This window comes from Salvelinus alpinus, chromosome 4 (assembly GCF_045679555.1).
Source record: "Salvelinus alpinus chromosome 4, SLU_Salpinus.1, whole genome shotgun sequence".
Taxonomy (NCBI): Eukaryota; Metazoa; Chordata; class Actinopteri; order Salmoniformes; family Salmonidae; genus Salvelinus; species Salvelinus alpinus.
This window is the reverse complement of record NC_092089.1, coordinates 4621520-4693608: the sequence shown is the minus strand read 5'-3', so window position 1 is coordinate 4693608 and position 72089 is coordinate 4621520. Positions and strand designations below refer to the sequence as shown.

The following is a 72089-nucleotide window of genomic DNA, read 5'->3' as shown; positions in this document are numbered from 1 at the left end:
ACCAAATAGTTAGTTAAACAGTTAACCAACTAGTTTGTTAAATAGTTAACCAACTAGTTTGTTAAATAGTTAAGCAAATAGGTAGTTAAACAGTTAACAAAATAGTTAGTTAAATAGTTAACCAACTAGTTAGTTAAATAGTTAACCAACTAGTTAGTTAAACAGTTAACCAAATTGTTAGTTAAATAGTTAACCAAATAGTTTGTTAAACAGTTAACCAAATAGTCAGTTAAATAGTTAACCAACTAGTTTCTTAAATAGTTAAGCAAATAGTTAGTTAAATAGTTAACCAAATAGTTAGTTAAATAGTTAACCAAATAGTTAGTTAAATAGTTAACAAATAGTTAGTTAAACAGTTAACCAAATAGTCAGTTAAATAGTTAACCAAATAGTTAACCAAATAGTTAGTTAAACAGTTAACCAAATAGTCAGTTAAATAGTTAACCAAATAGTTAGTTAAATAGTTAACCAACTAGTCCGTTAAATAGTTAACCAAATTGTTAGCTAAATAGTTAACCAAATAGTTAGCTAAATAGTTAACCAAATAGTTAGTTAAACAGTTAACTAAATAGTTAGCTAAATAGTTAACCAAATAGTTAGTTAAACAGTTAACTAAATTGTTAGTTAAATAGTTAACCAAATAGTTAGTTAAACAGTTAACCAAATAGTTAGTTAAATAGTTAACCAACTAGTTAGTTAAATAGTTAACCAACTAGTTAGTTAAACAGTTAACCAAATTGTTAGTTAAATAGTTAACCAAATAGTTTGTTAAACAGTTAACCAAATAGTCAGTTAAATAGTTAACCAACTAGTTTCTTAAATAGTTAAGCAAATAGTTAGTTAAATAGTTAACCAAATAGTTAGTTAAATAGTTAACCAAATAGTTAGTTAAATAGTTAACAAATAGTTAGTTAAACAGTTAACCAAATAGTCAGTTAAATAGTTAACCAAATAGTTAACCAAATAGTTAGTTAAACAGTTAACCAAATAGTCAGTTAAATAGTTAACCAAATAGTTAGTTAAATAGTTAACCAACTAGTCCGTTAAATAGTTAACCAAATTGTTAGCTAAATAGTTAACCAAATAGTTAGCTAAATAGTTAACCAAATAGTTAGTTAAACAGTTAACTAAATAGTTAGCTAAATAGTTAACCAAATAGTTAGTTAAACAGTTAACTAAATTGTTAGTTAAATAGTTAACCAAATAGTTAGTTAAACAGTTAACCAAATAGTTAGTTAAATAGTTAACCAACTAGTTAGTTAAATAGTTCACCAAATAGTTAGTTAAATAGTTAACCAAATTGTTAGCTAAATAGTTAACCAAATAGTTAGCTAAATAGTTAACCAAATAGTTAGTTAAACAGTTAACTAAATTGTTAGTTAAATAGTTAACCAAATAGTTAGTTAAATAGTTAGTTAAATAGTTAACCAACTAGTTAGTTAAATAGTTAACCAACTAGTTAGTTAAATAGTTCACCAAATAGTTAGTTAAATAGTTAACAAAATAGTTAGTTAAATAGTTAACCAAATTGTTAGTTAAATAGTTAACCAAATTGTTAGTTAAACAGTTAACCAAATAGTTAGTTAAATAGTTAACCAAATAGTTAGTTAAACAGTTAACCTAATAGTTAGTTAATAGTTCGAGAGATACTCAGCCCCTGGACTCCAGGAGGAAACCTGAGAGCTTCCCATTGAGAGATATCCAGCCCCTGAACTCCAGGAGGAAACCTGAGAGCTTCCCATTGAGAGATACCCAGCCCCTGGACTCCAGGAGGAAACCTGAGAGCTTCCGATTGACAGATATCCAGCCCCTGGACTCCAGGAGGAAACCTGAGAGCTTCCCATTGACAGATACCCAGCCCCTGAACTCCAGGAGGAAACATGAGAGCTTCCCATTGAAAGATATCCAGCCCCTGGACTCCAGGAGGAAACCTGAGAGCTTCCCATTGACAGATATCCAGCCCCTGGATTCCAGGAGGAGGAAACCTGAGAGCTTCCCATTGACAGATATCCAGCCCCTGGACTCCAGGAGGAAACCTGAGAGCTTCCCATTGACAGATATCCAGCCTCTGGACTCCAGGAGGAAACCTGAGAGCTTCCCATTGACAGATATCCAGCCCCTGGATTCCAGGAGGAGGAAACCTGAGAGCTTCCCATTGACAGATATCCAGCCCCTGGACTCCAGGAGGAAACCTGAGAGCTTCCCATTGAGAGATATCCAGTCCCTGGACTCCAGGAGGAAACCTGAGAGCTGTCCACCGAGAGATACCCAGCCCCTGGACTCCAGGAGGAAACCTGAGAGCTTCCCATTGACAGATACCCACCCTCTGGACTCCAGGAGGAAACTGTTGTAGAATTTTGTAATCAATGTTCATAAATTTCAATTATCTTTATAGGTCTGCAACCCAGAGTGTGTAAAGTTCTGGTTTAAATGAAACAGACAGAATTCCCAAACTCACAATTAGTCAAATCCAAGTTTATTCGCCAGAGCTCTGCCGTGCATATACAAAGATATTCCTTTTATAACATTCTCTTAACCTACGCACATACCTACACACTAACATTAGGAGAGCTATCTTCTTCTCTACAATTCTCAGCACAGTTTCTCACTCCCCAGCTGACAGTTCCAGTCTCCCCCCCCCCCCACCCCCCCAGATGAGGGAAACCTGGAGGGGCTCTCCCTGTCCTATCTTATCTCCCTGTCTTATCTTATCTCCCTGTCTTATCTTATCTCCCTGTCCTATCTTATCTCCCTGTCTTATCTTATCTCCCTGTCCTTCTTATCTCCCTGTCCTATCTTATCTCCCTGTCCTATCTTATCTCCCTGTCCTATCTTATCTCCCTGTCTTATCTTATCTCCCTGTCTTATCTTATCTCCCTGTCCTATCTTATCTCCCTGTCCTATCTTATCTCCCTGTCCTATCTTATCTCCCTGTCTTATCTTATCTCCCTGTCTTATCTTATCTCCCTGTCTTATCTCATCTCCCTGTCCTATCTTATCTCCCGGTCTTATCTTATCTCCCGGTCTTATCTTATCTCCCTGTCTTATCTTATCTCCCTGTCCTATCTTATCTCCCTGTCCTATCTTATCTCCCTGTCCTGTCTTATCTCTCTGTCCTGTCTTATCTCCCCAGAGTTATAGCCGGGTCGGTTCAAACATAGGTTAATGATCCTCTTTGTTTTCTTTCGGCACACATGTACATTCCTCTCTTCCCCAGTCCAACCTATTTGGACGTATGTTTATCAGCTTTAATTACTCCTTGTCCTTGGCTACATAACCTCTCATCCCTAATGGTTAAGTTTCCGGGTAGAAATACTTAGTCATTTTTTATAAATTCCTTTAACAGAAACCTGAGAACTTCCCATTGAGCAACCCAGAACAATGTGTAACACAGTAGTGATCCTACCTGTGAAGGAATATGGACTGGGACATAGAAAGAATGAATTACGATTCAGTTGCAGAAAAACATTCACGTCCTCAAAGAGGCAATTAATGTAGCAGCAATCACCATACATACAGAGGAAATCCCACATGTGTCACGCCCTGACCTTAGAGATCCTTTCTATGTCTCTATTTTGGGTTTGGTCAGGGCGTGAGTTGGGGTGGCCATTCTATGTTGTGTGTTCTATGTTTTCTTTTTCTGTGTGTTTGGCCGGGTGTGGTTCTCAATCAGAGGCAGCTGTCTATCGTTGTCTCTGATTGAGAACCATACTTAGGTAGCTCTTGCCCACATGGGGTTTTGTGGGTAGTTGTTTTCTGTTTTGTGTTGTTGCACCAGACAGAACTGTTTCGGTTCACTCTCTTTGTTGTTTTTTGTTGTTTCAAGTGTTCAGGTTATTTTATTAAATTAAAATGAACATTTACCACGCTGCGTTTTAGTCACCTTCTTTCCAGGACGATCGTTACAACATTAAAATACAGCATCACAACTGTAAAGCATGGTTGGGATTCTGTGTGTCTGTTTGGTAGCCAAGCCTCACCTGTTGAGAGGGTACAACTGTAAAGCATGGTTGGGATTCTGTGTGTCTGTTTGGTAGCCAAGCCTCACCTGTTGAGAGGGTACAACTGTAAAGCATGGTTGGGATTCTGTGTGTCTGTTTGGTAGCCAAGCCTCACCTGTTGAGAGGGTACAACTGTAAAGCATGGTTGGGATTCTGTGTGTCTGTTTGGTAGCCAAGCCTCACCTGTTGAGAGGGTACACCTGTAAAGCATGGTTGGGTTTCTGTGTGTCTGTTTGGTAGCCAAGCCTCACCTGTTGAGAGGGTACAACTGTAAAGCATGGTTGGGATTCTGTGTGTCTGTTTGGTAGCCAAGCCTCACCTGTTGAGAGGGTACAACTGTAAAGCATGGTTGGGTTTCTGTGTGTCTGTTTGGTAGCCAAGCCTCACCTGTTGAGAGGGTACACCTGTAAAGCATGGTTGGGTTTATGTGTGCCTGTTTGGTAGCCAAGCCTCACCTGTTGAGAGGGTACAACTGTAACACCACTCAAACACACATTCCTGTCACACTCTAGTCGTTACCTGTCAAACAGGAAGTAGTAAACACACCGTGTGTGTGTGTTTCCTGGTAATGTCCAGACATGAAACTGGTTCCCATGAAATACCTGGAATACAACACACCTTTATCTGTTATAAAAAACACACATTTCACCTTTACCTGTTATAACACACCTTTCACCTTTATCTGTTATAACAACACACCTTTCACCTTTACCTGTTATAACACACCTTTCACCTTTACCTGTTATAACAACACACCTTTCACCTTTACCTGTTATAACACACCTTTCACCTTTATCTGTTATAACACACATTTCACCGTTACCTGTTATAACACACCTTTCACCTTTATCTGTTATAACAACACACCTTTCACCTTTACCTGTTATAACACACCTTTCACCTTTACCTGTTATAACACACCTTTCACCTTTATCTGTTATAACACACCTTTCACCTTTATCTGTTATAACAACACACCTTTCACCTTTATCTGTTATAACACACCTTTCACCTTTATCTGTTATAACACACCTTTCACCTTTATCTGTTATAACAACACACCTTTCACCTTTACCTGTTATAACAACACACCTTTCACCTTTATCTGTTATAACAACACACCTTTCACCTTTACCTGTTATAACACACCTTTCACCTTTATCTGTTATAACACACCTTTCACCTTTATCTGTTATAACAACACACCTTTCACCTTTACCTGTGATAACACACCTTTCACCTTTATCTGTTATAACAACACACCTTTCACCTTTACCTGTTATAACACACCTTTCACCTTTATCTGTTATAACACACCTTTCACCTTTACCTGTTATAACAACACACCTTTCACCTTTACCTGTTATAACAACACACCTTTCACCTTTACCTGTTATAACACACCTTTCACCTTTATCTGTTATAACACACCTTTCACCTTTATCTGTTATAACAACACACCTTTCACCTTTATCTGTTATAACACACCTTTCACCTTTATCTGTTATAACACACCTTTCACCTTTACCTGTTATAACAACACACCTTTCACCTTTATCTGCTATAACACACCTTTCACCTTTACCTGTTATAACAACACACCTTTCACCTTTATCTGTTATAACACACCTTTCACCTTTATCTGTTATAACAACACACCTTTCACCTTTATCTGTTATAACAACACACCTTTCACCTTTATCTGCTATAACAACACACCTTTCACCTTTATCTGTTATAACAACACACCTTTCACCTTTATCTGTTATAACACACCTTTCACCTTTACCTGTTATAACAACACACCTTTCACCTTTATCTGCTATAACAACACACCTTTCACCTTTATCTGTTATAACACACCTTTCACCTTTACCTGTTATAACAACACACCTTTCACCTTTATCTGTTATAACACGCCTTTCACCTTTATCTGTTATAACACACCTTTCACCTTTATATGTTATAACACACCTTTCACCTGTATCTGTTATAACACACCTTTCACCTTTATCTGTTATAACAACACACCTTTCACCTTTATCTGTTATAACAACACACCTTTATCTGTTATAACACACCTTTCACCTTTATCTGTTATAACACACCTTTCACCTTTATCTGTTATAACAACACACCTTTCACCTTTATCTGTTATAACAACACACCTTTCACCTTTATCTGTTATAACAACACACCTTTCACCTTTATCTGTTATAACAACACACCTTTCACCTTTACCTGTTATAACACACCTTTCACCTTTATCTGTTATAACACACCTTTCACCTTTATCTGTTATAACACACCTTTCACCTTTATCTGTTATAACACACCTTTCACCTTTATCTGTTATAACACACCTTTCACCTTTATCTGTTATAACAACACACCTTTCACCTTTATCTGTTATAACACACCTTTCACCTTTATCTGTTATAACAACACACCTTTCACCTTTACCTGTTATAACACACCTTTCACCTTTATCTGTTATAACAACACACCTTTCACCTTTACCTGTTATAACAACACACCTTTCACCTTTATCTGTTATAACAACACACCTTTCACCTTTACCTGTTATAACAACACACCTTTCACCTTTACCTGTTATAACAACACACCTTTATCTGTTATAACACACCTTTCACCTTTACCTGTTATAACAACACACCTTTCACCTTTATCTGTTATAACAACACACCTTTCACCTTTATCTGTTATAACAACACACCTTTATCTGTTATAACACACCTTTCACCTTTACCTGTTATAACAACACACCTTTCACCTTTATCTGTTATAACACACCTTTCACCTTTATCTGTTATAACACACCTTTCACCTTTATCTGTTATAACACACCTTTATCTGTTATAACACACCTTTCACCTTTATCTGTTATAACAACACACCTTTCACCTTTATCTGTTATAACAACACACCTTTCACCTTTATCTGTTATAACACACCTTTCACCTTTATCTGTTATAACAACACACCTTTCACCTTTACCTGTTATAACAACACACCTTTCACCTTTATCTGTTATAACAACATTTTATCTGTTATAACAGCATTTTATCTGTTATAACAACATTTTATCTGTTATAACAACACTACACTAATGCTGTAGTCTTTGGTACAGTTCCAGACTGCCTAACTGACTGGTTGATTGACTGCCTGACTGGTTGCCTAACTGGCTGACTGATGGACTGGCTAACTCTCTGATGAGAGTTGACTGATGGACTAGCTGGTTAGTAACAGTGTTCAGGGTAGAGTACCAGGTGGTAGCTGGTTAGTAACAGTGTACAGGGTAGAGTACCAGGTGGTAGCTGGTTAGTAACAGTGTTCAGGGTAGAGTACCAGGTGGTAGCTGGTTAGTAACAGTGTTCAGGGTAGAGTACCAGGTGGTAGCTGGTTAGTAACAGTGTTCAGGGTAGAGTACCAGGTGGTAGCTGGTTAGTAACAGGGTAGAGTACCAGGTGGTAGCTGGTTAGTAACAGTGTTCAGGGTAGAGTACCAGGTGGTAGCTGGTTAGTAACAGTGTTCAGGGTAGAGTACCAGGTGGTAGCTGGTTAGTAACAGTGTTCAGGGTAGAGTACCAGGTGGTAGCTGGTTAGTAACAGTGTTCAGGGTAGAGTACCAGGTGGTAGCTGGTTAGTAACAGGGTAGAGTACCAGGTGGTAGCTGGTTAGTAACAGTGTGCAGGGTAGAGTACCAGGTGGTAACTGGTTAGTAACAGTGTACAGGGTAGAGTACCAGGTGGTAGCTGGTTAGTAACAGTGTACAGGGTAGAGTACCAGGTGGTAGCTGGATAGTAACAGGGTAGAGTACCAGGTGGTAACTGGTTAGTAACAGTGTACAGGGTAGAGTACCAGGTGGTAGCTGGTTAGTAACAGTGTACAGGGTAGAGTACCAGGTGGTAGCTGGTTAGTAACAGTGTTCAGGGTAGAGTACCAGGTGGTAGCTGGTTAGTAACAGTATACAGGGTAGAGTACCAGGTGGTAGCTGGTTAGTAACAGTGTACAGGGTAGAGTACCAGGTGGTAGCTGGTTAGTAACAGTGTTCAGGGTAGAGTACCAGGTGGTAGCTGGTTAGTAACAGTGTTCAGGGTAGAGTACCAGGTGGTAGCTGGTTAGTAACAGTGTTCAGGGTAGAGTACCAGGTGGTAGCTGGTTAGTAACAGGGTAGAGTACCAGGTGGTAGCTGGTTAGTAACAGTGTGCAGGGTAGAGTACCAGGTGGTAACTGGTTAGTAACAGTGTACAGGGTAGAGTACCAGGTGGTAGCTGGTTAGTAACAGTGTACAGGGTAGAGTACCAGGTGGTAGCTGGTTAGTAACAGTGTACAGGGTAGAGTACCAGGTGGTAGCTGGTTAGTAACAGTGTTCAGGGTAGAGTACCAGGTGGTAGCTGGTTAGTAACAGTGTACAGGGTAGAGTACCAGGTGGTAGCTGGTTAGTAACAGTGTACAGGGTAGAGTACCAGGTGGTAGCTGGTTAGTAACAGTGTACAGGGTAGAGTACCAGGTGGTAGCTGGTTAGTAACAGTGTTCAGGGTAGAGTACCAGGTGGTAGCTGGTTAGTAACAGTGTACAGGGTAGAGTACCAGGTGGTAGCCGGTTAGAAACAGTGTACAGGGTAGAGTACCAGGTGGTAGCTGGTTAGTAACAGTGTACAGGGTAGAGTACCAGGTGGTAGCTGGTTAGTAACAGTGTACAGGGTAGAGTACCAGGTGGTAGCTGGTTAGTAACAGTGTTCAGGGTAGAGTACCAGGTGGTAGCTGGTTAGTAACAGTGTTCAGGGTAGAGTACCAGGTGGTAGCTGGTTAGTAACAGTGTTCAGGGTAGAGTACCAGGTGGTAGCTGGTTAGTAACAGGGTAGAGTACCAGGTGGTAGCTGGTTAGTAACAGTGTGCAGGGTAGAGTACCAGGTGGTAACTGGTTAGTAACAGTGTACAGGGTAGAGTACCAGGTGGTAGCTGGTTAGTAACAGTGTACAGGGTAGAGTACCAGGTGGTAGCTGGTTAGTAACAGGGTAGAGTACCAGGTGGTAACTGGTTAGTAACAGTGTACAGGGTAGAGTACCAGGTGGTAGCTGGTTAGTAACAGTGTACAGGGTAGAGTACCAGGTGGTAGCTGGTTAGTAACAGTGTTCAGGGTAGAGTACCAGGTGGTAGCTGGTTAGTAACAGTATACAGGGTAGAGTACCAGGTGGTAGCTGGTTAGTAACAGTGTACAGGGTAGAGTACCAGGTGGTAGCTGGTTAGTAACAGTGTTCAGGGTAGAGTACCAGGTGGTAGCTGGTTAGTAACAGTGTTCAGGGTAGAGTACCAGGTGGGAGCTGGTTAGTAACAGTGTTCAGGGTAGAGTACCAGGTGGTAGCTGGTTAGTAACAGGGTAGAGTACCAGGTGGTAGCTGGTTAGTAACAGTGTGCAGGGTAGAGTACCAGGTGGTAACTGGTTAGTAACAGTGTACAGGGTAGAGTACCAGGTGGTAGCTGGTTAGTAACAGTGTACAGGGTAGAGTACCAGGTGGTAGCTGGTTAGTAACAGTGTACAGGGTAGAGTACCAGGTGGTAGCTGGTTAGTAACAGTGTTCAGGGTAGAGTACCAGGTGGTAGCTGGTTAGTAACAGTGTACAGGGTAGAGTACCAGGTGGTAGCTGGTTAGTAACAGTGTACAGGGTAGAGTACCAGGTGGTAGCTGGTTAGTAACAGTGTACAGGGTAGAGTACCAGGTGGTAGCTGGTTAGTAACAGTGTTCAGGGTAGAGTACCAGGTGGTAGCTGGTTAGTAACAGTGTACAGGGTAGAGTACCAGGTGGTAGCCGGTTAGTAACAGTGTACAGGGTAGAGTACCAGGTGGTAGCTGGTTAGTAACAGTGTACAGGGTAGAGTACCAGGTGGCAGCCGGTTAGTAACAGTGCACAGGGTAGAGTACCAGGTGGTAGCTGGTTAGTAACAGTGTACAGGGTAGAGTACCAGGTGGCAGCCGGTTAGTAACAGTGTTCAGGGTAGAGTACCAGGTGGTAGCTGGTTAGTAACAGGGTAGAGTACCAGGTGGTAGCTGGTTAGTAACAGTGTTCAGGGTAGAGTACCAGGTGGTAGCCGGTTAGTAACAGTGCACAGGGTAGAGTACCAGGTGGTAGCTGGTTAGTAACAGTGTACATGGTAGAGTACCAGGTGGTAGCTGGTTAGTAACAGTGTACAGGGTAGAGTACCAGGTGGTAGCTGGTTAGTAACAGTGTACAGGGTAGAGTACCAGGTGGTAGCTGGTTAGTAACAGTGTACAGGGTAGAGTACCAGGTGGTAGCTGGTTAGTAACAGTGTACAGGGTAGAGTACCAGGAGGTAGCTGGTTAGTAACAGTGTTCAGGGTAGAGTACCAGGTGGTAGCTGGTTAGTAACAGGGTAGAGTACCAGGTGGTAGCTGGTTAGTAACAGTGTACAGGGTAGAGTACCAGGTGGTAGCTGGTTAGTAACAGTGTACAGGGTAGAGTACCAGGAGGTAGCTGGTTAGTAACAGGGTAGAGTACCAGGTGGTAGCTGGTTAGTAACAGGGTAGAGTACCAGGTGGTAGCTGGTTAGTAACAGTGTTCAGGGTAGAGTACCAGGTGGTAGCTGGTTAGTAACAGGGTAGAGTACCAGGTGGTAGCTGGTTAGTAACAGTGTACAGGGTAGAGTACCAGGTGGTAGCTGGTTAGTAACAGTGTACAGGGTAGAGTACCAGGTGGTAGCTGGTTAGTAACAGTGTACAGGGTAGAGTACCAGGTGGTAGCTGGTTAGTAACAGTGTACAGGGTAGAGTACCAGGTGGTAGCTGGTTAGTAACAGGGTAGAGTACCAGGTGGTAGCTGGTTAGTAACAGTGTACAGGGTAGAGTACCAGGAGGTAGCTGGTTAGTAACAGTGTACAGGGTAGAGTACCAGGTGGTAGCTGGTTAGTAACAGTGTTCAGGGTAGAGTACCAGGAGGTAGCTGGTTAGTAACAGTGTACAGGGTAGAGTACCAGGTGGTAGCTGGTTAGTAACAGGGTAGAGTACCAGGTGGTAGCTGGTTAGTAACAGTGTACAGGGTAGAGTACCAGGAGGTAGCTGGTTAGTAACAGTGTACAGGGTAGAGTACCAGGTGGTAGCTGGTTAGTAACAGTGTTCAGGGTAGAGTACCAGGAGGTAGCTGGTTAGTAACAGTGTACAGGGTAGAGTACCAGGTGGTAGCTGGTTAGTAACAGTGTACAGGGTAGAGTACCAGGTGGTAGCTGGTTAGTAACAGTGTTCAGGGTAGAGTACCAGGTGGTAGCTGGTTAGTAACAGTGTACAGGGTAGAGTACCAGGTGGTAGCTGGTTAGTAACAGTGTTCAGGGTAGAGTACCAGGTGGTAGTTGGTTAGTAACAGGGTAGAGTACCAGGTGGTAGCTGGTTAGTAACAGTGTACAGGGTAGAGTACCAGGTGGTAGCTGGTTAGTAACAGTGTTCAGGGTAGAGTATCAGGTGGTAGCTGGTTAGTAACAGTGTACAGGGTAGAGTACCAGGTGGTAGCTGGTTAGTAACAGTGTACAGGGTAGAGTACCAGGTGGTAGCTGGTTAGTAACAGGGTAGAGTACCAGGTGGTAACTGGTTAGTAACAGTGTACAGGGTAGAGTACCAGGTGGTAGCTGGTTAGTAACAGTGTACAGGGTAGAGTACCAGGTGGTAGCTGGTTAGTAACAGTGTTCAGGGTAGAGTACCAGGTGGTAGCTGGTTAGTAACAGTATACAGGGTAGAGTACCAGGTGGTAGCTGGTTAGTAACAGTGTACAGGGTAGAGTACCAGGTGGTAGCTGGTTAGTAACAGTGTTCAGGGTAGAGTACCAGGTGGTAGCTGGTTAGTAACAGTGTTCAGGGTAGAGTACCAGGTGGTAGCTGGTTAGTAACAGTGTTCAGGGTAGAGTACCAGGTGGTAGCTGGTTAGTAACAGGGTAGAGTACCAGGTGGTAGCTGGTTAGTAACAGTGTGCAGGGTAGAGTACCAGGTGGTAACTGGTTAGTAACAGTGTACAGGGTAGAGTACCAGGTGGTAGCTGGTTAGTAACAGTGTACAGGGTAGAGTACCAGGTGGTAGCTGGTTAGTAACAGTGTACAGGGTAGAGTACCAGGTGGTAGCTGGTTAGTAACAGTGTTCAGGGTAGAGTACCAGGTGGTAGCTGGTTAGTAACAGTGTACAGGGTAGAGTACCAGGTGGTAGCTGGTTAGTAACAGTGTACAGGGTAGAGTACCAGGTGGTAGCTGGTTAGTAACAGTGTACAGGGTAGAGTACCAGGTGGTAGCTGGTTAGTAACAGTGTTCAGGGTAGAGTACCAGGTGGTAGCTGGTTAGTAACAGTGTACAGGGTAGAGTACCAGGTGGTAGCCGGTTAGTAACAGTGTACAGGGTAGAGTACCAGGTGGTAGCTGGTTAGTAACAGTGTACAGGGTAGAGTACCAGGTGGCAGCCGGTTAGTAACAGTGCACAGGGTAGAGTACCAGGTGGTAGCTGGTTAGTAACAGTGTACAGGGTAGAGTACCAGGTGGCAGCCGGTTAGTAACAGTGTTCAGGGTAGAGTACCAGGTGGTAGCTGGTTAGTAACAGGGTAGAGTACCAGGTGGTAGCTGGTTAGTAACAGTGTTCAGGGTAGAGTACCAGGTGGTAGCCGGTTAGTAACAGTGCACAGGGTAGAGTACCAGGTGGTAGCTGGTTAGTAACAGTGTACATGGTAGAGTACCAGGTGGTAGCTGGTTAGTAACAGTGTACAGGGTAGAGTACCAGGTGGTAGCTGGTTAGTAACAGTGTACAGGGTAGAGTACCAGGTGGTAGCTGGTTAGTAACAGTGTACAGGGTAGAGTACCAGGTGGTAGCTGGTTAGTAACAGTGTACAGGGTAGAGTACCAGGAGGTAGCTGGTTAGTAACAGTGTTCAGGGTAGAGTACCAGGTGGTAGCTGGTTAGTAACAGGGTAGAGTACCAGGTGGTAGCTGGTTAGTAACAGTGTACAGGGTAGAGTACCAGGTGGTAGCTGGTTAGTAACAGTGTACAGGGTAGAGTACCAGGAGGTAGCTGGTTAGTAACAGGGTAGAGTACCAGGTGGTAGCTGGTTAGTAACAGGGTAGAGTACCAGGTGGTAGCTGGTTAGTAACAGTGTTCAGGGTAGAGTACCAGGTGGTAGCTGGTTAGTAACAGGGTAGAGTACCAGGTGGTAGCTGGTTAGTAACAGTGTACAGGGTAGAGTACCAGGTGGTAGCTGGTTAGTAACAGTGTACAGGGTAGAGTACCAGGTGGTAGCTGGTTAGTAACAGTGTACAGGGTAGAGTACCAGGTGGTAGCTGGTTAGTAACAGTGTACAGGGTAGAGTACCAGGTGGTAGCTGGTTAGTAACAGGGTAGAGTACCAGGTGGTAGCTGGTTAGTAACAGTGTACAGGGTAGAGTACCAGGAGGTAGCTGGTTAGTAACAGTGTACAGGGTAGAGTACCAGGTGGTAGCTGGTTAGTAACAGTGTTCAGGGTAGAGTACCAGGAGGTAGCTGGTTAGTAACAGTGTACAGGGTAGAGTACCAGGAGGTAGCTGGTTAGTAACAGTGTACAGGGTCGAGTACCAGGTGGTAGCTGGTTAGTAACAGGGTAGAGTACCAGGTGGTAGCTGGTTAGTAACAGTGTACAGGGTAGAGTACCAGGAGGTAGCTGGTTAGTAACAGTGTACAGGGTAGAGTACCAGGTGGTAGCTGGTTAGTAACAGTGTTCAGGGTAGAGTACCAGGAGGTAGCTGGTTAGTAACAGTGTACAGGGTAGAGTACCAGGTGGTAGCTGGTTAGTAACAGTGTACAGGGTAGAGTACCAGGTGGTAGCTGGTTAGTAACAGTGTTCAGGGTAGAGTACCAGGTGGTAGCTGGTTAGTAACAGTGTACAGGGTAGAGTACCAGGTGGTAGCTGGTTAGTAACAGTGTTCAGGGTAGAGTACCAGGTGGTAGTTGGTTAGTAACAGGGTAGAGTACCAGGTGGTAGCTGGTTAGTAACAGTGTACAGGGTAGAGTACCAGGTGGTAGCTGGTTAGTAACAGTGTTCAGGGTAGAGTACCAGGTGGTAGCTGTTTAGTAACAGTGTACAGGGTAGAGTACCAGGTGGTAGCCGGTTAGTAACAGTGTACAGGGTAGAGTACCAGGTGGTAGCTGGTTAGTAACAATGTACAGGGTAGAGTACCAGGTGGTAGCTGGTTAGTAACAGTGTTCAGGGTAGAGTACCAGGTGGTAGCTGGTTAGTAACAGTGTTCAGGGTAGAGTACCAGGTGGTAGCCGGTTAGTAACAGTGTTCAGGGTAGAGTACCAGGTGGTAGCTGGTTAGTAACAGTGTACAGGGTAGAGTACCAGGTGGTAGCTGGTTAGTAACAGTGTTCAGGGTAGAGTACCAGGTGGTAGCTGGTTAGTAACAGTGTTCAGGGTAGAGTACCAGGTGGTAGCTGGTTAGTAACAGTGTTCAGGGTAGAGTACCAGGTGGTAGCTGGTTAGTAACAGTGTTCAGGGTAGAGTACCAGGTGGTAGCTGGTTAGTAACAGTGTACAGGGTAGAGTACCAGGTGGTAGCCGGTTAGTAACAGTGTTCAGGGTAGAGTACCAGGTGGTAGCTGGTTAGTAACAGTGTACAGGGTAGAGTACCAGGTGGTAGCTGGTTAGTAACAGTGTTCAGGGTAGAGTACCAGGTGGTAGCTGGTTAGTAACAGTGTTCAGGGTAGAGTACCAGGTGGTAGCTGGTTAGTAACAGTGTTCAGGGTAGAGTACCAGGTGGTAGCTGGTTAGTAACAGTGTTCAGGGTAGAGTACCAGGTGGTAGCTGGTTAGTAACAGTGTACAGGGTAGAGTACCAGGTGGTAGCCGGTTAGTAACAGTGTTCAGGGTAGAGTACCAGGTGGTAGCCGGTTAGTAACAGTGTACAGGGTAGAGTACCAGGTGGTAGCCGGTTAGTAACAGTGTTCAGGGTAGAGTACCAGGTGGTAGCTGGTTAGTAACAGTGTACAGGGTAGAGTACCAGGTGGTAGCTGGTTAGTAACAGTGTACAGGGTAGAGTACCAGGTGGTAGCCGGTTAGTAACAGTGTTCAGGGTAGAGTACCAGGTGGTAGCCGGTTAGTAACAGTGTACAGGGTAGAGTACCAGGTGGTAGCTGGTTAGTAACAGTGTACAGGGTAGAGTACCAGGTGGTAGCTGGTTAGTAACAGTGTTCAGGTGATTTTGTTTTGTGAACATGTAAAATGACACAACAAACTGTTAAAGGCTGTCATGTCTCAAATAACCAATCAATGATGCTGGTTCAAGGGTGGCTAGACCAATCAAAAACTTAATAGACAGAGTTATGGATGGATGCAAGGATTAACCATCCATGATGTAAAAATGATAGTTTTAACCATGTTGAGGCTTTATAGTGTTTGTTTACATTTACTTTGTTTACAAACGTCGGAGTTAATAAACAAGCTGATATTTTGGGTTCTGATGGTTCTGATGTTTCTGATGGTTCTGATGGTTCTGATGAGGTACGAGCTGATGAGGCATTTCAAAGTTATTTCTTCAAGAATCAATGGGTACATATCATTAATTCACAAGTCCAAAAAAATGTATGTAGCAACTGCCGATTGCCCCTTTAAGGTTACGGTTAGGTTTACAATCACATTTTAAGAAGAGAATTGTGGAAATAAGACGAGCTATATGACTTTGTGTCTGTGGTAACTAGTGACGACCTCTAACTATCTACCTAGTTTAAATAAAAGTTAAATAAATGTTAAATAAAAGTTAAATCAAATAAATAAAACCTATGCAAAAGTAGTTTATGTCGCGTGTATTCGCTCGTCAGAAACTAGGAAACTAGGAACTTTCATATTAACTCGTTGAAATATGATCCGGAGTTGCCCGCTTGGGAAGTATTAGAATCAACCAATAGGAAACTCTACGCAAATAACTTACGTTAATTTCACCCGGAGGTTCCGAGTTTCCCATAGCACTCAAACGCAGCATTACACACTGCACAAACGTTCTAATATATGACTTAAATTCTCTGCTACAGTCATTTGCAGCTATACCAATGTGATATGACCGTCTTTCAATCGTTCTTTTGACTCCAGATAGGCTTAATTAGAAAGGGACTCGTCGACTAATGTACTGGTTTACTGAGCACCAGGGAATGCGCACGTTGCGTAAATCATACAGCCAGCCTTGAACCAAAGGACGCGAAGACAGGATCCTGAAATTACCTGTGTGCCAAGTTCATTTGACATCCTTCCTCCGGTGTCTCAGCTACTGAAACTTGAAAGTCCAGTTCCTCAAAGAAAGACCGAGTGAAAATGCCTCAGGAGTTTGACAAGTAAGTAATTTACTGTGCTGCTTGCCGAAGTTACTATGCCTGTTATTTCATTTACCTAATATCCCAAAAGGAATTTATTTTGCCTAATTAATGTACATAATATTATTACATCATCTTACCTCGACTAGTCTGTCTTTTATTTATTATTTAACCTTTATTTAACGAGGCAAGTCAGTTAAGAAAAAATTATTATTTACAATGACAGCCTACTTGTAAAAGCCACCCCCGGCCAAACTCTCCCCGAACCCGGACGACGCTGGGCCAATTGTGCGCCGCCCTAAGGGACTCCCGATCACGGACGGTTGTGATACAGCCCGGGATCGAACCCGGGTCTGTAGTGACGCCTCTAGCACTGCACGGTGCCGGTACCCCCTGTATAAAGCCTCATTATTGTTATGTTACTGTTTAACTTTTTTTCTTACTTTAGTTTATTTAATTAAAATTAAAATTAAAAAATTGCCAATATTTTCTTAATTTTTACAAAATTCTGCATAGTTGGTTAAGGGCTTGTAAGTAAGCATTTCTGTAAGGTCGACACCTGTTGTATTAGGCACATGTGACAAAAAGCAATATGATTTGATTTGAATAACACATTGGTGACCCATTTCTACAACCATCCAACAGTAGCAGCAGTAAATATGTGGAGATTATGGCAGGTCTCAATTCTGTGGCTATTATGGTAACCTAACTGGGGGTGCAATACTTGACGTTGACGTGCCAGTTATATAGTCTGCCTGCCGTCTAGCATCTTTAACTTGGAGAAAAAAATACTTCAGGAATGAAAATGTGTCATTGTTAATTGAGAAATACAGTGAGAGGCTATATTTGGTGTTAGAAAAATCTATACATTCATGAATGACTGTAGTTTAACATATGTTGCAAGTTCAATCAACCCCGAGGGATACCATCAACAGTGTCAGTGAGATAGGAGCTGGTTGATGGAGGCTTGGTGAGAAACAGCCTGAGGCAGAGCTGACAACAACAGTAGTGGCTTGGCAGGAGCTGGTTGATGGCAGCTTGGTGAGAAACAGCCTGAGGCAGAGCTTACAACAACAGTAGTGGCTTGGCAGACATGATGGCGAATGCCCTTTAATGACGTAATGAACATGTTCTCTCATGTCCCACTGTTTCCCAATGTGTTGTGTCCAATAGTGGGAATATCTATGGGTGTGTCCAACCGTAAGCATCTGGTAATGTCATTGTGTTGTTGTCCTACTGGTTGAAGTGTCCTGGGGGTAAGGAATACTTTCTAGGGATTGTCCTCCAGTAGGTGTCTGGTGATTTGTGTTGTCTCGTTGTGTTGTGTCCCTCCAGTAGGTGTCTGGTGATTTGTGTTGTCTCATTGTGTTGTGTCCCTCCAGTAGGTGTCTGGTGATTTGTGTTGTCTCATTGTGTTGTGTCCCTCCAGTAGGCGTCTGGTGGTGGTGGTGCCCAACGAGATGGCTGCCCCGTCGCGGAGGTCCTTCAGCAGTGAGGACGAGGAATGGAAGACCTACCTGGAGAACCCTCTGACTGCAGCCACCAAGGCCATGATGAGCATCAATGGAGACGAGGACAGTGCTGCCGCTCTGGGGCTGCTCTATGATTACTATAAGGTGAGAGGTCAGGGGTCAGGGGTTAGACTGCTCTATGATTACTACAAGGTGAGAGGTCAGGGGTCAGGGGTTAGACTGCTCTATGATTACTACAAGGTGAGAGGTCAGGGGTTAGACTGCTCTATGATTACTACAAGGTGAGAGGTCAGGGGTCAGGGGTTAGACTGCTCTATGATTACTACAAGGTGAGAGGTCAGGGGTTAGGGGTCAGGGGTTAGACTGCTCTACGACCACTACAAGGTGAGAGGTCAGGGGTCAGGGGTTAGACTGCTCTATGATTACTACAAGGTGAGAGGTCAGGGGTTAGGGGTTAGACTGCTCTATGATTACTACAAGGTGAGAGGTCAGGGGTCAGGGGTTAGACTGCTCTATGATTACTACAAGGTGAGAGGTCAGGGGTTAGGGGTCAGGGGTTAGACTGCTCTACGACCACTACAAGGTGAGAGGTCAGGGGTCAGGGGTTAGACTGCTCTATGATTACTACAAGGTGAGAGGTCAGGGGTTAGGGGTTAGACTGCTCTATGATTACTACAAGGTGAGAGGTCAGGGGTTAGACTGCTCTATGATTACTACAAGGTGAGAGGTCAGGGGTCAGGGGTTAGACTGCTCTACGACCACTACAAGGTGAGAGGTCAGGGGTCAGGGGTTAGACTGCTCTATGATTACTACAAGGTGAGAGGTCAGGGGTTAGGGGTTAGACTGCTCTATGATTACTACAAGGTGAGAGGTCAGGGGTCAGGGGTTAGACTGCTCTATGATTACTATAAGGTGAGAGGTCAGGGGTTAGACTGCTCTATGATTACTACAAGGTGAGAGGTCAGGGGTCAGGGGTTAGACTGCTCTATGATTACTACAAGGTGAGAGGTCAGGGGTTAGGGGTTAGACTGCTCTATGATTACTACAAGGTGAGAGGTCAGGGGTTAGACTGCTCTATGATTACTACAAGGTGAGAGGTCAGGGGTCAGGGGTTAGACTGCTCTATGATTACTACAAGGTTAGAGGTCAGGGGTTAGGGGTCAGGGGTTAGACTGCTCTACGACCACTACAAGGTGAGAGGTCAGGGGTCAGGGGTTAGACTGCTCTATGATTACTACAAGGTGAGAGGTCAGGGGTTAGACTGCTCTATGATTACTACAAGGTGAGAGGTCAGGGGTTAGACTGCTCTATGATTACTACAAGGTGAGAGGTCAGGGGTCAGGGGTTAGACTGCTCTATGATTACTACAAGGTGAGAGGTCAGGGGTCAGGGGTTAGACTGCTCTATGATTACTACAAGGTGAGAGGTCAGGGGTTAGGGGTTAGACTGCTCTATGATTACTACAAGGTGAGAGGTCAGGGGTCAGGGGTTAGACTGCTCTATGATTACTATAAGGTGAGAGGTCAGGGGTCAGGGGTTAGACTGCTCTATGATTACTACAAGGTGAGAGGTCAGGGGTCAGGGGTTAGACTGCTCTACGACCACTATAAGGTGAGAGGTCAGGGGTTAGACTGCTCTACGACCACAGTGCTCTTTGACGAAGGTGAGACGGCTGTAATGGGAGTGGTCATTAAGGGGGATTCCTTGTGTTGTACCGTCTCCTCATGTACTTTACTTGCCCAAACCCTACAACGTGCTGCTAGCTAAGACTCTGATGTGAAATCTGACAGAACAACGTCAAACCCTACAACGTGCTGCTAGCCTGTTGAGGACAGAGGGCGCTGTTTTCACTTTGGGAGAAAATCGTGCCCAATTTAAACGGCCTCGTACTCAATTCTTGCTCGTACAATATGCATATTATTATTACTATTGGATAGAAAACACTCTCTAGTTTCTAAAACAGTTTGAATTATGTCTGTGAGTAAAACAGAACTCATTTGGCAGCACACTTCCTGACCAGGAAGTGGAAAGTCTGAAATCGATGGTCTGTTCTAGGGCTTGCCTATAAATGGGCATGATACGTATTAGTATACATGCACGTCATACACCTTCCACTAGATGTCAAGAGGCAGTGAGAGAAGAAATTGAGTGATTATCTTGGTCTGAGGTGGAATAAATCCTCTTGGAATGACGTGTCACCCATTTCCTGTTTTCTGGAAAGCGCGAGGATGGACCTGGAATTGCCTTCTGGAAAGCTGTTGTTATAGGCGACTACTATCTCCGGCTTTGATTTTATTTGATACATGTCACAATATCATCGTAAAGTATGTTTTTTCAATATAGTTTTATTAGATTATTGAAATTTATTCGGGACGTTAGGCGTGTTGCGTTGCGTGCCTTTGTTCAGGAAGGAGAGCTTCGCGCCACTTGGCTAGTGTGCTTGCTAATTCAAGAGGGACAAAGGACGTTCTAAAACCAAACAACGATTGTTCCCGACAAAGGACCTCTTGTACAACATTCTGATGGAAGCTCATCAAAAGTAAGACCCATTTTATGATGCTATTTCATATATCTGTCGAACTGTGCACTATTAGTTTTGCGCCCAGGTTTTGGGCACGCTCTCGCTATAACATAAGCCTTATGTCGTAATGAAGTTATTTTTAGAATTCTAACACTGCGATTGCATTAAGAACAAGTGTATCTATCATTTCCTATACAACATGTATTTTTTTGTAATGTTTATGAATAGTTATTTGGTCAGAATAGGTGAGAGTCTAATAGAAATATCCGCACATTCTGGGAAAAAGATGCTACGTTAGCACAATGTATAACCACTGATTTCAGCTCTAAATATGTACATTTTCGAACAAAATATAAGTGTATGTATAACCTGATGTTATAGGACTGTCATCTGATGAAGGTTTATGAAGGTTAGTGAAAATTAATATCTTTTGCTGGTTTATTCGCTAACGCTAACGTGCCTTGATGAATGAATGCGGTAGTGTGGTAGGCTATTGTAGTAAGCTAATATAATGATATATTGTGTTTTCGCTGTAAAACACTTAAAAAATCGGAAATATTGGCTGGATTCACAAGATGTTTGTCTTTAATTTGCTGTACACCATCGATTTTTCAGAAATGTTTTATGATGAGTATTTGTGGTATTTCACTTTGGTCTCTATAATTACTCTGGCTGCTTCGGTGCTATTTTTGACGGTAGCTGTGATGGTAGCTGCAATGTAAAACTGATTTATACCTCAAATATGCACATTTTTCGAACAAAACATAGATTTATTGTGTAACATGTTATAGGACTGTCATCTGATGAAGTTGTTTCTTGGTTAGATCTTGGTTAGTTATGTTGGTTTTGTGCATGCTACCTGTGCTGTGAAAAATGTCTGTCCTTTTTTGTATTTGGTGGTGAGCTAACATAAATATACGTGGTGTTTTCGCTGTAAAACATTTTAAAATCGGACATGTTGGCTGGATTCACAAGATGTGTATCTTTCATTTGCTGTATTGGACTTGTTAATGTGTGAAAGTTAAATATTTCAAAAAAATATTTTTTGAATTTCGCGCTCTGCCTTTTCAGTGGAATGTGGGAGGAGTTCCGCTAGCGGAACGCTGGGGCTGTACAGGCTAGCAAAGACTCTGATGTGATATCTGACAGATCAACATCAAACCCTACAACGTGCTGCTAGCTAAGACTCTGACGTGAAATCTGACAGATCAACGTCAAACCCTACAACGTGCTGCTAGCTAAGACTCTGACGTGAAATCTGACAGATCAAACGTCAAACCCTACAACGTGCTGCTAGCTAAAATATGATATCTGACAGATCAACGTCAAACCCTACAACGTGCTGCTAGCTAAGATATGAAATCTGACAGATCAAACGTCAAACCCTACAACGTGCTGCTAGCTAAGACTCTGACGTGATATCTGACAGATCAACGTCAGAGCTAAGTTGTATACTTATGGTTTCACGATGTTGACGTGAGCTAATAACCGTCCTGGTGATAAATCTGTGGTGTGTGATTTATTCTTCCTAGATCCCAAGAGACAAGCGACTGCTGGCCAGCTCTAAAGCACCAGAGACATCAGCCCCTGACTCCCAGGGGAACCTGGAGACCCTGGAGAATCGTGTTCAAGGGCTAAAATCTGAACCTGTCAACCTGTCTCTTAACATCCAGCAGCTGGACTGTACAGACAGGCAAGGGTATGGAGGGGCACCTGGGGAGGCAGTGGGAGCTGTGGTGAAGACTGAGGACCAGACGTCTTGCTACATGGCTCTTGGGGGTCCGGGGGGGCCTGGGGGGTCGTACAGGGGAGAGGGGGAGCGGCAGCAGGTCCGGGTGGTTTATGAGCAGATCAATCCCAATTCCGTGGTCAGCCCTGTCAGCCATGTTGGGAGACACAGAGGCTACACGAAGGAGGAACAGAGTCAGAAGAGTTCTCCAGACAGCACCAACGATGCCTCGTACCCTGAGGAGCAGGAGGTGAGGCCTGGAGCAGAGTGGGGTGGTGTCTACATGTTTAGTTATTCCTTTGAATCCAATCAATTGGAGCAAAACCTTTTCAGACATGACTGTTCTGTTGTTCCTGTTGGTTAATGACACTATAGTCCCATATCTTCTGACATGACTGTTCTGTTGTTCCTGTTGGTTAATGACACTATAGTCCCATATCTTCTGACATGACTGTTCTGTTGTTCCTGTTCCTGTTGGTTAATGACACTATAGTCCCATATCTTCTGACATGACTGTTCTGTTGTTCCTGTTCCTGTTGGTTAATGACACTATAGTCCATATCTTCTGACATGACTGTTCTGTTGTTTAATGACACTATAGTCCCATATCTTCTGATATGACTGTTCTGTTGTTCCTGTTGGTTAATGACACTATAGTCCCATATCTTCTGACATGACTGTTCTGTTGTTCCTGTTGGTTAATGACACTATAGTCCCATATCTTCTGACATGACTGTTCTGTTGTGTATTTATAATACAGAGATACAGACCATCACCTTCTATAGGAGGGGACGAATCCCTCTACAGTCAGACTGGAGCGTAAGTTACTGACTCTAGTCAGCACTACTATACTGCTACCACTAGTCTACTGATACCACTAGTCTACTGATACCACTAGTCTACTGCTACCACTACTATACTGCTACCACCACCATACTGCTACCACTAGTCTATTGCTACCACTATTATACTGCTACCACTACTATACTGCTACTACTAGTCTACTGCTACCACTAGTCTACTGCTACCACTACTATACTGCTACCAATACTATACTGCTACCACTACTATACTGCTACCACTAGTCTACTGCTACCACTACTATGCTGCTACCACTAGTCTACTGCTACCACTAGTCTACTGCTACCACTAGTCTACTGCTACCACTACTATACTGCTACCACTACCATACTGCTACCACTACTATACTGCTACCACTAGTCAACTGCTACCACTAGTCTACTGCTACCACTAGTCTACTGCTACCACTACCATACTGCTACCACTACCATACTGCTACCACTACTATACTGCTACCACTAGTCAACTGCTACCACTACTATACTGCTACCACTACTATACTGCTACCACTTGTCTATTGCTACCACTAGTCTACTGCTACAACTACTATACTGCTACCACTACTATACTGCTACCACTACCATACTGCTACCACTAGTCTATTGCTACCACTACTATACTGCTACCACTACCATACTGCTACCACTACTATACTGCTACCACTACCATACTGCTACCACTACTATACTGCTACCACTACTATACTGCTACCACTACTATACTGCTACCACTACCATACTGCTACCACTACCATACTGCTACCACTAGTCTACTGCTACCACTACCATACTGCTACCACTACTATACTGCTACCACTAGTCTACTGCTACCACGACTATACTGCTACCACTACCATACTGCTACCACAACTATACTGCTACCACTAGTCTACTGCTACCACGACTATACTGCTACCACTACCATACTGCTACCACAACTATACTGCTACCACTACCATATTGCTACCACTAGTCTAATGCTACCACTAGTCCAATGCTACCACTAGTCTACTGCTACCACTACTATACTGCTACCACTACCATTCTGCTACCACTACCATACTGCTACCACTACTATACTGCTACCACTACTATACTGCTACCACTAGTCTAATGCTACCACTACTATGCTGCTACCACTAGTCTACTGCTACCACTAGTCTACTGCTACCACTACCATACTGCTACCACTACTATACTGCTACCACTAGTCTACTGCTACCACTACTGCTACCACTAGTCCACTGCTACCACTAGTCCACTGCTACCACTAGTCTACTGCTACCTCTACCATACTGCTACCACTAGTCTACTGCTACCACTACTATACTGCTACCACTACTATACTGCTACCACTAGTCTATTGCTACCACTACTATACTGCTACCACTACTATACTGCTACCACTAGTCTACTGCTACCACTAGTCTACTGCTACCACTAGTCTACTGCTACCACTACCATACTGCTACCACTAGTCTACTGCTACCACTAGTGTACTGCTACCACTACCATACTGCTACCACTACCATACTGCTACCACTACCATACTGCTACCACTACTATACTGCTACCACTAGTCTACTGCTACCACTAGTCTACTGCTACCACTAGTCTACTGCTACCACTACTATACTGCTACCACTACTATACTGCTACCACTACCATACTGCTACCACTACTATACTGCTACCACTACTATACTGCTACCACTACCATACTGCTACCACTACTATACTGCTACCACTACTATACTGCTACCACTACCATACTGCTACCACTACTATACTGCTACCACTAGTCTATTGCTACCACTAGTCTACTGCTACCACTACTATACTGCTACCACTAGTCTACTGCTACCACTACCATACTGCTACCACTAGTCTACTGCTACCACTAGTGTACTGCTACCACTACTATACTGCTACCACTACCATACTGCTACCACTACCATACTGCTACCACTACTATACTGCTACCACTACTATGCTGCTACCACTAGTCTATTGCTACCACTAGTCTACTGCTACCACTAGTCTACTGCTACCACTAGTCTACTGCTACCACTAGTCTACTGCTACCACTACTATACTGCTACCACTACCATACTGCTACCACTACTATACTGCTACCACTACTATACTGCTACCACTACCATACTGCTACCACTACTATACTGCTACCACTACTATACTGCTACCACTACCATACTGCTACCACTACTATACTGCTACCACTACCATACTGCTACCACTACCATACTGCTACCACTACTATACTGCTACCACTACTATGCTGCTACCACTAGTCTATTGCTACCACTAGTCTACTGCTACCACTAGTGTACTGCTACCACTACTATACTGCTACCACTACCATACTGCTACCACTACCATACTGCTACCACTACTATACTGCTACCACTACTATACTGCTACCACTACTATACTGCTACCACTAGTCTACTGCTACCACTAGTCTACTGCTACCACGACTATACTGCTACCACTACCATACTGCTACCACAACTATACTGCTACCACTACTATACTGCTACCACTACCATACTGCTACCACTACCATACTGCTACCACTACTATACTGCTACCACTACTATGCTGCTACCACTAGTCTATTGCTACCACTAGTCTACTGCTACCACTACCATACTGCTACCACTAGTCTACTGCTACCACTAGTCTACTGCTACCACTACTATACTGCTACCACTACTATACTGCTACCACTAGTCTAATGCTACCACTACTATGCTGCTACCACTAGTCTAATGCTACCACTAGTCTACTGCTACCACTAGTCTACTGCTACCACTAGTCTACTGCTACCACTACTATGCTGCTACCACTAGTCTACTGCTACCACTAGTCTACTGCTACCACTACTATACTGCTACCACTAGTCTAATGCTACCACTACTATACTGCTACCACTAGTCTACTGCTACCACTAGTCTACTGCTACCAATACTATGCTGCTACCACTAGTCTACTGCTACCACTAGTCTACTGCTACCACTACTATACTGCTACCACTACTATACTGCTACCACTAGTCTAATGCTACCACTACCATACTGCTACCACTACTATACTGCTACCACTAGTCTAACTCAATTCCATTTTATTCAATAGAACTTTGTCAATGAAGGGCAGTTTGGTCACGCTCAACCCACATCCGTGTCCTCTTCTCAACAGTGACACTTTCCAGTGTTCTCTAGAGGCGCCCAGGTCTGTCAGTCAGAATCAGAGGGAGGGGCCTATGACTTACCTGAACAAGGGACAGTTCTACGCTGTGACGCTGCGCGAGATGGGCGGAGCCAACAAGGGCCGACGCAATCCATTCAGCAAAGTGCGGGTGAGTGGGAGGAGCCAGAGTGTTGTACAGGTGAGGGAGAGGGGGAGGAGCCAGAGTGTTGTGCAGGTGAGGGAGAGGGGGGGAGCCAGAGTCTTGTGCAGGTGAGAGGGAGGAGCCAGAGTGTTGTGCAGGTGAGAGGGAGGAGCCAGAGTGTTGTGCAGGTGAGGGAGAGGGGGAGGAGCCAGAGTGTTGTGCAGGTGAGGGAGAGGGGGAGGAGCCAGAGTGTTGTGCAGGTGAGGGAGAGGGGGAGGAGCCAGAGTGTTGTGCAGGTGAGGGAGAGTGGGGGAGCCAGAGTCTTGTGCAGGTGAGGGAGAGGGGGAGGAGCCAGAGTGTTGTGCAGGTGAGGGAGAGGGGGGGAGCCAGAGTCTTGTGCAGGTGAGGGAGAGGTGGAGAAGCCAGAGTGTTGTGCAGGTGAGGGAGAGGGGGAGGAGCCAGAGTGTTGTGCAGGTGAGGGAGAGGGGGAGGAGCCAGAGTGTTGTGCAGGTGAGTGAGAGGGGGGGAGCCAGAGTGTTGTGAATGTGAGGGAAAGGGGGGGAGCCAGAGTGTTGTGCAGGTGAGTGAAAGGGGGGGAGCCAGAGTGTTGTGCAGGTGAGAGGGGGGGAGGTGGTGTAGAGGACACATTCTGAACTCTTCCAAAGTTTCCTGGGAGGTTCTGAAGCCGTGCTGAACCCTGTTCTGGCTAATGATGTACTGGGTATTGAGCTGAACCCTGTTCTGGCTAATGATGTACTGGGTATTGAGCTGAACCCTGTTCTGGCTAATGATGTACTGGGTATTGAGCTGAACCCTGGCCTGGATAATGATGTACTGGGTATTGAGCTGAACCCTAGCCTGGATAATGATGTACTGGGTATTGAGCTGAACCCTGGCCTGGATAATGATGTACTGGGTATTGAGCTGAACCCTAGCCTGGATAATGATGTACTGGGTATTGAGCTGAACCCTGGATAATGATGTACTGGGTATTGAGCTGAACCCTGGCCTGGATAATGATGTACTGGGTATTGAGCTGAACCCTGGCCTGGATAATGATGTCCTGGGTATTGAGCTGAACCCTAGCCTGGATAATGATGTCCTGGGTATTGAGCTGAACCCTAGCCTGGATAATGATACATAATGATGTACTGGGTATTGAGCTGAACCCTGGCTTGGATAATGATGTCCTGGGTATTGAGCTGAACCCTGGCCTGGATAATGATGTACTGGGTATTGAGCTGAACCCTGGCCTGGATAATGATGTCCTGGGTATTGAGCTGAACCCTGGCCTGGATAATGCTGTACTGGGTATTGAGCTGAACCCTGGCCTGGATAATGATGTCCTGGGTATTGAGCTGAACCCTAGCCTGGATAATGATGTCCTGGGTATTGAGCTGAACCCTGGATAATGATGTCCTGGGTATTGAGCTGAACCCTAGCCTGGATAATGATGTCCTGGGTATTGAGCTGAACCCTAGCCTGGATAATGATGTCCTGGGTATTGAGCTGAATCCTAGCCTGGATAATGATGTACTGGGTATTGAGCTGAACCCTAGCCTGGATAATGATGTCCTGGGTATTGAGCTGAACCCTAGCCTAGATAATGATGTACTGGGTATTGAGCTGAACCCTGGATAATGATGTCCTGGGTATTGAGCTGAACCCTGGATAATGATGTCCTGGGTATTGAGCTGAACCCTAGCCTGGATAATGATGTACTGGGTATTGAGCTGAATGTACTGTATTCTCTCCAGAGTGTGGTGATGGTGATGTTCAGTGACGATAAGGACAGAGACGAGCAGCTGAAACACTGGACATACTGGCATTCCAGACAACACACGGCCAAACAGAGGGTCCTAGACATCGGTAAGAACAACTAACTAACCCTAACTAATCCTAACTAACCCTAACTAACCAACGTAATGGCACTCCAGACAACACACTGTCAAACAGAGGGTCCTGGACATCGGTAATAACAACTAACTAATCCTAACTAACCAACATACTGGCACTCCAGACAACACACTGCCAAACAGAGGGTCCTAGACATCGGTAAGAACAACTAACTAACCCTAACTAATCCTAACTAACCCTAACTAATCCTAACTAACCAACGTACTGGCACTCCAGACAACACACTGTCAAACAGAGGGTCCTGGACATCGGTAATAACAACTAACTAATCCTAACTAACCCTAACTAACCAACGTACTGGCACTCCAGACAACACACTGCCAAACAGAGGGTCCTGGACATCGGTAAACTCAACATGTCTTTCCCCACATTGACTTGATCAACCAATGACATCAGTGTCCTCATGGAAAGCCACAGTGTCTTTGAGCCAAAGCCCAGGTCATGGAAAGGCCACAGCGTCTTTGAGCCAAAGCGCAGGTCCTGGAAAGCCACAGCGTCTTTGAGCCAAAGCCCAGGTCATGGAAAGGCCACAGGGTCTTTGAGCCAAAGCCCAGGTCATGGAAAGGCCACAGCGTCTTTGAGCCAAAGCCCAGGTCATGGAAAGCCACAGTGTCTTTGAGCCAAAGCCCAGGTCATGGAAAGGCCACAGTGTCTTTGAGCCAAAGCCCAGGTCATGGAAAGGCCACAGCGTCTTTGAGCCAAAGCCCAGGTCCTGGAAAGGCCACAGTGTCTTTGAGCCAAAGCCCAGGTCATGGAAAGGCCACAGCGTCTTTGAGCCAAAGCCCAGGTCCTGGAAAGGCCACAGCGTCTTTGAGCCAAAGTCCAGGTCATGGAAAGGCCACAGTGTCTTTTGAGCCAAAGCCCCAGGTCATGGAAAGGCCACAGTGTCTTTGAGCCAAAGCCCAGGTCACGGAAAGCCACAGTGTCTTTGAGCCAAAGCCCAGGTCACGGAAAGGCCACAGTGTCTTTGAGCCAAAGCCCAGGTCCTGGAAAGGCCACAGCGTCTTTGAGCCAAAGCCCAGGTCATGGAAAGGCCACAGTGTCTTTGAGCCAAAGCGCAGGTCCTGGAAAGGCCACAGTGTCTTTGAGCCAAAGCGCAGGTCATGAAAAGACACAGTGTCTTTGAGCCAAAGCGCAGGTCCTGGAAAGCCACAGTGTCTTTGAGCCAAAGCTCAGGTCATGGAAAGCCACAGCGTCTTTGAGCCAAAGCTCAGGTCATGGAAAGCCACAGTGTCTTTGAGCCAAAGCGCAGGTCCTGGAAAGACACAGTGTCTTTGAGCCAAAGCGCAGGTCATGAAAAGCCACAGTGTCTTTGAGCCAAAGCCCAGGTCATGGAAAGCCACAGTGTCTTTGAGCCAAAGCCCAGGTCCTGGAAAGACACAGTGTCTTTGAGCCAAAGCCCAGGTCATGGAAAGCCACAGTGTCTTTGAGCCAAAGCCCAGGTCATGGAAAGGCCACAGTGTCTTTGAGCCAAAGCCCAGGTCATCGAAAGGCCACAGTGTCTTTGAGCCAAAGCCCAGGTCCTGGAAAGGCCACAGTGTCTTTGAGCCAAAGCCCAGGTCATGGAAGGCCACAGTGTCTTTGAGCCAAAGCCCAGGTCATCGAAAGGCCACAGTGTCTTTGAGCCAAAGCCCAGGTCCTGGAAAGCCACAGTGTCTTTGAGCCAAAGCCCAGGTCATGGAAAGCCACAGTGTCTTTGAGCCAAAGCCCAGGTCATGGAAAGCCACAGGGTCTTTGAGCCAAAGCCCAGGTCATGGAACGCCACAGGGTCTTTGAGCCAAAGCCCAGGTAATCGAAAGGCAGTTTCGATACCACTCCTCTCTCTGTCTGTCTCTTCTCATGTTACTGATGCACACTATGACGCATAACCCTCCCGATTCCCAGACAGTAACAAATGGGGAATACAGCGGGGTGGGGGAGGGGAGCGGAGGGCAGTGACAGATGGGGAATACAGCGGGGGGAGGAGGGGAGCGGAGGGCAGTGACAGATGGGGAATACAGCGGGGTGGGGGGGGGAGCGGAGGGCAGTGACAGATGGGGAATACAGCGGGGTGGGGGGGGGGAGCGGAGGGCAGTGACAGATGGGGAATACAGCGGGGTGGGGGGGGAGCGGAGGGCAGTGACAGATGGGGAATACAGCGGGGTGGGGGGGGGAGCGGAGGGCAGTGACAGATGGGGAATACAGCGGGGGGGGGGGGGGCAGTAATAGATGGGGAATACAGCGGGGGAGGGGAGCGGAGGGCAGTAACAGTCTCTAGTGGGGGAAGAATCAGCCAGAGGTGTGGTCCACTGCCCCCAGGTACCGGACATATTAGGAATGGAGACCCCCCCCTCAGCAGGTGGTGAAACCTGGGAGATGAGAGGAGGAGAGACCTCACGTTACCGGTGGTGAAACCTGGGAGATGAGGGGAGGAGAGACCTCACGTTACCGGTGGTGAAACCTGGGAGATGAGGGGAGGAGAGACCTCACGTTACCGGTGGTGAAACCTGGGAGATGAGGGGAGGAGAGACCTCACATTACCGGAAGTAGACCTGGGAGATGAGGGGAGGAGAGACCTCACGTTACCGGTGGTGAAACCTGGGAGATGAGGGGAGGAGAGACCTCACGTTACCGGTGGTGAAACCTGGGAGATGAGGGGAGGAGAGACCTCACATTACCGGAAGTAGACCTGGGAGATGAGGGGAGGAGAGACCTCACGTTACCGGTGGTGAAACCTGGGAGATGAGGGGAGGAGAGACCTCACGTTACCGGTGGTGAAACCTGGGAGATGAGGGGAGGAGAGACCTCACGTTACCGGTGGTGAAACCTGGGAGATGAGGGGAGGAGAGACCTCACGTTACCGGAAGTAGACCTGGGAGATGAGGGGAGGAGAGACCTCACGTTACCGGTGGTGAAACCTGGGAGATGAGGGGAGGAGAGACCTCACGTTACCGGAAGTAGACCTGGGAGATGAGGGGAGGAGAGACCTCACGTTACCGGTGGTGAAACCTGGGAGATGAGAGGAGGAGAGACCTCACATTACCGGTGGTGAAACCTGGGAGATGAGGGGAGGAGAGACCTCACGTTACCGGAAGTAGACCTGGGAGATGAGGGGAGGAGAGACCTCACGTTACCGGTGGTGAAACCTGGGAGATGAGGGGAGGAGAGACCTCACGTTACCGGAAGTAGACCTGGGAGATGAGGGGAGGAGAGACCTCACGTTACCGGTGGTGAAACCTGGGAGATGAGGGGAGGAGAGACCTCACGTTACCGGTGGTGAAACCTGGGAGATGAGGGGAGGAGAGACCTCACGTTACCGGTGGTGAAACCTGGGAGATGAGGGGAGGAGAGACCTCACGTTACCGGTGGTGAAACCTGGGAGATGAGAGGAGGAGAGACCTCACGTTACCGGTGGTGAAACCTGGGAGATGAGGGGAGGAGAGACCTCACGTTACCGGTGGTGAAACCTGGGAGATGAGAGGAGGAGAGACCTCACGTTACCGGTGGTGAAACCTGGGAGATGAGGGGAGGAGAGACCTCACATTACCGGAAGTAGACCTGGGAGATGAGGGGAGGAGAGACCTCACGTTACCGGTGGTGAAACCTGGGAGATGAGGGGAGGAGAGACCTCACGTTACCGGTGGTGAAACCTGGGAGATGAGGGGAGGAGAGACCTCACGTTACCGGTGGTGAAACCTGGGAGATGAGGGGAGGAGAGACCTCACGTTACCGGAAGTAGACCTGGGAGATGAGGGGAGGAGAGACCTCACGTTACCGGTGGTGAAACCTGGGAGATGAGGGGAGGAGAGACCTCACGTTACCGGTGGTGAAACCTGGGAGATGAGAGGAGGAGAGACCTCACGTTACCGGTGGTGAAACCTGGGAGATGAGAGGAGGAGAGACCTCACGTTACCGGTGGTGAAACCTGGGAGATGAGGGGAGGAGAGACCTCACATTACCGGAAGTAGACCTGGGAGATGAGGGGAGGAGAGACCTCACGTTACCGGAAGTAGACCTGGGAGATGAGGGGAGGAGAGACCTCACGTTACCGGTGGTGAAACCTGGGAGATGAGAGGAGGAGAGACCTCATGTTACCGGTGGTGAAACCTGGGAGATGAGAGGAGGAGAGACCTCACGTTACCGGTGGTGAAACCTGGGAGATGAGGGGAGGAGAGACCTCACGTTACCGGTGGTGAAACCTGGGAGATGAGAGGAGGAGAGACCTCACGTTACCGGTGGTGAAACCTGGGAGATGAGGGGAGGAGAGACCTCACGTTACCGGTGGTGAAACCTGGGAGATGAGAGGAGGAGAGACCTCATGTTACCGGTGGTGAAACCTGGGAGATGAGGGGAGGAGAGACCTCACATTACCGGAAGTAGACCTGGGAGATGAGGGGAGGAGAGACCTCACGTTACCGGTGGTGAAACCTGGGAGATGAGGGGAGGAGAGACCTCACGTTACCGGTGGTGAAACCTGGGAGATGAGGGGAGGAGAGACCTCACGTTACCGGTGGTGAAACCTGGGAGATGAGGGGAGGCGATCCCTCATGTTAACGGTGATGAAACCTGACACAGGGAGGTGATTTGAATAACGGACTGGCACGATTCCTCCTGAGGCCCGGTGGCGATGTCACTGCGTCAGGGCTGTTAGCATGAAACATGGGGTGGGGGAGGGATGACTTGTCTCAACTTGTGGGAAGGAGTAAACTGTAGGTAAATAGACAGGGGATCTTAACATGGGTTGGGGGGGGATGACTTGTCTCAACTTGTGGGAAGGAGTAAACTGTAGGCAAATAGACAGGGGATCTTAACATGGGGTAGGGGGGGATGACTTGTCTCAACTTGTGGGAAGGAGTAAACTGTAGGCAAATAGACAGGGGATCTTAACATGGGGTGGGGGGGGGACTTGTCTCAACTTGTGGGAAGGAGTAAACTGTAGGTAAATAGACAGGGGATCTTAACATGGGGTGGGGGGGGGGGACTTGTCTCAACTTGTGGGAAGGAGTAAACTGTAGGCAAATAGACAGGGGATCTTAACATGGGGTGGTGGGGGGGGGGACTTGTCTCAACTTGTGGGAAGGAGTAAACTGTAGGCAAATAGACAGGGGATCTTAACATGGGGGGGGGGGGGGGGATCTTTTATCTACCACGTGGCCTTGTCCAATGCACATCGTTCGATCTCGTCTTCCTGTAAAACTGCACATCGTTATATCTCGTCTTCCTGTAAAACTGCACATCGTTATATCTTGTCTTCCTGTAAAACTGCACATCGTTATATCTCGTCTTCCTGTAAAACTGCACATCGTTATATCTCGTCTTCCTGTAAAACTGCACATCGTTATATCTCGTCTTCCTGTAAAACTGCACATCGTTATATCTCGTCTTCCTGTAAAACTGCACATCGTTATATCTCGTCTTCCTGTAAAACTGCACATCGTTATATCTCGTCTTCCTGTAAAACTGCACATCGTTATATCTCGTCTTCCTGTAAAACTGCACATCGTTATATCTCGTCTTCCTGTAAAACGGTGTTGAACGCTGTGCTTTGTGGACGTGCCAACTAAATACTTAGAATCTGATTCGGCTCAAAAGATGTTGCAGATTTTTGGAAATACTGATTATTTTTTATTGAAGTGAATTGAGTGTGCTCTCATTATCCACTAGTAGAGTTAAAAACATTTCCTACTGTGCTGCCGCAGGGAATATTCTCTAAACTCTTAGAGGTGTGTGTGTGTGTGTGTGCGTGCGGTATTTTTGAAATGCTCTATGTAAATGAAACATCAAAGTAGTGTTTTTAGAGATACTGATGACCTGTGACCTCTTCTCTGCGTGTTAGCCGACTACAAAGAGAGCTTCAACACCATCGGGAACGTTGAGGAGATCGCCTACAACGCCGTCTCCTTCACCTGGGATGTCAACGACGAGGCCAAGGTAAGGAGAAACATGACTGTTGGATACAGGTGCTTCGACAGAAGTGGAAACTTACTCTCCGTACCACACAGGAGACGGTGATCTGGAAAAGTTAACGAGTGAAAATATTTCTAGGGTCCTAAATCTTTGGAGGATGTTGGAATGCAGTATGTGGTAAATAATGAGTTCCGTCGTACCTGTCGTGCCATTATCCTCTCCCTGTTGGTCTGTCAGAAACAGGCCATTATCCGCTCCCTGTTGGTCTGTCAGAAACAGACCATTATCCGCTCCCTGTTGGTCTGTCAGAAACAGACCATTATCCTCTCCTTGTTGGTCTGTCAGAAACAGACCATTATCCGCTCCCTGTTGGTCTGTCAGAAACAGGCCATTATCCGCTCCCTGTTGGGCCATTATCCTCTCCCTGTTGGTCTGTCAGAAACAGGCCATTATCCTCTCCTGTTGGTCTGTCAGAAACAGACCATTATCCTCTCCCTGTTGGTCTGTCAGAAACAGGCCATTATCCGCTCCCTGTTGGTCTGTCAGAAACAGACCATTATCCGCTCCCTGTTGGTCTGTCAGAAACAGACCATTATCCTCTCCCTGTTGGTCTGTCAGAAACAGACCATTATCCTCTCCCTGTTGGTCTGTCAGAAACAGGCCATTATCCACTCCCTGTTGGTCTGTCAGAAACAGACCATTATCCGCTCCCTGTTGGTCTGTCAGAAACAGACCATTATCCGCTCCCTGTTGGTCTGTCAGAAACAGACCATTATCCTCTCCCTGTTGGTCTGTCAGAAACAGACCATTATCCTCTCCCTGTTGGTCTGTCAGAAACAGACCATTATCCTCTCCCTGTCGGTCTGTCAGAAACAGACCATTATCCTCTCCCTGTTGGTCTGTCAGAAACAGACCATTATCCTCTCCCTGTTGGTCTGTCAGAAACAGACCATTATCCTCTCCCTGTTGGTCTGTCAGAAACAGACCATTATCCTCTCCCTGTCGGTCTGTCAGAAACAGACCATTATCCTCTCCCTGTTGGTCTGTCAGAAACAGACCATTATCCTCTCCCTGTCGGTCTGTCAGAAACAGGGAGCGTCCTCTGTGTTTCTCGGTAGTATTGTAGGTGTGACACACAGGGCAACTCTGAGGTACATAAAGGTTTCAGCTCAGGTTTCAGCTCTGAAAGAGACCCAGCTCTCCAGATAAATACTGACTGTTATGGACGGCCTCTGTTGAAACAGCCCACGACTCTCACTAGCTTGTTGGTCATGTGATTGGGAACGTATATTATTTTGCATTGTTAAAAGGATGGATGTTATTCGCGAAGGAAATCCAATCTTGTCTTCCTGTATTGTGAGTTGGCCAGACATGCTGATGTTTTGTTCTCAGCTATGAAATGTGAACTCTCTTATTGTCTGTTGATGAGCGGTACCATGTGAATTGAATTGGTTTAGTTGGTAGATCACACCGTTCTGATCAAACTGGACTATCAGAGTATGTAGGGTTCTGATCAAACTGTCTGGACTATCAGAGTATGTAGGGTTCTGATCAGACTGTCTGGACTATCAGAGTATGTAGGGTTCTGATCAGACTGGACTATCAGAGTATGTAGGGTTCTGATCAGACTGGACTATCAGAGTATGTAGGGTTCTGATCAGACTGTCTGGACTATCAGAGTATGTAGGGTTCTGATCAGACTGTCTGGACTATCAGAGTATGTAGGGTTCTGATCAGACTGGACTATCAGAGTATGTAGGGTTCTGATCAGACTGGACTATCAGAGTATGTAGGGTTCTGATCAGACTGTCTGGACTATCAGAGTATGTAGAGTTCTGATCAGACTGGACTATCAGAGTATGTAGGGTTCTGATCAGACTGTCAGAGTATGTAGGGTTCTGATCAGACTGTCTGGACTATCAGAGTATGTAGGGTTCTGATCAAACTGTCTGGACTATCAGAGTATGTAGGGTTCTGATCAAACTGGACTATCAGAGTATGTAGGGTTCTGATCAGACTGGACTATCAGAGTATGTAGGGTTCTGATCAAACTGTCTGGACTATCAGAGTATGTAGGGTTCTGATCAGACTGGACTATCAGAGTATGTAGGGTTCTGATCAGACTGGACTATCAGAGTATGTAGGGTTCTGATCAAACTGGACTATCAGAGTATGTAGGGTTCTGATCAAACTGTCTGGACTATCAGAGTATGTAGGGTTCTGATCAAACTGGACTATCAGAGTATGTAGGGTTCTGATCAGACTGGACTATCAGAGTATGTAGGGTTCTGATCAGACTGTCTGGACTATCAGAGTATGTAGGGTTCTGATCAAACTGTCTGGACTATCAGAGTATGTAGGGTTCTGATCAGACTGTCTGGACTATCAGAGTATGTAGGGTTCTGATCAGACTGTCTGGACTATCAGAGTATGTAGGGTTCTGATCAAACTGTCTGGACTATCAGAGTATGTAGGGTTCTGATCAAACTGTCTGGACTATCAGAGTATGTAGGGTTCTGATCAGACTGGACTATCAGAGTATGTAGGGTTCTGATCAGACTGTCAGAGTATGTAGGGTTCTGATCAGACTGTCTGGACTATCAGAGTATGTAGGGTTCTGATCAGACTGTCTGGACTATCAGAGTATGTAGGGTTCTGATCAGACTGTCTGGACTATCAGAGTATGTAGGGTTCTGATCAAACTGGACTATCAGAGTATGTAGGGTTCTGATCAGACTGGACTATCAGAGTATGTAGGGTTCTGATCAGACTGTCTGGACTATCAGAGTATGTAGGGTTCTGATCAGACTGGACTATCAGAGTATGTAGGGTTCTGATCAGACTGTCTGGACTATCAGAGTATGTAGGGTTCTGATCAGACTGTCTGGACTATCAGAGTATGTAGGGTTCTGATCAGACTGTCTGGACTATCAGAGTATGTAGGGTTCTGATCAGACTGTCTGGACTATCAGAGTATGTAGGGTTCTGATCAAACTGGACTATCAGAGTATGTAGGGTTCTGATCAGACTGGACTATCAGAGTATGTAGGGTTCTGATCAGACTGTCTGGACTATCAGAGTATGTAGGGTTCTGATCAGACTGTCTGGACTATCAGAGTATGTAGGGTTCTGATCAGACTGTCTGGACTATCAGAGTATGTAGGGTTCTGATCAGACTGTCTGGACTATCAGAGTATGTAGAGTTCTGATCAGACTGGACTATCAGAGTATGTAGGGTTCTGATCAGACTGTCTGGACTATCAGAGTATGTAGAGTTCTGATCAGACTGGACTATCAGAGTATGTAGGGTTCTGATCAGACTGTCTGGACTATCAGAGTATGTAGGGTTCTGATCAGACTGTCTGGACTATCAGAGTATGTAGGGTTCTGATCAGACTGGACTATCAGAGTATGTAGGGTTCTGATCAGACTGTCTGGACTATCAGAGTATGTAGAGTTCTGATCAGACTGGACTATCAGAGTATGTAGGGTTCTGATCAGACTGTCTGGACTATCAGAGTATGTAGGGTTCTGATCAGACTGGACTATCAGAGTATGTAGGGTTCTGATCAGACTGTCTGGACTATCAGAGTATGTAGAGTTCTGATCAGACTGGACTATCAGAGTATGTAGGGTTCTGATCAGACTGTCTGGACTATCAGAGTATGTAGGGTTCTGATCAGACTGTCTGGACTATCAGAGTATGTAGAGTTCTGATCAGACTGGACTATCAGAGTATGTAGGGTTCTGATCAAACTGTCTGGACTATCAGAGTATGTAGGGTTCTGATCAGACTGGACTATCAGAGTATGTAGGGTTCTGATCAGACTGTCTGGACTATCAGAGTATGTAGGGTTCTGATCAGACTGTCTGGACTATCAGAGTATGTAGGGTTCTGATCAGACTGTCTGGACTATCAGAGTATGTAGGGTTCTGATCAGACTGTCTGGACTATCAGAGTATGTAGGGTTCTGATCAGACTGTCTGGACTATCAGAGTATGTAGGGTTCTGATCAGACTGTCTGGACTATCAGAGTATGTAGGGTTCTGATCAGACTGTCTGGACTATCAGAGTATGTAGGGTTCTAACTATCAAACTGGCCCCTCTACCCTCCTGGAGGTTTTAACTCCAACCCTGTTCCTGGAGAGCCACCCTCCTGGAGGTTTTAACTCCAACTCTGTTCCTGGAGAGAAACCCTCCTGGAGGTTTTTACTCCAACCCTGTTCCTGGAGAGAAACCCTCCTGGAGGATTTAACTCCAACCCTGTTCCTGGAGAGAAACCCTCCTGGAGGTTTTAACTCCAACCCTGTTCCTGGAGAGAAACCCTCCTGGAGGTTTTAACTCCAACCCTGTTCCTGGAGAGAAACCCTCCTGGAGGTTTTTACTCCAACCCTGTTCCTGGAGAGAAACCCTCCTGGAGGTTTTAACTCCAACCCTGTTCCTGGAGAGAAACCCTCCTGGAGGTTTTAACTCCAGCCCTGTTCCTAGAGGGAGACCCTCCTGTAGGTTTTTACTCCAACCCTGTTCCTGGAGAGATACCCACCAGTAGGTTTTAACTCCAGCCCTGTTCCTAGAGGGAGACCCTCCTGTAGGTTTTAACTCCAACCCTGTTCCTGGAGAGAAACCCTCCTGGAGGTTTTAACTCCAGCCCTGTTCCTAGAGGGAGACCCTCCTGTAGGTTTTTACTCCAACCCTGTTCCTGGAGAGATACCCACCAGTAGGTTTTAACTCCAGCCCTGTTCCTGGAGAGATACCCACCAGTAGGTTTTAACTCCAGCCCTGTTCCTGGAGAGATACCCACCAGTAGGTTTTAACTCCAACCCTGTTCCTGGAGAGCTACCCTCCTGTAGGTTTATACTCCAACCATGTTCCTGGAGAGATACCCACCAGTAGGTTTTAACTCCAACCCTGTTCCTGGAGAGAGACCCTCCTGGAGGTTTATACTCCAACCATGTTCCTGGAGAGATACCCACCAGTAGGTTTATACTCCAACCATGTTCCTGGAGAGAGACCCTCCTGGAGGTTTATACTCCAACCATGTTCCTGGAGAGATACCCACCAGTAGGTTTTAACTCCAACCCTGTTCCTGGAGAGAGACCCTCCTGGAGGTTTATACTCCAACCATGTTCCTGGAGAGATACCCACCAGTAGGTTTTAACTCCAACCCTGTTCCTGGAGAGAGACCCTCCTGGAGGTTTATACTCCAACCATGTTCCTGGAGAGATACCCACCAGTAGGTTTTAACTCCAACCCTGTTCCTGGAGAGAGACCCTCCTGGAGGTTTATACTCCAACCCTGTTCCTGGAGAGATACCCACCAGTAGGTTTTAACTCCAACCCTGTTCCTGGAGAGAGACCCTCCTGGAGGTTTATACTCCAACCCTGTTCCTGGAGAGAGACCCTCCTGGAGGTTTTAACTCCAACCCTGTTCCTGGAGAGAGACCCTCCTGGAGGTTTTAACTCCAACCCTGTTCCTGGAGAGAGACCCTCCTGGAGGTTTATACTCCAACCCTGTTCCTGGAGAGAGACCCTCCTGGAGGTTTATACTCCAACCATGTTCCTGGAGAGATACCCACCAGTAGGTTTTAACTCCAACCCTGTTCCTGGAGAGAGACCCTCCTGGAGGTTTATACTCCAACCCTGTTCCAGGAGAGATACCCACCAGTAGGTTTTAACTCCAACCCTGTTCCTGGAGAGAGACCCTCCTGGAGGTTTATACTCCAACCCTGTTCCTGGAGAGAGACCCTCCTGGAGGTTTTAACTCCAACCCTGTTCCTGGAGAGAGACCCTCCTGGAGGTTTTAACTCCAACCCTGTTCCTGGAGAGAGACCCTCCTGGAGGTTTATACTCCAACCCTGTTCCTGGAGAGAGACCCTCCTGTAGGTTTTTACTCCAACCCTGTTCCTGGAGAGAGACCCTCCTGGAGGTTTATACTCCAACCCTGTTCCTGGAGAGAGACCCTCCTGGAGGTTTTAACTCCAACCCTGTTCCTGGAGAGAAACCCTCCTGTAGGTTTTAACTCCAACCCTGTTCCTGGAGAGATACCCTCCTGGAGGTCTTAACTCTGTCCGACAGGAAACATAGGAGCTGGGATGTTGTGGCGACTCTTTTTTAGGCAACATGAGAAACCGCTGACAACCTGGCAGATTGCGGCTCCTGAACGATGACAAAAACAACAACCTACGTAAACTGTTTTGTGAAAAAGTCATATTTGTTTGACTTCCTATTTGGGCTGTGACAGTCATGCAATTTTGGATGACGGTAATTGGCCAAATGACCACGGTCTCAGTAATACCGTTCGACCGCATTTGCTGCCATAGAAATATAAGGAATAGAACGGGCGTCCCCATTCAAGTCAATGATGGCATAAAGGGTGGACTGGCAGGTCATTGCGAGTGTATCTATAGGAGCAAAGAAGTAAAAGCAGGAAGTAAACACAGGAAGTAAAAGCAGGAAGTAAACACAGGAAGTAAACACAGGAAGTAAAAGCAGGAAGTAAAAGCAGGAAGTAAAAGCAGGAAGTAAACACAGGAAGTAAAAGCAGGAAGTAAACACAGGAAGTAAACACAGGAAGTAAAAGCAGGAAGTAAACACAGGAAGTAAAAGCAGGAAGTGTACCCATCAGTATGTGCTATGCTTTGTTGATTCAACTCAACTGACATTACAAAAAATACATTCCATTGCACGAGTCACATTTGAATTAACATTCTACGTTTCCATGGCAATGATTGCATCACAATACCTGGCAGCCATTGAGAGTGTTCCCATGAGTTTACAAGTCAAACTGCCAGGGTTAGATTCCATTCATAATTTGCTACAATACCTTGCTTGTGTCAGCAATGCCCGGACGTTTTCTTTATGTTTATTTTATTATTTTCACGACAGTCTATTTCCATAACCGTGGGTTATACGGTAATGTTGCTTCGCCCTACTTCATATAGATTGTAACCTGTACTCTCTTCTTCTCTCTACCAGGTATTCATCACAGTGAACTGTCTGAGTACAGACTTCTCCTGCCAGAAGGGGGTGAAGGGCATGCCTCTGATGATCCAGATAGACACTTACAGCTATAACTCTAACCGCGGCTGCAACACACCCACACACAGAGCCTTCTCTGAGATCAAGGTCTTCTGTGACAAGGTGAGACTCTCTCTCTTTGACCTCTAACCCCACACACAGAGCCTTCTCTGAGATCAAGGTCTTCTGTGACAAGGTGAGACTCTCTGTTTGACCTCTAACCCCACACACAGAGCCTTTTCTGAGATCAAGGTCTTCTGTGACAAGGTGAGACTCTCTGTTTGACCTCTAACCCCCACACACAGAGCCTTCTCTGAGATCAAGGTCTTCTGTGACAAGGTGAGTCTCTCTCTGTTTGACCTCTAACCCCACACACAGAGCCTTCTCTGAGATCAAGGTCTTCTGTGACAAGGTGAGTCTCTCTCTCTTTGACCTCTAACCCCACACACAGAGCCTTCTCTGAGATCAAGGTCTTCTGTGACAAGGTGAGACTCTCTGTTTGACCTCTAACCCCCACACACAGAGCCTTCTCTGAGATCAAGGTCTTCTGTGACAAGGTGAGTCTCTCTCTCTTTGACCTCTAACCCCACACACAGAGCCTTCTCTGAGATCAAGGTCTTCTGTGACAAGGTGAGTCTCTCTCTCTTTGACCTCTAACCCCACACACAGAGCCTTCTCTGAGATCAAGGTCTTCTGTGACAAGGTGAGTCTCTCTCTCTTTGACCTCTAACCCCACACACAGAGCCTTCTCTGAGATCAAGGTCTTCTGTGACAAGGTGAGTCTCTCTCTGTTTGACCTCTAACCCCACACACAGAGCCTTCTCTGAGATCAAGGTCTTCTGTGACAAGGTGAGTCTCTCTCTGTTTGACCTCTAACCCCACACACAGAGCCTTCTCTGAGATCAAGGTCTTCTGTGACAAGGTGAGACTCTCTGTTTGACCTCTAACCTCTAACCCCGCCACAGAAGGCTCTCTAAAACTATTAGGTTTTAAATATACTGTATCAAAATTAAATGTAATTGTTCAAATATACACTGCTCAAAAAAATAAAGGGAACACTTAAACAACACAATGTAACTCCAAGTCAATCACACTTCTGTGAAATCAAACTGTCCACTTAGGAAGCAACACTGATTGACAATAAATTTCACATGCTGTTGTGCAAATGGAATAGACAAAAGGTGGAAATTATAGGCAATTAACAAGACACCCCCAATAAAGGAGTGATTCTGCAGGTGGTGACCACAGACCACTTCTCAGTTCCTATGCTTCCTGGCTGATGTTTTGGTCACTTTTGAATGCTGGCGGTGCTCTCACTCTAGTGGTAGCATGAGACGGAGTCTACAACCCACACAAGTGGCTCAGGTAGTGCAGCTCATCCAGGATGGCACATCAATGCGAGCTGTGGCAAGAAGGTTTGCTGTGTCTGTCAGCGTAGTGTCCAGAGCATGGAGGCGCTACCAGGAGACAGGCCAGTACATCAGGAGACGTGGAGGAGGCCAACAACCCAGCAGCAGGACCGCTACCTCCGCCTTTGAGCAGGAGGAGCACTGCCAGAGCACTGCAAAATGACCTCCAGCAGGCCACAAATGTGCATGTGTCTGCTCAAACGGTCAGAAACAGACTCCATGAGGGTGGTATGAGGGCCCGACGTCCACAGGTGGGGGTTGTGCTTACAGCCCAACACCGTGCAGGACGTTTGGCATTTGCCAGAGAACACCAAGATTGGCAAATTCGCCACTGGCGCCCTGTGCTCTTCACAGATGAAAGCAGGTTCACACTGAGCACGTGAGCACATGTGACAGACGTGACAGAGTCTGGAGACGCCGTGGAGAATGTTCTGCTGCCTGCAACATCCTCCAGCATGACCGGTTTGGCGGTGGGTCAGTCATGGTGTGGGGTGGCATTTCTTTGGGGGGCCGCACAGCCCTCCATGTGCTCGCCAGAGGTAGCCTGACTGCCATTAGGTACCGAGATGAGATCCTCAGAGCCCTTGTGAGACCATATGCTGACACATGCACATTTGTCATCACTCATCACTCAGACATCATTTACAAACAAAGTATTTGTGTTTAGTGAGTCCTCCAGATCAGTAGGCATGACCAGGGATGTTCTCTTGATAAGTGTGTGAATTGGACAATTTTTGGACTGGGGGTGGGCTGGGGAGATAAGCTGGACTGGAGGTTGACTGGGGAGATGGGAGGTGGGCTGGACTGGGGGTTGGCTAGGGAGATGGGGGGTGGGCTGGACTGGGGGTTGGCTGGGGAGATGGGAGGTGGGCTGGACTGGGGGTTGGCTAGGGAGATGGGGGGTGGGCTGGACTGGGGGTTGGCTGGGGAGATGGGAGGTGGGCTGGACTGGGGGTTGGCTGGGGAGATGGGAGGTGGGGTGGGCTGGGGGTTGGCTGGGGAGATGGGAGGTGGGCTGGACTGGGGGTTGGCTAGGGAGATGGGGGGTGGGCTGGACTGGGGGTTGGCTGGGGAGATGGGGGGTGGGCTGGACTGGGGGTTGGCTAGGGAGATGGGCTGGACTGGGATTTTATAGTGCCTTTCCAGGTTTCAGCATGAATGACCAAATGTATGTGGACACCTGCTCGTCCAACATCTCATTCCAAAATCATGGGCATTAATATGGAGTTGGTCCCCTTTTTTCTGCTATAACAGCCTCCACTCCTCTGGGAAGGCTTTCCACTAGATGTTGGAACATTGCTGCGGGGACTTGCTTCCATTCAGCCACAAGAGCATTGGTGACGTTGGGCACTGATGTTGGGCGACTAGGCCTGGCTCGCAGTCGGTGTTCCAATTCATCCCAAAAGTGTTCGACGGGGTTGAGGTCAGGGCTCTGTGCAGGCCAGTCAAGTTCTTCCACACCGATCTCGACAAACCATTTCTGTATGGCCCTCGCTTTGTGCACGGGGGCATTGTCATGCTGAAACAGGAAAGGGCCTTCCCCAAAATGTTGCCACAAAGTTGGAAGCACAGAATCGTCTAGAATGTCATTGTATGCTGTAGCGTTAAGATGTCCCTTTCACTGGAACTAAGGGGCCCGAACCATGAAAAACAGCCCTAGACCGTTACTCCTCCTCCACCAAACTTTACAGTTGGCACTCTGCATTGGGTCAGGTAGCGTTCTCCTGGCATCCGCCAAACCCAGATTCGTCCGCCAGACTGGCAGATGGTGAAGCATGATTCATCACTTCAGAGAACGCGTTTCCACTGCTCCAGAGTCCAATGGCGGCGAGCTTTACACCACTCCAGCCAACGCTTGGCATTGCGCATGGTGATCTTAGGCTTGTGTGCTGCTGCTCGGCCATGGAAACCCATTTCATGAAGCTCCCGACCAACAGTTATTGTGCTGACGTTGCTTCCAGAGGCAGTTTGGAACTCGGTAGTGAGTGTTGCACTTCGCGCTTCAGCAGTCCCGTTCTGTGAGTTTGTGTGGCCTACCACTTGGCAGCTGAGCCTTTGTTGCTCCTAGACGTTTCCAAGTCACAATAACAGCACTTACAGTTGACCCGGGGAAGCTCTAGCAAGGCAGACATTTTACGAACTGACTTGTTGGAAAGGTGGCATCCTATGACGATGCCAAATTCAAATAAAAAAGCATTGATGGTTCACCAAATTCCATAGGCCATGTTTCCATCTCTCCTATTAATCATCCCATCCATTCCAGGTTTCCATCTCTCCTCCTAATCCCTGGTATTAATCATCCCATCCCTTCCATGTCTCCATCTCTCCTCCTAATCCCTGGTATTAATCATCCCATCCATTCCAGGTTTCCATCTCTTCTCCTAATCCCTGGTAATAATCATCCCATCCATTCCGTGTTTCCATCTCTCCTCCTAATCCCTGGTATTAATCATCCCATCCATTCCAGGTTTCCGTCCCTGATATGAATCATCCCATCCATTCCAGGTTTCCATCTCTCCTCCTAATCCCTGGTATTAATCATCCCATCCATTCCATGTTTCCATCTCTCCTCCTAATCCCTGGTATTAATCATCCTATCCATTCCAGGTTTCCATCTCTCCTCCTAATCCCTGGTATTAATCATCCCATCCATTCCAGGTTTCCATCTCTCCTCCTAATCCCTGGTATTAATCATCCCATCCATTCCATGTTTCCATCTCTCCTCCTAATCCCTGGTATTAATCATCCCACCCATTCCATGTTTCCATCTCTCCTCCTAATCCCTGGTATTAATCATCCCATCCTTTCCAGGTTTCCATCTCTCCTCCTAATCCCTGGTATTAATCATCCCATCCATTCCATGTTTCCATCTCTCCTCCTAATCCCTGGTATTAATCATCCCATCCATTCCATCTCTCCTTCTAATCCCTGATATTAATCATCCCATCCATTCCAGGTTTCATCTCTCCTTCTAATCCCTGGTATTAATTATCACATCCATTCCAGGTTTCCATCTCTCCTCCTAATCCCTGGTATTAATCATCCCATCCATTCCAGGTTTCATCTCTCCTTCTAATCCCTGGTATTAATTATCACATCCATTCCAGGTTTCCATCTCTCCTCCTAATCCCTGGTATTAATCATCCCATCCATTCCATGTTTCCATCTCTCCTCCTAATCCCTGGTATTAATCATCCCATCCATTCCAGGTTTCCATCTCTCCTCCTAATCCCTGGTATTAATCATCCCATCCATTCTATGTTTCCATCTCTCCTCCTAATCCCTGGTATTAATCATCCCATCCATTCCATGTTTCCATCTCTCCTCCTAATCCCTGGTATTAATCATCCCATCCATTCCGTGTTTCCATCTCTCATCCTAATCCCTGGTATTAATCATCCCATCCATTCCATGTTTCCATCTCTCCTCCTAATCCCTGGCATTAATCATCCCATCCATTCCATGTTTCCATCTCTCCTCCTAATCCCTGGTATTAATCATCCCATCCATTCCAGGTTTCCATCTCTCCTCCTAATCCCTGGTATTAATCATCCCATCCATTCCAGGTTTCCATCCCTGGTATTAATCATCCCATCCATTCCAGGTTTTCATCTCTCCTCCTAATCCCTGGTATTAATCATCCCATCCATTCCATGTTTCCATCTCTCCTCCTAATCCCTGGTATTAATCATCCCATCCATTCCAGGTTTCCATCTCTCCTCCTAATCCCTGATATTAATCATCCCATCCATTCCATGTTTCCATCTCTCCTCCTAATCCCTGGAATTAATCATCCCATCCATTCCAGGTTTCCATCTCTCCTCCTAATCCCTGGTATTAATCATCCCATCCATTCCATGTTTCCATCTCTCCTCCTAATCCCTGGTATTAATCATCCCATCCATTCCAGGTTTCCATCTCTCCTCCTAATCCCTGGTATTAATCATCCCATCCATTCCACAGGGAGCAGAACGGAAAATCCGTGGCGAGGAGAGGAAGCAGATGCGGATGAAGCCCAAAGGTCAGATAAGTAGTTTCCATTGAGATAACGGTAAAGAACATACCGGTAGCTGCAGTAAAGAGAGTACCTGTCTGGTTTCAACAGGAAGCTATGATTTAGGGGTTCAGACTGGTGCAGCAGGGAAGGTGGATGATGGTTGCATGGATCTGATGGTTGAATGAATCTGTCAGACTTCAGTTTAGATTTTTCCTACGCACCTGTGTACCTGTGTACCTGTGCACCTGTGTACCTGTGTACCTGTGCACCTGTGTACCTGTGTACCTGTGTACCTGTGTACCTGTGCACCTGTGTACCTGTGTACCTGTGCACCTGTGTACCTGTGTACCTGTGTACCTGTGTACCTGTGTACCTGTGCACCTGTGTACCTGTGTACCTGTGCACCTGTGTACCTGTGTACCTGTGCACCTGTGTACCTGTGCACCTGTGTACCTGTGTACCTGTGCACCTGTGCACCTGTGCACCTGTGTACCTGTGTACCTGTGTACCTGTGCACCTGTGTACCTGTGTACCTGTGTACCTGTGTACCTGTGTACCTGTGTACCTGTGTACCTGTGTACCTGTGTACCTGTGTACCTGTGCACCTGTGCACCTGTGCACCTGTGTACCTGTGTACCTGTGTACCTGTGTACCTGTGTACCTGTGTACCTGTGTACCTGTGTACCTGTGTACCTGTGTACCTGTGTACCTGTGTACCTGTGTACCTGTGCACCTGTGTACCTGTGTACCTGTGTACCTGTGACAGTAGGTGTGCAGATGTTTTTATGTTCTCTGTAGACTAACGTCGAGTACCCGTGCATGTTGTTTCTCTCCCGTGTTCCAGGGACGGACGGGAGCCTGGCAGCGTTGAACGGGAAGCCAGATACAATGTTTTTCAAGTCCCTCTCTGACCTGGACACCCAGCCTGTCCTGTTCATCCCAGACGGAAACTTTGGGCACGTGCAGAGGACTGGACAGGTGAGAGATACTTTTGGAGACAAGCCACCGTGACACAAAGACAAATGCATGAGCCAATAATAACCAGAATGATCCATAGTATCTCTATCAATTGGTAATGAAAGTGTTTATCCTAGAAAGATACAATCTTATAGCGTGATTCATCTGTCTGTCTGTGTTGTCCACCCCTAGGTCTTTGCCTTCAACACAGAGGAGATGGAGAGGGAAGGGTAAGTGTAGCTGTATAGATGGAGAGGGAAGGGTAAGTGTAGCTGTATAGATGGAGAGGGAAGGGTAAGTGTAGCTGTATAGTTCTAATAGAGGGAAGGGTAAGTGTAGCTGTATAGATGGAGAGGGAAGGGTAAGTGTAGCTGTATAGGTGGAGAGGTAAGGGTAAGTGTAGCTGTATAGATGGAGAGGGAAGGGTAAGTGTAGCTGTATAGATGGAGAGGGAAGGGTAAGTGTAGCTGTATAGATGGAGAGGGAAGGGTAAGTGTAGCTGTATAGTTCTAATAGAGGGAAGGGTAAGTGTAGCTGTATAGTTCTAATAGAGGGAAGGGTAAGTGTAGCTGTATAGATGGAGAGGGAAGGGTAAGTGTAGCTGTATAGGTGGAGAGGTAAGGGTAAGTGTAGCTGTATAGATGGAGAGGGAAGGGTAAGTGTAGCTGTATAGATGGAGAGGGAAGGGTAAGTGTAGCTGTATAGATGGAGAGGGAAGGGTAAGTGTAGCTGTATAGTTCTAATAGAGGGAAGGGTAAGTGTAGCTGTATAGTTCTAATAGAGGGAAGGGTAAGTGTAGCTGTATAGATGGAGAGGGAAGGGTAAGTGTAGCTGTATAGATGGAGAGGGAAGGGTAAGTGTAGCTGTATAGGTGGAGAGGTAAGGGTAAGTGTAGCTGTATAGATGGAGAGGGAAGGGTAAGTGTAGCTGTATAGATGGAGAGGGAAGGGTAAGTGTAGCTGTATAGATGGAGAGGGAAGGGTAAGTGTAGCTGTATAGTTCTAATAGAGGGAAGGGTAAGTGTAGCTGTATAGTTCTAATAGAGGGAAGGGTAAGTGTAGCTGTATAGATGGAGAGGGAAGGGTAAGTGTAGCTGTATAGTTCTAATAGAGGGAAGGGTAAGTGTAGCTGTATAGTTCTAATAGAGGGAAGGGTAAGTGTAGCTGTATAGTTCTAATAGAGGGAAGGGTAAGTGTAGCTGTATAGATGGAGAGGGAAGGGTAAGTGTAGCTGTATAGGTGGAGAGGTAAGGGTAAGTGTAGCTGTATAGATGGAGAGGGAAGGGTAAGTGTAGCTGTATAGATGGAGAGGGAAGGGTAAGTGTAGCTGTATAGATGGAGAGGGAAGGGTAAGTGTAGCTGTATAGTTCTAATAGAGGGAAGGGTAAGTGTAGCTGTATAGATGGAGAGGGAAGGGTAAGTGTAGCTGTATAGATGGAGAGGGAAGGGTAAGTGTAGCTGTATAGTTCTAATAGAGGGAAGGGTAAGTGTAGCTGTATAGTTCTAATAGAGGGAAGGGTAAGTGTAGCTGTATAGATGGAGAGGGAAGGGTAAGTGTAGCTGTATAGTTCTAATAGGGGATGTATAGACTCTACTATAATACACCATACAGTAAGGCTGGCTACTCTACTATAATACACCATACAGTAAGGCTGGCTACTCTACTATAATACACCATACAGTAAGGCTGGCTACTCTACTATAATACACCATACAGTAAGGCTGGCTACTCTACTGTAATACACCATACAGTAAGGCTGGCTACTCTACTATAATACACCATACAGTAAGACTGGCTACTCTACTATAGTACACCATACAGTAAGGCTGGCTACTCTACTGTAATACACCATACAGTAAGGCTGGCTACTCTACTATAGTACACCATACAGTAAGGCTGCCTACTCTACTATAATACACCATACAGTAAGGCTGGCTACTCTACTATAATACACCATACAGTAAGGCTGGCTACTCTACTATAATACACTATACAGTAAGGCTGGCTACTCTACTATAATACACCATACAGTAAGGCTGGCTACTCTACTATAATACACCATACAGTAAGGCTGGCTACTCTACTATAATACACCATACAGTAAGGCTGGCTACTCTACTATAATACACCATACAGTAAGACTGGCTACTCTACTGTAATACACCATACAGTAAGACTGGCTACTCTACCATAGTACACCATACAGTAAGGCTGGCTACTCTACTATAATACACCATACAGTAAGGCTGGCTACTCTACTGTAATACACCATACAGTAAGGCTGGCTACTCTACTATAGTACACCATACAGTAAGGCTGGCTACTCTACTATAGTACACCATACAGTAAGGCTGGCTACTCTAATATAATACACCATACATTAAGACTGGCTACTCTACTGTAATACACCATACAGTAAGACTGGCTACTCTACTGTAATACACCATACAGTAAGGCTGGCTACTCTACTATAATACACCATACAGTAAGGCTGGCTACTCTACTATAATACACCATACAGTAAGACTGGCTACTCTACCATAGTACACCATACAGTAAGGCTGGCTACTCTACTATAATACACCATACAGTAAGGCTGGCTACTCTACTGTAATACACCATACAGTAAGGCTGGCTACTCTACTATAGTACACCATACAGTAAGGCTGGCTACTCTACTATAGTACACCATACAGTAAGGCTGGCTACTCTAATATAATACACCATACATTAAGACTGGCTACTCTACTGTAATACACCATACAGTAAGACTGGCTACTCTACTGTAATACACCATACAGTAAGGCTGGCTACTCTACTATAATACACCATACAGTAAGGCTGGCTACTCTACTATAATACACCATACAGTAAGACTGGCTACTCTACCATAGTACACCATACAGTAAGGCTGGCTACTCTACTGTAATACACCATACAGTAAGGCTGGCTACTCTACTATAGTACACCATACAGTAAGGCTGACTACTCTACTATAATACACCATACAGTAAGGCTGGCTACTCTACTATAATACACACAGTCCAGTTCAAAGTGAATGATGGCAGGCTTGTGTGGCAAATGGCTTATTTGCATATAGACGTACTGTAGCTCTGATTGGCTATGGCCCACCGGTCTGCAGTAGACTCCGTTCCTGGCCGAGACAGATGTTTTATTAAGGTTTATTTACTGCAGTGTCTAAGTTGTCCAAACACACGGCCACTTTCCCACTCTGTTGTCACAGATGCCTTACTCTACGTCATTCCCAAACACTCTATGAATTAATGAAAACGTTAAAATGACCTTATCTAAGTGCTCACTTGACAGAACATGTAAAAACCTGTGTTATAGTCTTCCTGGGGGTGTACACAAACACATTTTAATACGATTTCATGTAGGAGAGAGGGTAGGGGGAGGGGAGAGGGTAGAGGAGAGGGTAGGGGAGAGGGTAGGAAGAGAGGGTAGGAAGAGAGGGTTGGAAGAGAGGGTTGGAAGAGAGGGTTGGAAGAGAGTAGGAGAGAGGGTTGGAAAGAGGGTAGGAGAGAGGGTAGGGGAGAGGGTAGGAGAGAGGGTAGGAAGAGAGGGTTGGAAGAGAGGGTTGGAAGAGAGGGTAGAAAGAAAGGGTAGGAGAGAGGGTTGGAGAGAGGGTTGGAAGAGAGGGTAGGAAGAGAGGGTTGGAAGAGAGTAGGAGAGAGGGTAGGAGAGAGGGTAGGAAGAGAGGGTTGGAAGAGAGTAGGAGAGAGGGTTGGAGAGAGGGTAGGAAGAGAGGGTTGGAAGAGAGGGTTGGAAGAGAGTAGGAGAGAGGGTTGGAGAGAGGGTTGGAAAGAGGGTAGGAGAGAGGGTAGGGGAGAGGGTAGGAGAGAGGGTAGGAAGAGAGGGTTGGAAGAGAGGGTAGAAAGAAAGGGTAGGAGAGAGGGTTGGAGAGAGGGTTGGAAGAGAGGGTAGGAAGAGAGGGTAGGAGAGAGAGAGGGTTGGAGAGAGGGTTGGAGAGAGGGTTGGAGAGAGGGTAGGAAGAGAGGGTTGGAAGAGAGGGTTGGAAGAGAGGGTAGGGGAGAGGGTAGGGAGAGGGTAGGAGAGAGGGTAGGAAGAGAGGGTTGGAGAGAGGGTTGGAGAGAGGGTTGGAGAGAGGGTAGGAAGAGAGGGTTGGAGAGAGGGTTGGAAAGAGGGTAGGAGAGAGGGTAGGAGAGAGGGTTGGAGAGAGGGTTGGAGAGAGGGTAGGAAGAGAGGGTAGGAAGAGAGGGTAGGAGAGAGGGTTGGAAGAGAGTAGGAGAGAGGGTTGGAGAGAGGGTAGGAAGAGAGGGTTGGAGAGAGGGTAGGAAGAGAGGGTTGGAAAGAGGGTAGGAGGGAGGGTAGGAGAGAGGGTTGGAAGAGAGGGTTGGAAAGAGGGGAGGAGAGAGGGTTGGAAGAGAGGGTAGGAGAGAGGGTAGGAAGAGAGGGTTGGAAAGAGGGTAGGAGAGAGGGTAGGAAGAGAGGGTAGGAAGAGAGGGTTGGAAAGAGGGTAGGAGAGAGGGTAGGAAGAGAGGGTAGGAAAGAGGGGAGGAGAGAGGGTTGGAAGAGAGGGTAGGAGAGAGGGTAGGAGAGAGGGTAGGAAGAGAGGGTTGGAAAGAGGGTAGGAGAGAGGGTAGGAAGAGAGGGTTGGAAAGAGGGTAGGGGAGAGGGTAGGAAGAGAGGGTAGGGGAGAGGGTAGGAAGAATATCAATTCCACACATTCCATTGGCTGCTTCGATAAGCTGCTGTGTGTTTCCATGGTGACATAACGGCCATGTTTCCATGGTGACATAACGGCCATGTTTCCATGGTGACATAACGACCATGTTTCCATGGTGACATAACGGCCATGTTCTGATGTCTCTATTTAAACAGCATGTAATGAAATCCTCCTCAATGTGACTATTTCTCAATAGTTGGTCTTCATTTACAACGTTAAAGGACTGATGAGGAATTAGAGCTGCTGATTGGCTGCTGTTAAACCCTTAAATGGGTTCCTATTGGTTGTTGTTCAACGTTGATCTATTCCTGTGTGTCAGGGGTGTCGTGATGAAGAGGGTGTCACGACCTGCTGAGGAACACGGCTGTCCGCCTCCTGCCAAACACTTCAAACCAGAAACCCGGAAGAGAGGTGGGTGGTTATTAAAACAGCCTCATCGCTCTCCTGTCTACAGGGTTAGGGTTACACCACTACAGGGAACATCAGTCACGTCTCCTGTCTACAGGGAACACCAGTCACGTCTCCTGTCTACACCACTACAGGGAACATCAGTCACGTCTCCTGTCTACAGGGAACACCAGTCACGTCTCCTGTCTACACCACTACAGGGAACATCAGTCACGTCTCCTGTCTACAGGGAACACCAGTCACGTCTCCTGTCTACAGGGAACATCAGTCACGTCTCCTGTCTACAGGGAACATCAGTCACGTCTCCTGTCTACAGGGAACATCAGTCACGTCTCCTGTCTACAGGGAACATCAGTCACGTCTCCTGTCTACAGGGAACATCAGTCACGTCTCCTGTCTACAGGGAACATCAGTCACGTCTCCTGTCTACAGGGAACATCAGTCACGTCTCCTGTCTACAGGGAACATCAGTCACGTCTCCTGTCTACAGGGAACATCAGTCACGTCTCCTGTCTACAGGGAACATCAGTCACGTCTCCTGTCTACAGGGAACATCAGTCACGTCTCCTGTCTACAGGGAACATCAGTCACGTCTCCTGTCTACAGGGAACATCAGTCACGTCTCCTGTCTACAGGGAACATCAGTCACGTCTCCTGTCTACAGGGAACATCAGTCACGTCTCCTGTCTACAGGGAACATCAGTCACGTCTCCTGTCTACAGGGAACATCAGTCACGTCTCCTGTCTACAGGGAACATCAGTCACGTCTCCTGTCTACAGGGAACATCAGTCACGTCTCCTGTCTACAGGGAACATCAGTCACGTCTCCTGTCTACAGGGAACATCAGTCACGTCTCCTGTCTACAGGGAACATCAGTCACGTCTCCTGTCTACAGGGAACATCAGTCACGTCTCCTGTCTACAGGGAACATCAGTCACGTCTCCTGTCTACAGGGAACATCAGTCACGTCTCCTGTCTACAGGGAACATCAGTCACGTCTCCTGTCTACAGGGAACATCAGTCACGTCTCCTGTCTACAGGGAACATCAGTCACGTCTCCTGTCTACAGGGAACATCAGTCACGTCTCCTGTCTACAGGGAACATCAGTCACGTCTCCTCTCTACAGGGAACATCAGTCACGTCTCCTGTCTACAGGGAACATCAGTCACGTCTCCTGTCTACAGGGAACATCAGTCACGTCTCCTCTCTACAGGGAACATCAGTCACGTCTCCTGTCTACAGGGAACATCAGTCACGTCTCCTGTCTACAGGGAACATCAGTCACGTCTCCTGTCTACAGGGAACATCAGTCACGTCTCCTGTCTACAGGGAACATCAGTCACGTCTCCTGTCTACAGGGAACATCAGTCACGTCTCCTGTCTACAGGGAACATCAGTCACGTCTCCTGTCTACAGGGAACATCAGTCACGTCTCCTGTCTACAGGGAACATCAGTCACGTCTCCTGTCTACAGGGAACATCAGTCACGTCTCCTGTCTACAGGGAACATCAGTCACGTCTCCTGTCTACAGGGAACATCAGTCACGTCTCCTGTCTACAGGGAACATCAGTCACGTCTCCTGTCTACAGGGAACATCAGTCACGTCTCCTGTCTACAGGGAACATCAGTCACGTCTCCTGTCTACAGGGAACATCAGTCACGTCTCCTGTCTACAGGGAACATCAGTCACGTCTCCTGTCTACAGGGAACATCAGTCACGTCTCCTCTCTACAGGGAACATCAGTCACGTCTCCTGTCTACAGGGAACATCAGTCACGTCTCCTGTCTACAGGGAACATCAGTCACGTCTCCTGTCTACAGGGAACATCAGTCACGTCTCCTGTCTACAGGGAACACCAGTCACGTCTCCTGTCTACAGGGAACACCAGTCACGTCTCCTGTCTACAGGGAACATCAGTCACGTCTCCTGTCTACAGGGAACATCAGTCATGTCTCCTCTCTACAGGGAACATCAGTCATGTCTCCTGTCTACAGGGAACATCAGTCACGTCTCCTGTCTACAGGGAACATCAGTCATGTCTCCTCTCTACAGGGAACATCAGTCACGTCTCCTGTCTACAGGGAACATCAGTCATGTCTCCTCTCTACAGGGAACATCAGTCACGTCTCCTGTCTACAGGGAACATCAGTCATGTCTCTGTAACAAAGCAAATGTCCATGTTTGTTTCAAGCCTACTATAAATGACATCTCAATTGGTTTGCTGTAAATCAACAAAATAATTGTGTCCCTCAGCCCTATTGACCATAACACGTGCTCTGTTCCCCGTCTCTACAGTCCTGCTGTACGTGAGGAAGGAGTCAGAGGAGGTGTTTGACGCCTTAATGCTGAAGTCTCCCACCCTGATGGCCTTGCTGGAAGCAGTAAGTACTACTAAAAATATATAAACTACTAAATATATATAAACTACAAAAAATATATAAACTACTAAATATATATAAACTACTAAATATATATAAACTACTAAAAATATATAAACTACTAAATATATATAAACTACAAAAAATATATAAACTACTAAAAATATATAAACTACTAAAAATATATAAACTACTAAAAATATATAAACTACTAAAAATATATAAACTACTAAAAATATATAAACTACTAAATATATATAAACTACTAAAAATATATAAACTACTAAATATATATAAACTACTAAATATATATAAACTACTAAATATATATAAACTACTAAATATATATAAACTACTAAAAATATATAAAACGCAACATGCAACAATTTCAAAGATATTTCAGAGTTACAGGTCATATAAGGATATCAGTCAATTTAAATTAATGAATTAGGCCGTAATCTATGGGTTTCACATGACTGGGAAATGCATCTGTTGGTCACAGATACCTTTATAAAATAATAAAGGTAGGGGCTGTGGATCAGAAAACCAGTCAGTATCTGGTGTGACCATCATTTACATCATGCAGCGAGACACATCTCCTTCACATAGAGTTGATCAGGCTGTTGATTGATCAGGCTGTTGATTGATCAGGCTGTTGATTGATCAGGCTGTTGATTGATCAGGCTGTTGATTGATCAGGCTGTTGATTCTTGATTATGCCACACCTGTCAGATGGATGGATTATCTTGGCAAAGGATAAAATGCTCACTAACAAGGATGTAACCAAATTTGTGCACAAGATTTGAGAGAAATAAGCTTTATGTGAGTATGAAAAATTTCAAGGATCTTTTATTTCAGCTCATGAAACATGGGGACCAAGACTTAACATGTTGCGTTTCATATTTCTGTTCGGTGTCGATACACTGGAAACCTGGACAACTGTAATAAAACAGGCCATCGTGACGTCCTCTGTAACTGTTTTCACAGATCTCAGAGAAGTACGCAGTACCTCGTGAAAAGACCAACATTTACCAGGACAACAGAGGGTGAGTCATTCCTCAGATCCAGGACTATACTTGTACAAATGTGTTTTTTTGTTTTGTTGTTTTGCTTGTGAAACAGGAACCTTTTCTTCTCTCCCTCAGGATCCTGGTGAACATGAATGACAATATCATAGAGCACTATTCCAACGAGGACACCTTCATCCTGGCCATCGAGAGGTCAGCGGACTGCTTCCGGGTCACGCTGGCAGAGATCTGACCCTTTGTGAGGGAGTAAAGGGGCCTCCATCTCAAACCTCACTGGACGGCAGCCACACCTCAGAGTCCATAGCTCAGAGTCAATGCTGGACGCCGAGGCTCTCATTCCAGAAGATGGATTTACTGCGTCGTTCTCAGTCGTGATCGGATCAACCAAAAAGAACCCTGTGGAATAGCTCCCCCTGCAGGTGGATATTGGGACTCCAGGAGAGTGGGACATCAGGGCTCTGATCTGCCTCTTTCTCTCTCCAGCATGGTTCCATTAGTTTCCTCCCAGTTAGAGCCTTCTGAACATGATCCTGATCACAACCTCTATCTCGCCTGCTATCTCTGTGACTGAGAGGAAATAACATCTCTGTGACTGAGAGGAAATTACATCGCTGTGACTGAGAGGAAATAACATCGCTGTGACTGAGAGGAAATAACATCGCTGTGACTGAGAGGAAATTACATCTCTGTGACTGAGAGGAAATAACATCGCTGTGACTGAGAGGAAATTACATCGCTGTGACTGAGAGGAAATAACATCGCTGTGACTGAGAGGAAATCACATCTCTGTGACTGAGAGGAAATCACATCTCTGTGACTGAGAGGAAATTACATCTCTGTGACTGAGAGGAAATCACATCTCTGTGACTGAGAGGAAATAACATCGCTGTGACTGAGAGGAAATAACACTGGACAACATGCTGAGTCCCTAATGGAACAGAGTCCATTCAAGCTGAGGCTTCAAAGCCCTGCTGCTTTTAAAGTTCAGTCCACAACTGTAGCAGCACTAAACAATAAAGATTCATATTGTTTTATCGGAGGTTTTATTTGATATTTTATCAACAAAAACATACAGATACAAATGACGACATCATCACCCACTATCTCCCATCATCTACATCACTCCTCCCCAGTCCCACTATCTCCCATCATCTACATCACTCCTCCCCAGTCCCACTATCTCCCATCATCTACATCACTCCTCCCCAGTCCCACTATCTCCCATCATCTACATCACTCCTCCCCAGTCCCACTATCTCCCATCATCTACATCACTCCTCCCCAGTCCCACTATCTCCCATCATCTACATCACTCCTCCCCAGACCCCCTATCTCCCATCATCTACATCACTCCTCCCCAGACCCCCTATCTCCCATCATCTACATCACTCCTCCCCAGACCCCCTATCTCCCATCATCTACATCACTCCTCACCAGACCCCCCATCTCCCATCAGCTACATCACTCCTCCCCAGTCCCACTATCTCCCATCAACTACATCACTCCTCCCCAGACCCCCCATCTCCCATCAGCTACATCACTCCTCCCCAGACCCACTATCTCCCATCATCTACATCACTCCTCCCCAGACCCCCCATCTCCCATCAGCTACATCACTCCTCCCCAGTCCCACTATCTCCCATCAACTACATCACTCCTCCCCAGACCCACTATCTCCCATCATCTACATCACTCCTCCCCAGTCCCACTATCTCCCATCAGCTACATCACTCCTCCCCAGACCCACTATCTCCCATCATCTACATCACTCCTCCCCAGACCCACTATCTCCCATCATCTACATCACTCCTCACCAGACCCCCTATCTCCCATCAGCTACATCACTCCTCCCCAGTCCCACTATCTCCCATCAGCTACATCACTCCTCCCCAGACCCACTATCTCCCATCATCTACATCACTCCTCCCCAGACCCCCTATCTCCCATCATCTACATCACTCCTCACCAGACCCCCTATCTCCCATCAGCTACATCACTCCTCACCAGACCCACTATCTCCCATCATCTACATCACTCCTCCCCAGACCCCCTATCTCCCATCATCTACATCACTCCTCCCCAGACCCACTATCTCCCATCATCTACATCACTCCTCCCAAGACCCATTATCTCCCATCAACTACATCACTCCTCCCCAGTCCCACTATCTCCCATCAACTACATCACTCCTGCCCAGACCCACTATCCCCCACCCCTATATCACTCCTCCCCAGACCCCCTATCTCCCATCATTTACATCACTCCTCCCCAGACCCATTATCTCCCATCAACTACATCACTCCTCCCCAGACCCCCTATCTCCCATCAACTACATCACTCCTCCCCAGACCCCCTATCTCCCATCAACTACATCACTCCTCCCCAGACCCCCTATCTCCCATCAACTACATCACTCCTCCCCAGACCCCCTATCTCCCATCAACTACATCACTCCTCCCCAGACCCACTATCTCCCATCATCTACATCACTCCTCCCCAGACCCACTATCCCCCACCCCTATATCACTCCTCCCCAGACCCACTATCTCCCACCCCTATCAACTACATCACTCCTCCCCAGACCCACTATCTCCCATCATCTACATCACTCCTCCCCAGACCCACTATCTCCCATCAACTACATCACTCCTCCCCAGACCCACTATCTCCCACCCCTATCATTTACATCACTCCTCCCCAGACCCACTATCTCCCATCAACTACATCACTCCTCCCCAGACCCACTATCTCCCACCCCTATCATTTACATCACTCCTCCCCAGACCCACTATCCACCCCCATCTCCAGCGTCTGTATCACTTTCCACCACATGGCCTCAAACGGCACCATTTTGTTTCTCTCCATCACCCACAAACGTTAAATGTTTTGATAGCATTTGACCTTTCCGTTGCGTGAACAACAGAGGTTGATTTACATTTTTTAGGTATACGTTTAAAAAAAAAAGATAATTGATGAGGAAAGTATTGTCCAGCCCATGAGGTCTCTCACTGCATCCTCATATGTATCCTCACTGCATCCTCATATGTATCCTCACTGCATCCTCATATGTATCCTCACTGCATCCTCATATGTATCCTCACTGCATCCTCATATGTATCCTCGTATCCTCACTGCATCCTCATATGTATCCTCGCATCCTCACTGCATCCTCATATGTATCCTCGCATCCTCACATCACTGCATCCTCATATGTATCCTCACTGCATCCTCATATGTATCCTCACTGCATCCTCATATGTATCCTCACTGCATCCTCATATGTATCCTCACATCCTCACATATCACTGCATCCTCATATGTATCCTCGCATCCTCACATATCACTGCATCCTCATATGTATCCTCGCATCCTCACATCTCACTGCATCCTCATATGTATCCTCACATATCACTGCATCCTCATATGTATCCTCGCATCCTCATATCTCACTGCATCCTCATATGTATCCTCGCATCCTCACATATCACTGCATCCTCATATGTATCCTCACATATCACTGCATCCTCATATGTATCCTCGCATATCACTGCATCCTCATATGTATCCTCGTATCCTCACTGCATCCTCATATGTATCCTCGCATCCTCACATATCACTGCATCCTCATATGTATCCTCGCATCTCACTGCATCCTCATATGTATCCTCGCATCTCACCGCATCCTCATATGTATCCTCACTGCATCCTCATATGTATCCTCGCATATCACTGCATCCTCATATGTATCCTCGCATCCTCATATGTATCCTCACTGCATCCTCATATGTATCCTCACTGCATCCTCATATGTATCCTCACATCTCACTGCATCCTCATATGTATCCTCACTGCATCCTCATATGTATCCTCGCATATCACTGCATCCTCATATGTATCCTCGCATCCTCACTGCATCCTCGCATCCTCACATATCACTGCATCCTCATATGTATCCTCACTGTATCCTCACTGCATCCTCATATGTATCCTCACTGCATCCTCATATGTATCCTCACTGCATCCTCATATGTATCCTCACTGCATCCTCATATGTATCCTCACTGCATCCTCATATGTATCCTCACTGCATCCTCATATGTATCCTCACATCCTCACTGCATCCTCATGTTCCATGTCCTGATATATGCAGACAGACGAATTTAAAGTAAATTAACATTGTAATACCTCTGACAGCAGTCTTTCCATCTCCGCCCATAACTTTTGGACTTTATAACATTCCCGAGAAGACGTGAATCATTGAGTCATTGGGTAGCTTTACTCTTCGGACACGACTCTGCCGTTGTGCTGTAGAATTTGTGAATTTTTGTCTCTTGTATAATACATTCTAAACATTACATTTATACTGGGTGAAGCGTACATTCTCATTAACTGTCATCTGTTTAGTTATGTTCCATCATTCCCTCCATTTTGTGCCAATATCAGTTATTTTTAAACCTTGTTTGCAGTCGTTTATATTGTGATCTGAGAGATAGTCAGTTGGATCGGCTCTCTGCAGGGGTTTGTATAGCGGACCTCTATATGAATATCATTTTCTGACTCAAATAGGATTCCCTTCACGATGGCTCTGATGTCCGAAATATTTAAAAAAATCGAAATTCTCTGATATAAAACGTTTTAAGTTGGATGTACACTATTTGGAAAATATCTACCGTTGGTCAGTCCAAAATTGCTGTTTTTAAATGCAGGTCATGGAAATAAATGTATTTCCTGTTATCAAGTCATTTAGGGTTTTTCCGATGCCTTTCGTTTTCCCATGTGGACCAATTGATCAGTGGATTGTGAAAAACTATCCAAGGATTGTTCCAGAAGGTTTTTCTCGGGAGGGATATTGGTTCTTCTAGAATACGTTTCATTTTCTTCTGTATTGTTGACAGTGTTCAACCAGTGAGGAGATAATCAACCACACACTTAACCAGGAAGTGGTTGATGTTCTCAGGTTTATCCTGTGAAAATAGACACGTATAAATATTATGGGGTTGAGCATCTTCAACCGTTGTTCCTCTTTGGTGTATTTAAACTATAAAGAAGTGTTTCATGACGGTGCAGTTTGAAACAACCGGTCAGAGTTTGATGTATTTTACACGAGGATGTTGAATTAAAACAGACCCAGTTTGCACAAAGTTGTCAGGTCTTTTCTGATTGGGATAACCGCTCTCCTTTGATTTACTGAGAACAGATACAAAGCCACATAAACCCCCCGCCCCAGTGAAGTCCTCTTTTTGTTGCCCAGCCTTTTCAAACTTTCTTTAGGATCAACAGGGAATTGTCCAACCAGTGAAGAGATAATTAACCACACAGATATTTCTAATTCTGATGACTGTCCTGGTTTGATGCATATTGATTAAAATGGTCTCATTGGGGGGGTTAGCGGAGTTGATTCTCTAGAGGTTATTATTCAATCATATCTCTTCCTCTTGTGTATAATCACGAACCCTCATTGAGAAGACTCTTTATGCTGTCTGTGAGGATATCACCAGAGCAACAATCATCGAAGCATTTGGGAACAAAACCATTTCCTGTGTTCAAAAACCTAATTTGCTTCATTTATCTACAGATAGATCTGATATTAGCTGATGTGGACTAGTCTTCTCCAGTTCAGTAGTTAATACAGTCAATACAGAGGGATTCCTGTGTTGTATGTAATCGTAGCTCAGAGTCAAGATATTTAGAGTTGGGCCAACTTTTATAATGTTGTAATTCTTCAGATACATATCATTGTTTAAATACTCCCCATGTAATGTTAACGGGGAGCTAATATGGCCGCCATAGAATGTTGTCGTGTCACGTAAACGCATCATAACGCAGAAACCTCAATGTCCCAACTACTTGTCTCTGGCCTCCCTGTTATTAGTGAGTAGTTGCATCCTATTGAAACCAACAAAACATGAGACTTGGAAAAAGACGACACGACATCCAACATTCGGGCAGAAAACTTGCAGATTTAATTCTTGCTTTTTAAAAGTTGACAAAAAAACCCAACTAAATCATGTGTTAAAAAAAAACTACAAGTTCACTAAATACAGGACACCAATACAAAATCTACAAAATCCAAACGAGTACAAACATTTTGTTCGACAGATCATTTTACAGTATAAATTTATACAATACTGTTTCGTGTTTATTTGGCACATGACCACATGATGCCATGGTTAATTTATTTCTTACAGAAATGTTACACCTGACAGCTAAAAACAAGATAGAAATACAATAAAAAGCCATTCCAATGTGAAAATCATTGCAGTAGTTGTGATTCTCAGTTATTTTAAAATGTACTTTTTTTTTTTTTTTTACAAAACAGCAGTTATTAAAAAAACATTCCAAGATTTGTCCGATGAACAGTAAGCCAACTGAAACCACTGATCTGGGGCCTCAGTTACATTCTATTAACAGGAGATGGAAGGGTCAGTTCAATGGGTTCCTGACTGGTATAACTGATCTGGGGCCTGAGTTACATTCCATTAACAGGAGATGGAAGGGTCAGTTCAATGGGTTCCTGACTGGTATAACTGATCTGGGGCCTGAAGCAGGACTGAACGCTAGGGGGGGGGGGGGAAGAGGAGAACGCCTGTGAGCTCTGAGAGGATGTATGTACTGTATATACACTGTATGTTACATACTCTGTGTGTGTGTGTCTGTACATTTGTCACTACATGATCAAAAGTATGTGGACACCTGCTAGTCAAACGTCTCATTCCAAAATCATGGGTGTTAATATGGAGTTGGTTTCCCCCATTTTGCTGCTATAACAGCCTCCACTCTTCTGGGAAGGCTTTCCACTAGATGTTGGAACATTGCTGCTGGACTTGTTTCCATTAAGCCACGAGAGCATTAGTGAGGTCAGGCACTGATGTTGGGCGATTAGGCCTGGCTCGCAGTCGGCGTTCCAATTCATCCCAAAGGTGTTCGATGGAGTTGAGGTCAGGGCGCCGTGCAGGCCAGTCAAGTTCTTCCACACCGATCTCGTCAAACAATTTCTGTATGGACCTCGCTTTGTGCATAGGCGCATTGTCAGGCTGAAACAGGAAAGGGCCTTTCCCAAACTCTTGCCACGAAGTTGGAAGCACAGAATCGTCTAGAACGTCATTGTATGCTGTAGTGTTAAGATTTCCCTTCACTGGAACTAAGGGGCCCGAACCATGAAAAACAGCCCCAGACCATTATTCATCCTCCACCAAACCTTACAGTTTGCACTATGCATTAGGGCAGGTAGCGTTCTCCTGGCATCCGCCAAACCCCGATTTGTTCATCGGACTGCCAGATGGTGAAGCGTGATTCATCGCTCCAGAGAACACGTTTCCACTGCTCCAGAGTCCAATGGCGGTGAGCTTTACACCACTCCAGCTGACGCTTGGCATTGTGCATGGTGATCTGAGGCTTGTGTGCGGCTGCTCGGCCATGGAAACCCATTTCATGAAGGTCCCAACCAACAGTTCTTGTGCTGACGTTGCTTACCAGAGGCAGTCTGGAACTCGGTAGCGAGTGTTACAACCGAGGACAGATGATTTTTACGCGCTTCAGCACTCGGTGGTCCCGTTCTGTGAGCTTGTGTGGCCTACCACTTCGTGGCTGAGCCGTTGTTGCTCCTAGACGTTTCACTTCACAATGACAGCACTTACAGTTGACCGGGGCAACTCAGATTTTTGACAAACTGACTTGTTGGAAAGGTGGCATCCTATGACGGTGTTGAAAGTCACTGAGCTCTTCAGTAAGGTACATTCTATTGTCAGTGTTTGTCTATGGAGATTACATTGCTGTGTGCTCGATTTTATACACCTGTCAGGAACAGTGTTGCTGAAATAGACAAATCCACTAATTTGAAGGGGTGTCCACATACTTTTGTAATATATCACACACACACAGTTGAAGTCGGAAGTTTACATACACTTAGGTTGGAATCATTAAAACTTGTTTTTCAACCACTCCACAAATGTCTTGTTGACAAACTATAGTTTTGGCAAGTCGATTAGGACATCTACTTTGTGCATGACACATGTAATTTTTTCAACAATTGTTTACAGACAGATTATTTCACTTAAAATTCACTGTATCACAATTCCAGTGGGTCAGAAGATTACATACACTAAGTTGACTGTGCCTTTAAACAGCTTGGAAAATTCCAGAAAATGATGTCATGGCTTTAGAAGCTTCTGATAGGCTAATTGACATAATTTGAGTCAATTGGAGGTGTACCTGTGGATGTATTTCAAGGCCTACCTTCAAACTCAGTGCCTCTTTGACATCATGGGAACATCAAAATAAATCAGCCAAGACCTCAGAAAATAAATTGTAGACCTCCACAAGTCTGGTTCATTCTTGAGAGCAATTTCCAAATGCCTGAAGGTACCACGTTCATCTGTATAGAACATTTGTGAGCAGAACTGAGAAAGCGTGTGCAAGCAAGGAGGTCTACAATCCTAAATCAGTTACACCAGCTCTGTCAGGAGGAATGGGCCAAAATTCACCCAACTTACTGTGGGAAGCTTGTGGAAGGCTACCTGAAACGTTTGACCCAAGTTAAACAATTTAAAGGCAATGCTACCAAATACTAATTGAGTGTATGTAAACTTCTGACCCACTGGGAATGTGATGAAAGAAATAAAAGCTGAAATAAATCATTCTCTCTACTATTATTCTGACATTTCACATTCTTAAAATAAAGTGGTGATCCTAACTGACCTAAGACAGGGAATTATTACTTGGATTAAATGTCAGGAATTGTGAAAAACTGAGTTTAAATGAATTTGGCTAAGGTGTATGTAAACTTCCGACTTCAACTGTGTGTATAGATATATAGAGAGAGATAGATATATACCTATCTATATCACACACAGTGCATTTGGAAAGTATTCAGACCCCTTCACTTTTTCTACATTTTGTTACGTTACAGCCTTACTCTAAAATGGACACAATACTCCATAATGACATCACAATACTCCATAATGACATCACAATACTCCATAATGACATCACAATACTCCATAATGACATCACAATACTCCATAATGACATCACAATACTCCATAATGACATCACAATACCCCATAATGACAAAGCGAAAACAGGTTTTTCAAAATGTTTGCACATTTATTTACAACAAAAACAGCACTTATTTAGATAATTATTCAGACCCTTTGCTATGAGACTCGAAACTGAGTTCAGGTGCATCCTGTTTCCATTGATCATCCTTGAGATGTTTCTACAACTTGATTAGAGTCCACCTGTGGTAAATTCACGATTGGACATGATTTGGAAAGGCACACACCTGTCTATATAAGGTCCCACAGTTGACAGTGCACGTCAGAGCAAAAACCAAGCCATGAGGTCTGTAGTGCTCCGAGACAGGATTGGGTCGAGGTACAGATCTGGGGAAGGGTACCAAAAAATGTCTGCAGCGTTGAAGGTCCCCAAGAACACAGTGGCCTCCATCATTCATAAACGGAAGATGTTTGGAACCACCAATACTTCCTAGAGCTGGCTGCCCGGCCAAACTGAGCAATTGGGGGAGAAGAGCTCCAGAGTTCCTCTGTGGAGATGGGAGAACCTTCCAGAAGGACAACCATCTCTGCAGCACTTCACCAATCAGGTCTTTATGGTGGAGTGGCCAGATGGAAGCCACCCCTCAGTAAAAGGCACATGACAGCCAGCTTGGAGTTTGCCAAAAGGCACCTAAAGGACTCTCAGACAATGAGAAATAAGATTCTCTGGTCTGATGAAACCAAGATTGAACTCTTTGGCCTGAAAGCCAAGCGTCACGTCTGGAAGAAACCTGCCACCATCCCTACGGTGAAGCATGGTGGTGGCAGCATCATGCTGTGGGGATGTTTTTCAGTGGCAGGGACTGGGAGACTAGTCAGGATCGAGGCAAAGATGAACAGAGCAAAGTACAGAGAGATCCTTGATGAAAACCTGCTCCAGAGCGCACAGGACCTCAGACTGGGGCAAAGGTTCACCTTCCAACAGGACAACAACCCTAAGCACACAGCCAAGACAACGCAGGAGTGGCTTTGGGACAAGTCCTTGACTAGGTCAGCGAGAGCCTGGACTTGAACCCGATCGAACATCTATGGAGACCTGAAAATAGCTGAGCAGCAACGCTCCCCATCCAACCTGACAGAGCTTGAGAGGATCTGAAGAGAAGAATGGGAGAAACTCCCCAAATACAGGTGTGCCAAGCTTGTAGCGTCATACCCAAGAAGACTCGAGGCTGTAATCGCTGCCAAAGGTGCTTCAACAAAGTACTGAGTGAAGGGTCTGAATACAGTTTTAAAAATGTCTAAAAACCTGTTTTTGCTTTGTCACCATGGGGTTGCTATGGGGTTGTGTTGTCGCTATGGGGTTGTGCTGTCACTATGGGGTTGCTATGGGGTTGTGTTGTCGCTATGGGGTTGTGCTGTCACTATGGGGTTGCTATGGGGTTGTGTTGTCACTATGGGGTTGCTATGGGGTTTTGCTGTCACTATGGGGTTGCTATGGGGTTGTGTTGTCACTATGGGGTTGCTATGGGGTTGTGTTGTCACTATGGGGTTGCTATGGGGTTGTGCTGTCGCTAGGGGGTATTGTGTGTGTGTATATATATATCTCAGGGCCAGATCCTTGTTATGGGGTTGGTTGTGGTTGAATATAACAGGGTTGGTTGTGGTTGAATATAACAGGGTTGGTTGTGGTTGAATATAACAGGGTCGGTTGTGGTTGAATATAACAGGGTCGGTTGTGGTTGAATATAACAGGGTCGGTTGTGGTTGAATATAACAGGGTCGGTTGTGGTTGAATATAACAGGGTCGGTTGTGGTTGAATATAACAGGGTCGGTTGTGGTTGAATATAACAGGGTCGGTTGTGGTTGAATATAACAGGGTTGGTTGTGGTTGAATATAACAGGGTTGGTTGTGGTTGAATATAACAGGGTCGGTTGTGGTTGAATATAACAGGGTCGGTTGTGGTTGAATATAACAGGGTCGGTTGTGGTTGAATATAACAGGGTCGGTTGAATATAACAGGGTCGGTTGAATATAACAGGGTCGGTTGTGGTTGAATATAACAGGGTCGGTTGAATATAACAGGGTCGGTTGAATATAACAGGGTCGGTTGAATATAACAGGGTCGGTTGTGGTTGAATATAACAGGGTCGGTTGTGGTTGAATATAACAGGGTCGGTTGTGGTTGAATATAACAGGGTCGGTTGTGGTTGAATATAACAGGGTCGGTTGTGGTTGAATATAACAGGGTCGGTTGTGGTTGAATATAACAGGGTCGGTTGTGGTTGAATATAACAGGGTCGGTTGTGGTTGAATATAACAGGGTCGGTTGTGGTTGAATATAACAGGGTCGGTTGTGGTTGAATATAACAGGGTCGGTTGTGGTTGAATATAACAGGGTCGGTTGTGGTTGAATATAACAGGGTCGGTTGTGGTTGAATATAACAGGGTCGGTTGTGGTTGAATATAACAGGGTTGGTTGTGGTTGAATATAACAGGGTTGGTTGTGGTTGAATATAACAGGGTCGGTTGTGGTTGAATATAACAGGGTCGGTTGTGGTTGAATATAACAGGGTCGGTTGTGGTTGAATATAACAGGGTCGGTTGAATATAACAGGGTCGGTTGAATATAACAGGGTCGGTTGAATATAACAGGGTCGGTTGAATATAACAGGGTCGGTTGAATATAACAGGGTCGGTTGTGGTTGAATATAACAGGGTCGGTTGTGGTTGAATATAACAGGGTCGGTTGTGGTTGAATATAACAGGGTTGGTTGTGGTTGAATATAACAGGGTCGGTTGTGGTTGAATATAACAGGGTTGGTTGTGGTTGAATATAACAGGGTTGGTTGTGGTTGAATATAACAGGGTTGGTTGTGGTTGAATATAACAGGGTTGGTTGTGGTTGAATATAACAGGGTCGGTTGTGGTTGAATATAACAGGGTTGGTTGTGGTTGAATATAACAGGGTCGGTTGTGGTTGAATATAACAGGTTGAATATAACAGGGTTGGTTATGGTTGAACATAACTAAGACACCACAACATATCTGTAAAGGTACTGTACCCCATTCAACAGGGCAGATCTGTGGTGGTCTATGGTCATTGGCCAGTGGCAGGGCTTGAGCTGGTCATAGGAGCTGCTCTCTCTCTACAAAAGCTTCGCTGCTGTCGAGAAACCAGAGGAAACAGTTGGTTATCCGTAATAACACAGTGACTTTCACAACATCAGTGGGCGGGGAGGCCACAAGCTAGTCAATCACCACTGAAAACCATCAGCACATGAACACACACACATGCACCGTACGTACAGGAACCTGTTCCAAAACAAACCCCCCCCCAGATTGAAACATGTGTTTAACATGCGCCAGTTAAAACATCCACAATGTGACGTTGTTTCTCTTCACAACAGTAGATGAGAAACACAACAGAATTGCTTCATATCCTTTAAACAACTTCTATGGAAACGCAGCTCATTACATTTGTTCTGTAACCATTTCTACTTCCTGGAGGAGGAGGAGGGGGTCTCGTTTAACTTATTAACAGCCCATAAGGCTGTGAACAAATGTCTCGAAGGCTCTGCTTAAGGATCATTCTAACATTTTAAATTTGAAATGCAATTTACCATTTTAAAGTCTTTTAAACATTTTCTTTTCTATAAAACACATATATTTAAGAGAAACATGTCAAAAATAACCATGTAGTTAACATCAATAACCACATTATCTGTGACAGGAAGTGTCCCAAAGGGCACCCTATATAGTGCACTACTGCAGACCACAGGGACCAGAGCCCTATGGGTCCTGGTCTAAAGTAGTGCACTATATAGGGTGCCCTTTGGGACACGTCCCTGGGGACAGTCCTCATCCTTTATTTCACTAGAGGTACTTCCAACCATGACTAAAGGCCTTTAACAGTATCTGCATAGTACTATATGGAGACCCCAATCTTTAACTGGAGTCTGAAAAATACCAGCACAAATATTAATTCAAAATAGTACAACTTAACACAAGTGTATCAAGCCTGAAAAACACATCCAACACATCCACATTCTAACAGTAAAATAACTCAGTTCTCTTTCCATCCATGGGACAAATCTCACAACCTTTCTCTCTCTCATTCCCTCTCTCTCTCTCATTCCCTCTCTCTCTCTCATTCCCTCCCTCTCTCTCCCTCCCTCTCTCTCTCTCATTCCCTCTCTCTCTCTCATTCCCTCCCTCTCTCTCCCTCCCTCTCTCTCTCTCATTCCCTCTCTCTCTCTCATTCCCTCTCTCTCTCATTCCCTCTCTCTCTCTCATTCCCTCCCTCTCTCTCCCTCCCTCTCTCTCTCTCATTCCCTCTCTCTCTCTCATTCCCTCCCTCTCTCTCCCTCCCTCTCTCTCTCATTCCCTCTCTCTCTCCCTCCCTCTCTCTCTCTCCCTCCCTCTCTCTCTCTCATTCCCTCTCTCTCTCTCATTCCCTCTCTCTCTCATTCCCTCTCTCTCTCTCATTCCCTCTCTCTCTCTCTCATTCCCTCTCTCTCTCAAACGGTTTACGATACACAAGAGCTAGGAGGACCTAGTTGAGGGCAGTGGGTGTGTCCAGAACACTGACAACCAAACAGAGAGTCCAGTTGACAGCCTTAAAACAGGACGGGATACGTCTCAAACGGCATCCTATTCCCCATGTAGTGCACTACTGCAGACCAGGGCCCTATTCCCCATGTAGTGCACTACTGCAGACCAGAGCCCTATTCCCTATGTAGTGCACTACTGCAGACCAGGGCCCTATTCCCTATGTAGTGCACTACTGCAGACCAGAGCCTACAGGGCTTAAAGTTCTGCAATACAGAGAAAATGGGTGTGATTTGGGATGTAAACCCCTAGGACTTATCAAATACATGGCGAGTGGACTGGATCACATGACTGGGATCACGAGAGATCAAATACATGGCAAGTGGACTGGATCACATCGTGACTGGGATCACGAGAGCCTGGAGATGTTGTCAGGTTGGGAGTGGTCAGAGAGGAGGAGGGAGGAGTCTGGAGAACATGGCTGCCTCTCATTGGCCCCGTTGTCTTCAGTGTCATCATTTGAAGGCATGGCTTTTCTTCTTCATCAGTTTGCGCCAAAGGTGGAGGGGGGAGGGGCTATTTGGATTCACCCAATAAGAACTGGAAATAGAATAACAAAGACTGGTTGGTGGAGTGGAGGTAACAGACTGGTTAGTGGAGGTAACAGACTGGTTGGTGGAGGTAACAGACTGGTTGGTGGAGGTAACAGACTGGTTGGTGGAGGTAACAGACTGGTTAGTGGAGGTAACAGACTGGTTGGTGGAGGTAACAGACTGGTTAGTGGAGGTTAGTGGAGGTAACAGACTGGTTAGTGGACGTAACAGACTGGTTAGTGGAGGTAACAGACTGGTTAGTGGAGGTAACAGACTGGTTAGTGGAGGTAACAGACTGGTTAGTGGAGGTAACAGACTGGTTAGTGGAGGTAACAGACTGGTTAGTGGAGGTAACAGACTGGTTAGTGGAGGTAACAGACTGGTTAGTGGAGGTAACAGACTGGTTGGTGGACGTAACAGACTGGTTAGTGGAGGTAACAGACTGGTTAGTGGAGGTAACAGACTGGTTAGTGGAGGTAACAGACTGGTTAGTGGAGGTAACAGACTGGTTAGTGGAGGTAACAGACTGGTTAGTGGACGTAACAGACTGGTTAGTGGAGGTAACAGACTGGTTAGTGGAGGTAACAGACTGGTTAGTGGAGGTAACAGACTGGTTAGTGGACGTAACAGACTGGTTAGTGGAGGTAACAGACTGGTTGGTGGAGGTAACATACTGGTTGGTGGAGGTAACATACTGGTTGGTGGAGGTAACAGACTGGTTAGTGGAGGTAACAGACTGGTTAGTGGAGGTAATAGACTGGTTAGTGGAGGTAACAGACTGGTTGGTGGACGTAACAGACTGGTTGGTGGAGGTAACAGACTGGTTGGTGGAGGTAACAGACTGGTTGGTGGAGGTAACAGACTGGTTGGTGGAGGTAACAGACTGGTTAGTGGAGGTTAGTGGAGGTAACAGACTGGTTAGTGGAGGTTAGTGGAGGTAACAGACTGGTTAGTGGAGGTTAGTGGACGTAACAGACTGGTTAGTGGAGGTAACAGACTGGTTAGTGGAGGTAACAGACTGGTTAGTGGAGGTAACAGACTGGTTAGTGGAGGTAACAGACTGGTTAGTGGAGGTAACAGATTGGTTAGTGGAGCTAACAGATTGGTTAGTGGAGCTAACAGACTGGTTAGTGGAGGTAACAGACTGGTTAGTGGAGGTAACAGACTGGTTAGTGGAGGTAACAGACTGGTTAGTGGAGGTAACAGACTGGTTAGTGGAGGTAACAGATTGGTTAGTGGAGGTAACAGACTGGTTAGTGGAGGTAACAGACTGGTTAGTGGAGGTAACAGACTGGTTAGTGGAGGTAACAGACTGGTTGGTGGACGTAACAGACTGGTTAGTGGAGGTAACAGACTGGTTAGTGGAGGTAACAGACTGGTTAGTGGACGTAACAGACTGGTTAGTGGAGGTAACAGACTGGTTAGTGGACGTAACAGACTGGTTAGTGGAGGTAACAGACTGGTTAGTGGAGGTAACAGACTGGTTAGTGGAGGTAACAGACTGGTTAGTGGAGGTAACAGACTGGTTAGTGGAGGTAACAGACTGGTTAGTGGACGTAACAGACTGGTTAGTGGAGGTAACAGACTGGTTAGTGGAGGTAACATACTGGTTGGTGGAGGTAACATACTGGTTGGTGGAGGTAACAGACTGGTTAGTGGAGGTAACAGACTGGTTAGTGGAGGTAACAGACTGGTTAGTGGAGGTAACAGACTGGTTAGTGGACGTAACAGACTGGTTAGTGGAGGTAACAGACTGGTTAGTGGAGGTAACAGACTGGTTAGTGGAGGTAACAGACCGGTTAGTGGAGGTAACAGACCGGTTAGTGGAGGTAACAGACCGGTTAGTGGAGGTAACAGACCGGTTAGTGGAGGTAACAGACCGGTTAGTGGAGGTAACAGACCGGTTAGTGGAGGTAACAGACCGGTTAGTGGAGGTAACAGACCGGTTAGTGGAGGTAACAGACTGGTTAGTGGAGGTA

General features: G+C 45.9%; 2 protein-coding genes across 3 annotated transcripts in view; one reads left to right on the top strand and one right to left on the bottom strand.

Annotated features, from left to right (window-relative positions):
• The first annotated feature begins 15817 nt into the window (after nt 1-15817).
• On the top strand, nt 15818-57111 carry LOC139572787 (grainyhead-like protein 2 homolog). 2 transcript variants are annotated; one of them, XM_071395558.1, is made up of 15 exons: nt 15818-16350; nt 17762-17945; nt 21855-22301; nt 22812-22870; nt 26130-26289; nt 28020-28131; nt 33995-34089; nt 41041-41205; nt 46455-46512; nt 47333-47466; nt 47638-47675; nt 52473-52564; nt 54861-54946; nt 55931-55989; nt 56089-57111. In XM_071395558.1, the coding sequence occupies exons 1-15, from the start codon at nt 16331-16333 to the stop codon at nt 56201-56203; spliced, it is 1824 nt and encodes a 607-aa protein (XP_071251659.1). In that variant the 5' UTR covers nt 15818-16330; the 3' UTR covers nt 56204-57111. The 2 variants fall into 2 exon arrangements, with proteins under 2 accessions (XP_071251659.1, XP_071251658.1); XM_071395557.1 differs by having other exon boundaries at nt 15819-16350; nt 17759-17945; nt 56089-57110.
• A 4800-nt stretch (nt 57112-61911) lies between these two features.
• LOC139572786 (neurocalcin-delta A) overlaps nt 61912-72089 on the bottom strand; it is a 17749-nt gene continuing 7571 nt past the window's right edge. Inside the window, exon 4 of the mRNA XM_071395555.1 lies at nt 61912-70117. The gene's annotated coding sequence lies outside the window, so the exon portion shown is untranslated. The remainder of the gene's footprint in view (nt 70118-72089) is intronic.

Bases quoted from the DNA above. Each gene is read 5' to 3' on its own strand.
- LOC139572787 (XM_071395557.1), top strand. From the start codon at position 16,331: ATGCCTCAGGAGTTTGACAA. The intron at 16,351-17,758 runs GTAAGTAATTTA...GTGTCCCTCCAG, and splicing joins ATGCCTCAGGAGTTTGACAA to TAGGCGTCTGGTGGTGGTGG. The intron at 55,990-56,088 runs GTGAGTCATTCC...TCTCTCCCTCAG, and splicing joins ATTTACCAGGACAACAGAGG to GATCCTGGTGAACATGAATG.